Here is a 72089-nt window from a genome sequence, read left to right as displayed (position 1 = left end):
ATAGAGTAGGGTGGCCCGATACAGCAAATAAAATACATGCATTCATCGAGGGCCTCGGTGACGTTCGGTGCTGTGGTATGTATGCTCCATAACTTACTTTCTGTGTGATTTGGGGCAAGGTGTTAATCTCTCTGACCCTCACTTTCCTCACCTGTAAATGGAGATAAATAACATCTACTTTCAGTATTACTGGAGGTGTTAGTGAATTGCGTGTGAAGTGCCTGGCACACAGCAGGTGCTCTTCCCTCACTCAAATCACCATTCCTGTGGGTTAAGTATTGCTCCTCAGTCAAGTCTGTCCTCATGAAAGCATGGAGCAGACCAAGGCACCGAAGAGATGAAGTAGGAGGGCTGGAAGGGCCAGAGGATGTACCCTAGGCAGAAACAGGACTCAGAAGAAAGCTTCCCTTTCCTTGCACTTTGCCTTGGGTGGGAGGAGCTGGGTTTTAGTAGGAGGTCCTCACTGAGAAGTTCCCTCTATTTTCTCCCCACCATCCCCTCTTCTCTGATTTGCTGATGTCTGAATATTTTCCCCAGAGAACCCGACTTCTAAATCAATGCAATTCTTCAAATACTTATTGAGAACCTATCACATACATTCAGGTGGCAGGTGGTTGTGGGGAGGCATATATAGGATTTAAATGGGATCAAAGTCTTCGGCTAGAAGGAAAAGCTCTCATGGTAGATTTTAGGAACTGGAAGAGGCACTTCTGGGAGCAGGAGAAATTTTCCAGGGACTCTTGTAATTATACTATGGAGTTCTTTTATTCACCAGGCATCTTTTGAGCACCTGTTACGTCTTGTACTAGGGGCTGGAGAGGTAGAATGAAAAGACTCAGTTCCAGCCTTGCAGTTTTTCATAGTCCACTAAGCAAAGTGTTAAAAACAATACAATGTGGCAAGTGCTATGCTAAGTGTAAGAATAGGGTGCCATGGGAACACAGAAGGGTCAGCCGACTCCCCCTGAGGGCGTCAGGGAAGGCTTCCTGGAGGAGGTAACATTTGACTTGTGTCTGGAGGATGAGTGAGTGTTAACAAGGGGGAAGAGACAAAGGAGAAAGACACTGCGGGCACATGTAGCACATGCCCCAAAAGAGCAGCACATGCTCTATAAGACACACCCAATAATAATAAAACAACACCCCAAATAGTAGCAGCCAACATTTCCTGAATGCTTACTGTAAGGTAAAGCACTTTACATGTATTATCTCATTTAACCCTTCCAATAGTCCTTGGAGACAGGTGTTACTCACTTTCCCGTTCTCCAAATGAGGAAACTGAGTCAGAGAGGTTGGGTAACTTGTCCAACTGTACACAGCCTGTTAGTATCTGCGCTTAGAACTGAACTTGGCTTTTCCAATCCCCAAATCCCAAAGCAAAGCTCTTGAAGCCCCTTCCATACTTCCTCTGAATCTTAATTTGGAGTGATGAGGCCAAGAACTTCACTAAGCATTCCTTAGTCATCTTTCTATATACTTGCGGTCTTCTCTTTAATGTGGAAATCTGGCCCAGTCTGAGACCCGGCAGCTTGGGTGTGTATCAGGCGTCCCTGGACTTCCTTTCTGCCCTCTCACTGCCCAGTATTCCAGCCATCTATCTTCACAAAGCACTGAACAAGAGCAAAGTTCTGGGAAAAACAAAATCGATATCTGATGTCACCCCCGGGTCTTTAATGAAATTGCAGCCATGCTTGAATTGTCGTGCCGCGCCCCCTTCCCACCCCTGGCTCCCCAAGCACTTAGCCAGCCCTATCGATTGCCAGCCTGCTGGAGATGGGAGCCTATGAGAAGGAGTCGCCGGAGTCTGTTAATTTGCCTTCCACTGTGGGTTGATTTTTCACTTGTTGGCTTTCCTATCTCATTCCCCTAGTTACTCTATTTAGAAATAAATAATATTGTCAAGCTGAAAACGGAAAATAAAAGTGTGTTGCTTTTGTTGTTCTAGAATTCTCTCCCTTTCTTGGTCTGCTCCGTATCAGAGGCTGTGCTTCCCAGGCTCCAGTGCAGTTGATCCTGGCTGGGTTTGGTCAGTGGGAGGCACTGGTGGGAGCCCTGAGAGTGGAAAGAAGATAGAAGCCAGTTTATTTCTTACTCATCTCTGCCCCCAGTGCTCCCTGCAGTGGCTGCATCTTCTCCGTGACATCATCCTCCAGGATCCACCGTGGTCCTGTGGGGGGACATTGGCCCTGGGCTTCGGTAATACCACCTCCTCCCTTTATTTCTACAGTCTAGCAGTTGACTCACTGAAAGGATGACTGGACCCAGTTTCAACGTGTGTGTGTGAAGACTTCCCCATACCAACAAGCAATTCTCAGACACCAGCAGGGTGTCCAAGAATTGAACTCGATTCTGACACTTTACCCAGAGATGGAATCAGATTCCACAGGTACAGGGCTCAGGCCTACAAGACCACCCTCCACTTCAGACGCCAGTTGCAAGCCCAAGTTGTTACCTGTGCTTCTGAGTGACAGGCTGCAAACTGGAGGTTCTGGTGACTCCCACCTTGGTTTGGGTTAATTTACTGGAACGGCTCACTAAACTCAGGAAATCTGTTTACTCACTAGATTACCAATTTATTATAAAAGGACATTAAACGATATGAATCAACAGCCAGATGAAGGGACACAGGGTGAGGTCCTGAAAAAATGAGCTTCCGTCCTGGCAGAGCTTGGGACCCCACATGGCAGCGCATGGAAGCATTCTGGTTCTCCAAGTAAAAGCTCTCCAAAAAGGGCCAAAAAGCTGTCCTTTGGGGGTTTTATGGAGCCTTCATGACATAGTCATGATTGACGAGCTCATTGGTCAATGGCCACTGATTCAACTTCAAGCCCCTCTCCGCTCTCCAGAAATTAGGGGCTGAGGCTGAAAGTTCCAACCCTTGAATCACATGATTGGTTCTCCTGGCAACCAGCCCCTACCCTGCGGTGAGATCCAAAAGTCACCTTCCTTAACATAAACCCAATTGTGACAGCAGAAAATTCCAAGGGTTTTGGGAGCGAGGAACTGTGGATGAAGACCACATCTATCTAAGAAATATATTTTGGTCATCCAAATAACTGACCATAAATATATTTCTTATAAATTACAATATCTCACTCATCATCTCCTGTTTGGCTTCTCAGTTCTTCCATCAACTGGGCAAATAATCCCTTGTATTAAATTTCTTCTGTTTTAAATACTTAGATTGGTTTCTATTTACCTGGCTAAAGCCTGAATGATACAGAAAGGGAAGCCACTTGCTAAGAAAAGACATCTCAATCTATAACCTACTAGCAATCCAATCCAATATGATTTTGTTCAATTCAACCCAACTCAATTTAACTCAATTCAAATCAACAAATGTTTGTTGAGCACCTACTTTGAGAAAGGCATTGTACTTACTAGGTAATTGGGGTACAAAATAATGAAATAAAAAAAACCTGTCCTCAAGGAGTTGACTGTCTAGCAGCATAAGAGCTAAGGTATTCTGCACAGTGAATTGTAATAAAGGGTATTATTACATGAGGCCTGGGGAGGGGCACTTCATTAGATTGGGGGTTAAGAGAAGTTTCCCAGGGAAGCTGCACTCAAACAGGAAAATGTGGAATGAAGACTGCCAGCCCCATAATACAAGTCAGTAGATGGGTGACTATGAAGTTTGAGAAATCTAATTTCTAGAAAATATAACATGACCATAAAAATCCAGCCTCTGAAATCCATTCAGCAGAAGAGTTAGCCCAGAAATAGATTCTTCAATAAGATAATTTTTTGGATAAACATAACGAAAAAGGAAAGAAAACATGGCTAAATACATGATATTGGGACAACTTTTTAACTATTTGAGGGAAAATAGATTTTACCTTATATTTTTTACCAAATTTACTGACTGAAGAGTTAAGCTCTCCCCTCACCCTCAGGAAACCTTAAAATCTAGAAGACTCTTTAAGTTAAAGTTTATTGGATGTTGGGATGGAGATGGACTTTCTAAGGCATGGAATGTATGATGAAAAGAAAAAAGAAGTTTTGAATAAATTAAATCCCCATGCAATATCAAAATTAAGCTGAAAGAAACCAGGATTAAAAGTTTGCAAAAAGAAATATGACAAGACAGAGGATTTGTATTCTTAATACATAGAGAGATTTTACAAACAAATATGGAGAATATGAGCTAATGACATAAATGTGCAACTTATACAAAATACAGGTATATGGGAAATTTTTAAACTACTAGTAATTAAAGATAGTAAATTAAAATAATAAGATTTTTTTTCCACTAACCACATTGGCAAACTGTGTTTTATTTTCTAAATAAAACTCAATACCGTTGAGTGTGGTATAAATAGGGATCTCTCATCACTGCTGGTAGAAGTGTGAGTTATTACATTTCTGGGAAATAATTTTGTGACATGTATCCAGGGCCTTAAAAATGTTTATGACTTCTGTTCACATCCATAATATCACTTTTGGGAATCTATCCAAAGTAAATAAGCAGAGATACAACCATCTTAGTATTACATATAATGAAAAATTGAAAATAACCTGTCTTAGGCAGCTTTGTTGTGTAACAAACAATCATAGCATCGCATATCATGCAACAAATACGATACAAAGTGATAAATGCCCTTTATAACAAAGCTAAGTGTAAAGCAAAGCAAGACACCAGACAAGAAAGAGACCACTCTGCCTGGAGGGAAGTCCTAAAGAGAAGATGATATTTAAATTGGGTCCTAAAGGATGAGTAGGAGTTTACCAGGTAGAGCAGAGAGGCGTCCAGGCAGAAAGAAGATATGTAAATGTACTGAGGCCTAAGGGTACATTTAAGGAACAGTAAAGAGTTTGTTGGGGGAGAGAGGCAAGATGAAAGGGGAGAAGTCAGCTGGGGTCAGAAGGTTTTGGTACCATCCAGAGATTAGACCATGGACAGTGAGTTTGGGTTTGCAAGCAGAATTGCAGAAGGATTCGTTCTGTTTCAGGAAGTTCATGAATCATCGGGGAGGCAGAGGGACAGTTAGGAGGCTCTGGAGAGAGGCCAGCCAGGACTTGCCAAGGGTTGACCCAAGGTAAAGGTGGGGGAAGGATTAGAGAGGTTTGAAGGAGCAAGGCTGCCAAGATGAGGATAAACAAAGGTGCAATACCTGGATTTGTGCTATTTTGAGACAAATGGGAACAAATCATTAGAATACAGTTGATACCTGCACTCAAGAATTCGAGGGGGACCAAGGAGGAAAGCAGTAAAAATAGGAATTTGGGAAGTTATTTCCTCCAGAAGAATATCTTCACACCTGGTGTCAGACTTATCTGATGAAAATAAAACCTCTGGTCCCCCCACAGAAAGAGTCCAGGAAGCGGGGTCCACTCCCAAGACCCTGTTGTGGGCAGGCAGATGTCCATGTCAGTTTCTAGTATCTACCTCTTTCTAGCCTTTTCTCTCTCAGCTTCGCCCCATAGTGAAAGTGGGAGAAATGAAAGTTCATCAACTACTGCCTTAGAATTTGTTAAGAGAGCACACTTGGTGGCCAAACTCAAGATACGGGTTTTCTGGTAATATCAACAGAAGCCTCTCCCCTAAATGGATGAATAACCTGGGATGCTGGAAATTGTTTGTGCTCACACACCCTACCCTACCCACCCTGCATACACTTTTGCCTTCCTTTAATGGGTGACCATCAAAACAATTCCATATATTACTGTGACATTCTTTATATAATAAGAAAAGAGGAGAGGGCTGGGTGTTGGCTTGTAGGGCTGCAAGCTGTGTCTGGTAATAAGGCCCTTGGTTTATAAGGTTAATTCTTCCATCAGCTGAAGAGGCTGCCCTTTCAGGCATGTCAGGGAGAGGAGAATTTATTCCCCAGGCACTGCTGTCACGCAGGGAATGCAAGTGAATAACTGCATTGCCAAAGTGCTCTAAGGGGACACTCCTCCGGCCAGCAGAGGAGTGAAAAGGAGAGCCTAGGGACTCGGAGACAGGGCAAAGGAAGGACCACCCAGCTTATGTGTTTGGACATTTCCCGTTTGGGGGCACTGTCATGGTCCTCTGGGGAGGTCAGATATTCAGCACTTGTTAAACCTGGGAAAGTTTGGACATTTCCCATTTGGGGGCACTGTCACGGTCCTCTGGGGAGGTCAGATATTCAGCACTTGTTAAACCTGGGAAAGAGAGCTGATTGCACATTTTGGAGTCAATTTCCAAACAGCACTGTCATTCTTACTGAGGGCTTTAAACAAGCCATAGCCTGGTGACAAAGGGGTTTAAAATGCCAAGAGAGTGAGCGTTGAGTAAAAGTTGGCAATTAACTTCCATGACCCCTATCATCAACTGGTTTCTCAGAATTAGGTGCTAAGCCCAGATGAAGTTTTGACCTTACATTATAGGTTCATGGTCTGTGGTGACAATGAACATTCTGGGCCGAAGCCCTGAGGCTGCAAGGAGAGTGGGAAATGTAGTTTCTAGCTGGGTGGCCATGTGCCCGGCTAATATTTGGCGGGGCAGTTCTATCACTAAAAGGAAGAAGGGGAGAAGAGGTATTAGTAGGCAGCAATTTTTGCCATACCATGTAAGGTTTATTTAATTGTTCAACAGAGTCTTAGCTCTGATTCTGAAATCGCACTCTGGTCTAGGGTTGTCCTGAAAGTCAGTCTGTTGGGATGGGAGGGATGGGAGTTCCTAATTCAGACCTTGTCTTTCTCTCCTTGACACCACCCATCCCTCTGCCATTCTTCTGTCTCTCTCTATCCCCTGCACCAATGCTCCATCTGTGTTAGTTTCTTAGGCTCTTGTAGAAAATTACCACAAACTTGATGGTTTAAACAACAGAAATTTATTCTCTCACAGTTCCAGAGTCCTAGTGGAGCACAATTCCTTGCTTCTTCTCACGTCTAGCCCAGCTCTTGGCCTTCCTTGGCTTGCAGACTCATCACTCCAAACTGTGCTTGCATCTTCACGTCATCTCCTCTGGGTTTCTTTGTTTCTTCTTGTCTTACAAAGATGCCAGTCATTGGATTTAGGGCCCACCCCCAATCCAGGATGATTTCATCTCAAGATCCTTGACTAATTACACCTGCAGAGACCCTTTTTCCAAATAAGGTCACATTCTGAGGTTCCAGGTGGACATGAATTTGGGGGACACTATTCGATCCACTACAATGTCTTATTAGGACTCTGAATCATGGCCAGAAGCTTTCCAACCACCTTCTCCCCATGACCCTAAATTTCCTCTGCTCAAAGGCCCTTGCATGTAGGAAACCCAGCACCAGAGAAGAGCTCAGGGAGTTCCTTGAGGACCTCCCGTATGGCAGGAGGACTCAGAAAAGACAGGGGAATGCTGTGTAGAGAAGAAAGCCCCTCAGCACTGAAGGTGGCAGAAGGGGGTGGAGGACAGAGCGTGTAGAAGCAAAAATGATGCCTTGCACACCTCCACTAGGAATGAGTACACCCCAAAGAGAGTACATTATAAAACACTTTGCATCCTGCCATAAAATCACAACAAGAGAAAACGACAAAACAAAAGAACAAGATCACCCTGTCTAGTTCTAGTACCCCAAATAAATGAAGCCTTGAGTATTTCCTGACAGTCACTGATTACCTAGTAAAATGCCTCTATCCCTGGCTCGTGCGATGCTGATTTCTGCAGATGTGGAGATGATAATCATGTCTGAAAATGGCTTTTATTCCATCATGGAAAGTTGGTAACCTTGATAGTTTTGCAGGTTTTTTTTTTTTCTTTTAAATATCTGTTGTGTTTTTATTTTCTGGCTTCGTCGCAATTTTTTTGCAAATTGACGTCTTGCTTTTGTCTCTGAGTCTTCCTTTCGGGTGGGTTTTGTAGTTGTCAAGGGGGAAGAATGATGACACTGGGATGAGACTTTCCTTGCTGTCTCTCCAGGTCCTATTGATTTTGTCGCCTATCTCTTCATTCTGTCCCTCTCTCTTCACCACCCCTCCACCATCCTTTTCCAAATTTCACCTGGACTACTGCAACAATTCTAACTGGTCAGCCCAATTAGAATTTTTGCCTCTCTACAATCCATTTTCTACACAGAAACTAGAGTAATCTTTTTGAAATTCAGACCTGATGATGTCACTCTCTTGCCACTAAGCTGCCCTGTCTCCCTGTTGTTCTTGGAATGATGACAAATATGTGTGGAATCAAACGTGTGCCAAGCACTGTTCTCAAGTTTTACATACACCATATTAATTAATTTAATTCTTCCATTAATATTGTCATATTTCACATGAGAAAACAGAGAGATAAAGTAACACAGCTAATAAGTGATAGAATGGAGGGACTTCCCTGGTGGTCCAGTGAGTAATACTCCATGCACCCAATGCAGGAGGCCTGGGTTCGAGCCCTGGTTGGGGAACTAGATCCCACATGCATGCTGCAACTGAGTCCACATGCCACAACTAAGAAGTCCACATGCCACAACTAAAGATCCCTCATGCCACAACTGAGAGTGGGAGCAGCCAAGATAAATAAATAAATAGTAAAAAAAAAAAAAAAGTGATGGAATGGAGACTTGAACCCAAGAAAATAGGCTCCAGAATCTGGACTCTTACTAGGCCACTGTTCTGGACAATGGTCTAGTGAATTTTGAAACCCTCCATGATGCTCTTGCCATCTCACTAGCCTCGTCACTCCCTGCCCTTCAGTGACACTGGCCTGCTTCCACTCCCTTGTACCCCTCCTGCTCTCACTCACCTCAGGGCCTTTGCACACACATTGCTCTGCTGAGCATCCTCTTCTTTTCTCTCTTAGAGGAAGCAACTCTTCCCAGACCATGTGTCAGGAAGGCCATCCAAGATCTCCCCCAGTAGATCCAATCCCCCTAGATGGGTTTTCAGGGCATTGTGAACTTCTCTGCACAGCACATACCCGCTTCTACCTCTTGTTGGTTTGGGTGATTACTAGATAATGCCCCTGCCTCCCTTCTTCCCACCTCCTCCAACCCATGGATGAACTCCATGAGGACAGAATTCTGCTCTCTGCTGTCCCTTCAGGGACCCAGCATGGGGTCTGGCTCACAATATTTGCGGAAGAAGGAGATGGATGAGGAAGATGTTGATGAATCAGTGATACCTGATACCAGGTTGTACAAAAAGTCCTTATGATGCAGATTATAGAAAAGCTAACCAGAGACGGAGAGGACTAACCATGTGGTTTTGTTGAATAGTCATGGTACTAATTCTAGTTCTCAGTGTAAGCTGCAGTTGTTGGACTTGATACACAGCGCAGTGAGCTAATGGGCTGTCATGGTGAGAGCTTGGTCTTGGGACCAGAAAGACCTTGAAATGAAGCCCTTCCTCAGGGCTGATGTTCTGTATATATATATATTTCTGTACATTTCAGATGTCCTTTTTTCCTTTCAAATTTTAATGTTTTTGAAAGCACAATTGATCTTAAAACAGCGCTGTACATTCAACGAAGTGTGTTTTTTGTTGGTCCCTGTAAAGCAGTTATGAAATCAATGGTGAGTCCCATGTCAATGGCATTTTGGAATTGAGGTAATTCTATTTGTGGCCTTGGGTAAAGTCTTTGTTCTTCTGAGTCCTAAGATGCTTATCTGTAAGAGGGCGGGGCTGTAGTAAATATTGGAGGTGTATATCACGGCCTCAGCACCGTGGCTGGTAGCTTTAATTCATCAACAGGATGTCTATTAGGAGTTTCATAAAATATGTGTCAGGTTAGGGCTTTGCTAGAATAACCCATATCCTTGCATGATCAGTCATATATTTGGCTACTCAGAGACTTAAAAAGGAAACAAGAGAGAAGATTTTAGAAGCTCTTTCTTCTTTACACTTTAATTAACGCTGTACGAAAACTCTTTCTAGTATACTATTAGTATTCTACTTCTAGTAAGGCTTCACCGGCTCCAGCCGCGGAGAGAGAGGCGCTGTTTAACCAGTCACTAGGGTGTGCTCGTAAAGCTCAGTTTTTTCCTCTCCTCCACTTCCTAAAGATTCTACAAATATTCTCCAGAGGACCTTGTTTCTCCCTCACATTAAAAATTATCTGAAAGTTGACTCATCGATGAAGCACATTTTTTTTTTTTTGACTCAGAGCAATTACTTGTTCTATTTCTACAGCGAATGCTCTTCCTCGTTTATTGTTGGTGAGCATTAGTCAGTACAGCATATATTTTCTTAAAGGATTCTATTTGCTTCAAGCCAGTAACTGGAGTATAATCTCAGCAAGATCCTCTTAAATCTTCATTTACGTCACTGTTTGTCATTCACCAACTTGACCCAGGACACAATGATGTAAGTTAAGCCTTCAGATGATTCTGTGAAAAATTATGCCTTTAGGAGGGACCTCCCTTTACTCTTAAAAAGAGTCAGAGGACCAATAAATAGCTGTCTTGACCATATTTAACTTGGCAGATGAATATGTACTAAGAATAAACAGAAAACATATATTTGGATTAAAAACAGAAAAAAACAACTGCTGCGTGAGGGCAGAGAAGAGTGTGAAGTAGACTGAGCAGATTTTTCAAGTACAGAGGCCCAAATCCCTCTTCTGCTGATTGGAAGAGTCAGCCATTGTGAAAGACTGTTCAAAGCACAACTTTTCCATTGACCAACTTTTGTGGATGTTGGCAAATCACTTTTCCCCTCTATTTATGCTGCCGTGGAGCACATTGCTTATCTTTCAGAGTTGATTTAATTTTTGGCAACGGCAAAGAACACTGAGAGCTAAGTTGAGTGAAGGAGGTTGATGATCAAGCAGGGTAATGAATGTGTGTGTGTGTAAGAGATTTTCCTAATTGACTATAAAGCAATGAAACTAGTCGTGGTGGGTTAAATGGTGCCCCTCCCAGAAAAAGTATGTATTTGAGGGAAATACATAATTCCTCTGGTAATTTGAGGAAACTGTGAATGTGATCTTATTTAGAAAAAAAATCTTTGCAGAGGTAATTAAGGTTCTCAAGATGAGAGCATCCTTGAATATTTGGGTAGGCTTTGAATCCAATGATAAGTGTCTTATGAGGTAGAGGCAGAGGGAGATAGGAGACAGCAAAGAGGAGGAGACATTGTGAAAACAGGGGCAGAGATTGGAGTGATGCAGCCACGTGCCAGGGACTGTCTGGGGCCCATAGAAGCTGGAGCTAACAAAGAATTCTCTCTTAGTTCCTTCAGATGCAGCACGGCCCTGTTGCCACCTTGGTTTCAGATTTCTGGTCCACAGAACTAAGAAAATAAATTAATTTTCTTGTAAGCCACCATGTTTGTGGTTATTTGTTGCAGCAGCTCTAGAAAATTCATACTCTGGTTTTACTTTGGGGGCTTGAAGACTTGGTTTTAAGACAATCCCCAAAGAGAAAGGAATTTCCGAGCTAATTTGAGCAGTGACAGTATCGTTGAAATGTGTCTCTTTCCCCCCCATTGTCTACTTAAAATAATTCCTCCCCATCTCTATCAATCAGGGCCTAACTAGGGAAAGAGAAATCACTTTGGGTATTTATAGAGAGGGAATTGAATGCAGGAATTTGTTATACCACCGAGAGAGAAGCCAAAAGGAGACAGGGCGGTAACCCCGAGATCTGCAGCAGCAGCAGGGAGCTATGATCGCCTGTAGGGAGGGGGTCAGGATTACCTAGAAGAAGCTGGAACCGTGGTGGGGTTATGTGGGAGGAGCTTGGGCTGCAGGAGACACGATGTGAGGTGGAGAGGGAGGGAAGAAATACCCCCGCTTCTCCCTTCCTCCCCCTCCCATACCACTCAGCCCCTCTCATGGGCTGAGTTCAGTCAGCAGTTCACTGGCACAGAAGCCCAGAAACTGCCTTTAGGTGACAGAGCAGGGGAAGGCCAAGCCACAGACTGAAGACAAATCTGCTCAGAACCTAGAGCCTGTTATGAAGATACGCGTCAAGGAAAATGCTCTAGAGGATGGAATGGCATTCTACTTATTTCCTAGAAGATTTGGAGTCACTCCTCTCTCTTTTCTTTTTTTATTTTCCTCTCTGTGGCAGACAGGATAAGAGTCTCCCAAAGACGTGCACATCCTAATCCCTGGAACCTGTCAATATGTTACCTCTTTTGACAAATGATGTGATTAAGATGTGATCTAGGTGTGATTAAGCTGAGGATTTGGAGATGGGGAGATCATGCTGGATTACCTGGGCTGGCCCAATGTCATCACAAGGGACCTACATGAGGAAGAAAGGAGGGTCAGAGTCTAAAAAGGAGATGTGATGATGGAAGCAGAGGTTGGAGTGATGTGCTTTGAAGATGGAGGCAGAGGCCACCAGCTGCAGGATGCAGGCAGCCTCTAGAAGCTGGAGGAGGCAAGGGAAAGGATTCTCCTCGAGGTCCTCCAGAAAGGAATGGAGCCCTGCCAACACCTCATCTTAGCCCGTGAGACTGACTATAGGCTTCTGAACTCCAGAACTGTAAGATACTAAATTTATGCTCTCTTAAGCCACTGAGTTATGGTCATTTCTTACTGAAGCAAAGAAAAATTAAGCTTTTTAACCTTCTACTTCAAATAGCAAGATGAAAACATACAACGTTATTATCTCTCCAGCTGTCACACCTTACTTTTTCCACTCACTTCTCAATGTACCTCTTCACCAGGAAAGTTCAGTGTAAAGTCAAAAGGCCAAGAGAATAATTGCAGTGACTTCATGCAATCCAAAGGATTACAAACCATAGTTTTTCTAGAAAATGATGTTACAATTATTTTGTGTCAAAGTTGGATTTACATCTATAGGGTGGTATTTAATTCAATACCTGTACTCAACAGGTAATTACGTTGCATTCTGACAAATGCCCTTTTTCAACACTTGGGCATAACCCCTTTACTTTGGTTGTTGGTTAGCATTGCTTGGTGATATTTATTAAAGCTATAAAATGTCTTCTGCTATCACTTTAGTGTCTTCATTCAATTAAGCAGGCTTGATCCAGATAAATTAAGTGGGAAAGGATATTTTCTAAAATAATAGCTCATGCATTTCCAAGAGTTTTTACAACCTAGTTAATGGGAGAGCCCATGCCACCAACATTATTTCCTTTCTTCTTTCTCCATTCTAGGGGGAAACAGAGAAAGAAAAAGGGAATAATAAGGAGCAAGATTCTTTTCAGACCAAGTGACACACTAATAATGACGTAGCAATAGCAATAATAATTCAATTTAACTATATAGGATCTATGAAGGAGTGATTTTGCATACCCTTTATTTATTTATTTAATTTAGAGGTTCTTTTTTTAAAAAAATCAATTTATTTATTTATTTATCTTTGGCTGCGTTGGGTCTTCATTGCTGCCCACGGGCTTTCTCCAGTTGCGGCGAGCGGGGGCTACTCTTCGCTGCGGTGAGAGGTCCTCTTATTCGGGTGGCCTCTCTTGCTGTGGAGTACGGGCTCTAGGCACGTGGGCTTCAGCAGCTGTGGCTCGCAGGCTCTGGAGCACAAGCTCAGCAGTTGTGGCTCACCAGCCTAGCCGTTCCGTGGCATGTGGGATCCTCCCGGCCCAGGGATCGAACCCGTGTCCCCTGCATTGGCAGGTGGATTCCTAACGACTGCACCACCAGGGAAGCCCTGCATGCTCATTTAATTTAGCTCTCACGACCTAATAAAAGGAGTATGATTAACCACACTTCACAGCTGAAGCAGTTGAGTCTTGGTAGATCAAGTCATCCAGATAGTTCAGCATCCAAACTGGAACTCCTGAGTCAAACTTTTTAAGGGATATATTCAGGTTTTTAATTTTTTCCCCCACCTTAGCTTTCTGTTATTTGGAAAGGGGAGAATGCCTCAGCTCAACAGTAATTTATACATGGCATGCATTTGTTAAATATTTATCACATTCATATATGAATAAATGAATGAAAATTGTCCACCCAGACACTGCACACCTCCAGGCAAGCTATATGCTAATCTTATGCCTGAGCAATGTGTTAAAAAAGAGTCAAGGCTGCTTCTGGTTGAGAAAAGAGTGAATGGCTTGAGTTTGTTCATTCATTCATTCATTCATTCTTTGCCCCATTGAACAGACATCACTGAAGACTTACCCAAACCAAGTACTATGCTGGCTGGTGGGAGTTACGGGTGAAGAAGACAGTTTCTTCTCTTAGGGATGTTCCGTGGCCTCTTCTTAGCGCCAGGAACCTCTGCCCACTCTGATAACTTGGACACCACTGACTCACGAAGCCTAGACCCGAAAGGAAATGTGGAAGGCATCTTCATGTGAAAGAGGAATCAGCTGACCAGCTGGACTGTAGCTGAGGGTCAGAGAGGTCTGGGTTCATATCCTGGGTCAGTTACTTACCAGCTAGACCTCATTAGCTGCGCTTGCCCACGTGGGTATATTAGTACATCTGCCGGGGAGTTGGTTCCAGAACTTCCTGAGAATACCAAAATCCCAGGGTGCTCAAGTCTCTTATATAAAATGGCATAATATTTGCATATAACCTATGCACATCCTCCCATATACTTTGAATCACCTCTTGATTACTTATAATACCTAACACAATGTAAATGCTAGGTAAATCTTTGCCAGTGCATGGCAAATTCAAGTTTCACTTTTTGGAACTTTCTGGAATTAAAAAAAAAAATTTCTATCTGCAGTTGGTTGAAACTGTGGGTGCAGAACCCACAGATACAGAGGGCCAGCTGTACACACCCCAGAGGGTTGAGCTGAAGTTCATATGAGATGATATCCAGTGCTTAGCTCACGATTTCCCCATAGGAAGCGCTCAGTACGTGTTTATATGTCACTGTCTCTGCCATGCTTTGAGTCGGTATGCACTGCCTCCTCCATTATTGAATATTTAATGTCTGTGTGTCATATCTGCTTATCTATACGGCACATGCCTCCCAGATTGGTTAAACAACGTGTGAATATAAAGTGATGAGACTGAATATTTTGGTAACTATTTAAAATAGAGAGGAACTTATGTACAAAACAGAAATAGACCCACAGACATAGAAAACAAACTTATGGTTACCAAAGGAAAAAGAGGGGGAGGGATAAATTAGGAGTTTGGAGCGTATACACACTACTATATATACACACTACTATATATAAAATAGATAACCAGCAAGGACCTACTGTAGAGCACAGGGAAATCTACTCAATATTCTGTAATAACCTATAAGGGAAAAGAATCTGAAAAAGAATATATATACATATGTATAATGGCGTCACTTTTCTGTACAACTGAAACTAACATAATATTGTAAATCAACTATACTTCAACAAAAAAATAAATAAAATAAAAATTAAAAGTCTAAAGTTTCAAAAAAAATATAGAGATTCGAGACCTCAAACCTCCTGGTACCACGACTCGTCCAAGCCCCCGTCACATCTTGCAGGGACACTTCTACAGCCTGCTGCCTCTCTCATTTGCTATGTCCAGTCTCTTCTTTACATGCTAGATCTGGGCGCTCCCTGCCTTCCAGTGAGTGCCCATTGCACTTAAAATGAACCCAAGCTTCCTACCGTGGGCTGGAGGCCCCTACTGACTCCTCTGCCTTCAAGCCAGCCCGTTCCCGCTTTGATCCCTCTGTGCTGGTCACCCGACCTCCCTTCTGCTCCTGAACACATGAAGCCCTTCCCTGTTCCAAAGCTTTTGGCCTTCTGTCCCCACTACCCAGAATGACCTTCGCAACCGTCCCTCAGCTGACCCTGCCGTATTAAATGCCACCTCCTCAAAGGCAGCGCTCCCTCCCTAACTCTCCAGCCCTTGCCTGGCTGTATGTCCTTCCTGGCTCTCATCCCCGGGTTCTTTCTTGTTTATCGTCTGCCTTCTCCACAGGAAGGGAAGCTCCAAGAACACAGTCTGCCTCACTTACCGCTGCGTCCCCCCGGCCTAAGACACAGGCTGGCATGTAGCAAGTGTTCAATAAATATCTGTTGCATGAATGATTAAACCTCTCACGAGAGTGGCTTTTCCAATTTGGGAAAACACACTTTTTTTTTTTTTTTGCGGTACGCGGGCCTCTCACTGTTGTGGCCTCTCCCGTTGCGGAGCACAGGCTCCGGACGCGCAGGCCCAGCGGCCATGGCCCGTGGACCCAGCCGCTCCACGGCATGTGGGATCCTCCCGGACCGGGACACAAACCCGCGTCCCCTGCATTGGCAGGCGGACTCTCAACCACTGCGCCACCAGGGAAGCCCAAGGGAAAACACACTTTTGTAATTCAATAACAAATGATTACTATCTAATTTTTCTATTGTGCATGCTTGAGTCATGACCACTGAACAACAGCAAAAGTAATAGATACTTATAATTCTTCCCTCCCATTGCCCTTTGGGCCACACTGGACAGAGTAGCAGGAAGGTACATGTTTATGGACAACATTCCCAATACACCAATGAGGAGAGCGTGTCCTTAAGGCCCATGACTGCCTGTGAAAAGTCCAGGAGGTCAGAACAAACCAGGAAGAGTGCCAGCACCAAGGAAATAAAATTCCAAGCCAGAAAGGGCAGCTTCTATAACTTTTAAAAGACGTACAGGATGTGTCATATTCCACATACACAAGGACGTGGCTCAGCTGTCTTCAAATCTGCCCCCATGTTTCCTGGACCCTTGAAGAAGTGACTTGGGAGAAAAGTGGCTTGTTCAGTGGGTTCTTAGCACTGATGGTTTGCTTGCCTCTGAAACTTTGATTCAATGGATGATAGAGAAAGATGATATGAGATGGTGCAGATCATGCATTCTCAATGTGAACATCGGTTCTTGGATGATAAAAAAAATCGTAGCATTTTTATGTATAAAGCACGGATATAAATAGACATTTCACGGTGAGGGGTGATTAGGAAAAAAACTGTCTAAATGTTACATGTAATTCACCTAACAACCCCTGTGAGGTTAGGACTCTTTAGACCATTTAGAGATGAAGACACTGGTTCTCGGATAGAGTGAATGGTGAGCTCAGGTTCACCCTACTGTAAATGGGGAAGCAGAGACAGGAAGCTCCAAAGTGCGATGTTGTTCCAGAAAAAATATATTTCTCCTAAAAAGCCTAGAAGGTGCTTAGGTTCACTCAGTGCTACTGGAATACTCTATTAACAGAGCAGGAAGCAAACCTGGGAGCTGGGGGTCCTTCCCGCTTCCCATCAGGAAGCTCTCTGATGTCTCAAGGGCTCCGGAGCCTTTCATCAGGGACTAGTTTGTAAACACACCTGAGAATTAACACTTATGTCATCAGTGTTCACGGGTATTCCTATGAGAACACAAGATGGTGAGGCCTGGAGGAGTTAGACTGACAGAACAAAGCACTCAGGGAAGCTGGAAAGGAAAGCAAGAAAGAAATGCAAAAGGAAAAACCATTAGGCTTCACAGATTTCTGAGCCTATGAAGGGCAGTGAAACCCAGCTCTGTCCCCTGTGTGCTGTGTGAGCTGGGCAAGTTACTTAACCTCTCTGAGCCTCACTTTCCCCATCCAGGAGAAGAGTGTGAGGACTCGTGAGATCTTCTATGAGGACGGCCTCCCAGTCTCTGCTGCAGAAAGAGATATATCTCCATGCCCTGCCTGCCATCCTCCAGGACACATGGTTTCTTTCCCCAGGGTTCCTCCACTGCACTCTGAATCTTGGTATGTCCCAAATGATCCACTGGGTGGTGGACGAACCCCACTGAACCCCAGTGTATGTGTTTTTTTTTTTGCGGTACGCGGGCCTCTCACTGTTGTGGCCTCTCCCGTTGCGGAGCACAGGCCCCGGATGCGCAGGCTCAGCGGCCATGGCTCACGGGCCCAGCCGCTCCGCGGCATGTGGGATCCTCCCGGACCGGGGCACGAACCCGTGTCCCCTGCATCGGCAGGCGGACTCTTAACCACTGCGCCACCAGGGAAGCCCTGTTTTTTAGTTTTTAAAAATGTGGTTACTAGAGAGTTAAAAATTACATCAGTAATTTGCATAATCTATCTATTGGGCAGCTCTTCCTAGAAGAAAATTACAGGTGTAATTTCATATAAGACGGGGGTGGGGTGAGTCCTGACCTACCGAGGGAGTTCAGGAAAATCTTCCCTGAAGAAGCCATGTTTGGGCTACGAAATAGAGGATGATTAGGGCTTAATTAAGTGAGGGAGTGGGCGAGTGGGAGGTGGAAGGGCAGAGAGCTCCAGGCAGAGGGAATAGTTTTTGCAGACGTTCAGGCAGAAAAAAGCACAGCTCTTGCGTGAACCCTCCGCAGTCACAATATGCCAGAAGTTGTCCAAATGAAACACTCTTCTGGTGAAAGTCATTCAACTCCTATGGGGTAAATTACTCCCTGCAATCCCATCCTTGGGGGCTGATGGGCGATGTCGAACAAAATCATGGACATGGAATAGTAAAGAAGAATCAAAAAAAATGTCAGCAGTTTAGGGGGGAACACTGCCTACCAATGAAAGCATAGAATAAATAATTCGTCTAATAAACACGGACGTAAACAATTCAGGCACACTTGGAAGGTGAGATGAGCCTGTTACCAAATTTAATGATTTCAAGTTACTAAAACTTTCCCTAGTCACCACTCAAATGAAACAGCTCCACTGTACCCCTTGACACTCTTCACAGCAGGCAATGGGACCAGTTTTTAGGGGGTTATCAGAGATAACAATCACAACAACTCCACACGGATTTCTTTGAGTAGAAGCCAAGCAAGACCCACTAGGTTCTAATCTCTGTGCCCGGAAGTGGTGTCTGTCCTCCATCCAGTCAGATGAGGTGAACCCAACACCCTGAGCTGAGAACACGGATGAGGTGAGAACTTTACCCAAGAAGATGACAGAAAGAAAGGAAGGGGAGAGAGAAGCAGATTCACATATTGATTTCCAGGCCAAGCCCCGCTGCCTTTAAACATATCTATTTCTTAACTTGTGAAGAAATTTCCTTTACACTTTGAAAAATGGGAATGTAGATGGTGAGTACTCGAAGCACATCTTTGAGGCAATCTGATTTTGCACGCGATCTGATCCCCTTCCACCTCCATGCTCCACTGAAAGTTCCTACAGCATCATGTTACCATTCATTCATTCATTCATTCAAATAACCATTTATGGAGCCCAGAGGAGTTAGGCAATGAAAGTCACAGAGCCAGTCAGTGACAGAACCTGTCACTTTTGGCTGAAGTGTCACTCCTCTCACGAGCATAGAATTTGAGAAGCCAGCCTTCACACTATATGACAGGAACCTCCCCATCTTACACCAGACGTCCAAATGACTCCAGGGGTCTAGAGCACCTTTGGTGCCTGACTTCCCTTCGTACAGTGTTTCCTGTTCATTAGTTCCACTCCAGGTGTTCCAAATTCCAATGCCGTTCAAGACACTTCCTCAATTACCCTACGGGGATGCTGGGATGGACATTGGTCCTTCCTTCCTTCTTTCACTTACTCATCCAACAAATATTTGCAAGTCTGTGATGTGTCAGAGATTGCACTAGGCAATGCGATTAGAAAGGTAGACCAAACGAGATGCTCCCTGCCCTCGGGCTCCCCCAGAAACGTATCGCCTCAATGCCGTCCCCTCATCCACCCATTCTCCAGTATTTATCAAGAGACTATTCACTGCGGGGGGCTCTTCTAGGCCTTCCAGAGACAGCAGAGAACAGGCCAGGCAAGGCCTCTGCCTTCATGGAGGCCACATTCTAATGAGAAAAACAGTATTAAACAAATAAACCAGCCAGTGAATATACACTCTGTCAGGCAATGGGAACTGCTTACAAAGAAAAAGCTACATGAACTGACGGAGGGTGATGGAGGGTCCGTTTTCGGCGGGCTGGGGGCAGGGGTGGCCTTGCTGAAGACAAGACACCTGAGAAAAGATCCGAATGAAGTGAGGGGTGAGCCTCTGCCGAGTGGAGATGAGTGATGGGTTATTATTCTTCCCACGGCATAACCAACAATGAAGGGAGCCCATGTGGGCTCAGTCTCTGTGGCCTCTGAGCGGGGGAGGGGGTCTTCCCAGCGTCCCTTGGTCTGCCCCACCCACACCGGGCTCATGAATTTGTGTCTGAAGTTGCCCAATGACAGCGAAGCCAGGGGACTGTGGAGAGTCAGCTGGGATAGTCAAAGTCAGAGGGGCACAAAGGAGACACACCGCACGAAATCGCATGCCTCCTGCCTCCTGGGAATTTTTCATCCGCTCAGGAGAGGGGAAGGCATCAGTTCCCAGAACTGCTTGATCAGAACCTAATTATCCCTGGAGCCATGAGTTTGAGCAGTGGGGTTTTTGTCACCTGGCTTTGGGAAATGGGTCAGCAGCCAGGACAGACTGTGCCATCCTCACCAAGTGGGCAGCCTTGCCAACACGCACATCAGGACACAGCTTCGGTACAGGGACACTTTCCCAATGGAACACACTTATGCTCAGCTCCTTTTACAAAACGGAATTGTGGACACAATCTCCCAGACAGAAGGAGGGCACTTACCCTCCCCAGAGGCACTGCCCCTCACCGCACCCACAGCAACTCTAAGTCCACAACCTTCTCCGTCTCCACACCTGACGGCACAGGCAGTTGCCTCCCTGTAACTCCCCTCTTTGCACACAGGACATGCAGCTCTTTGTGGTGTTCCTACCTTCTGCCAACCTTCCTGAAAGCCCACAGGCATCATCAGTTGAAAAGCTCTGGGGTCCTGGGGTCTGGTGCTCGCATATGAGGACAGGAGACCCAGGGGTGCTCTGCTGATTTATCCAGCGCCCAACAGTTGCCTCAGGGCAGAGCCAGACCCCATGCCCTGTCCGCTCAATGTCACGCCAGCCTTTCTCTAGTCTGCCCTTTGACTTCCCCTTCACTGGATTTGATCTCCGCTGCAGCTTCTTCAATGGCTGAAGTTCCATCCTCAGCGTGTTTTCTCTTGGCCATGGCCCCCTTGCTCTGTGGAGAACTTGACAGATTTGACTTGAATCTCCAGCCTGTGAAAGGCCGGAGCCCCACCCATGGTTTCTACGAATTCCTGGGTTGTCAGGGTCCCTCCTCCTTGGGCCTCTGCTGCAGGCAGACAGACTCTGCTGGGCTCAGTGTGGGTCTGAGATGAAAGGCTCGTTTGCTGGCTTACACACACACACACACACACACACACACACGCACACACACAAAATCACTCATTGTGAGCATGTGCGCTTTCGGCAGTTTTCCCAAAGACTGGGCAGTGGTGAGGAAGGGCTCATAGCTAGCAGAGCCTTCCTCCTGTCTCTGTGTCTGTCCTTCCTGCTCTCTCCCTGTCTCTCTAGCCCACTCTCACCCCCAGCAAAACATACCCTGCTCCTCTTTCTCTGCAAACAAGGCACTTAGCCAACCTCAGACCCACTGCTTCCCTTGGTAAATAAACAGGTCTCCACCTCCTAACACAGCAATATCCTCTCCCCATGTCTCTCCCAGACCCTTTCCCAACGCCAGTCTCTTGTCTGCATTTCAGATGCAAATTTCCACCTGGCTCTTCGGCATGTCCATCTGGACGTTCCACAGACACCCCAGGGCTGGACCCACTATTCTTCCCTAGAATCCTCCCTCGTTCCCCTCCTCATCCGGCTATGTGCCCTCCCTGGTGGCCACTGGTGTCATGGGTCTCCAATTTACCCATGTTAGGGGACAGCGTAGGGCTGGGAATTGACTTGCAGGTCAGATGACCCGACTTAGACTCCTGAATCAGCTACTGCCTACGCAACCTTGGACAAATGACTTAACCTTCCTGAGACTCAGGCTCTTCTCCTGTATGTTGGGGATATAAGCACCCCCTTGGCAGAGATGTTTCAAGTCCTAAGTAAAATAAACGTATACAAAGTGCCTAACACAAATAGGCATTAGAAAAGTGTTAGCTACTATCCTTGCTGTCGTTATTAATCAGTGGCTTTGCTCCTTTTATTCCCTCCATGCAGAATGTCCCTCTCTGTATCTGTCTTCTCAGATCCTACCCATCCGTCAGGGCCCAATGAGAGCAGGCCTGGGAAGGCTTACAAATGAGAAGAAATCACTCCCTTTTCTGTACATTTATGGCACCCTGTGTTATTAACTCCTGTTAAGCAGTGAATTTAGAAGAAGAAATCACTGCTAATAGTCTCTTGGGTCCAGAAAGACCTGAAGATCTCCTGTAACAACTTTTATCGAGTTCCTCTCAGTTTTTGTCAACTGATCAAGCCCCAGAAGCTTTTCTTTTCAATAGAGATTGTATGATCTCTTGCATTTCTTTAGTTATTTATCTGCTGCTTAAGTGCCAGGTCTTTGAGCACAGGACTTAAGCCTCAGGAATCTTTGTAGCCTCAGTCCTTCACTCCAGTTGCCATATTCAAGGACCTCAATAGATAAATATTGAAAGTGCTCAATAGATGCTTATTGAATCAACCAGTGAAATATGAAAGGGCGGAATTCAATGAACAACAGTTATCAGCTCTTCTTAAGCAGTACATTTCTCAGAAGAAATCACTGCTAATTTTCTCTTGGGTTCAGAAAGGCCTAGAGATCTTCTGTAACAGCTTTTACCAAGTTCCTCTCAGTTCATGTCAACTGGCAAAGTCCAAATGTCTTTTTCACCATTTATAGCAGACCCAGAGAATCACAACTCAGATGTCTCGTTGTGAAAGGCCTGGCTCTCCAGCGGCCAGGAGTGGGCTTAGCTGACAGTCTCCAGCTGTCAGCTCCTTCTAGATCCTTCTCAGCTTGCAAGCCGAGCTCACTCTTCTCTCAGGGAAACTCTGCACTATGACTGAGCAGAGCGGTGGTACAAGGGCTGGTCATTTCTGCTGGAAGTTGGACCCCTTTACCAGGCAGCAAGGTCGGCTGAGCTTGGTGGGGTCTGCATTGCAGTCTGATGGCCGCCCCGCCCCGACCTGCTTCTCCCTGGTTTTTTTTATAGGCATTCCTCCCTAACAGAGCTTTTGCAATTTCAGCTTCAGCTTAGCCTCTGCTTCCTCCAGATCCCAAATAGCACACCACTGTAGACCAGTGTCCCCAAAGAGCCTAGAAAGAGCCGGAAGGAAGACTGACCTCATCTTCCAGGAGAGATGCACACTTACGGCAGGGGAGGAAATACAGAATATTGAGCTGATCTGACAGCACCCACTTTGGCCATGCTCTGACCATTGGAAGCCTTTTCCAGTGGCCTGCCCAGATACCACAAAGGACGCCAAGGGATCTTTGGTTTTTATGGGGAAATCCAACTATAAAATTACATTGTCCAAAATATTATAGTGAAATCGATCAGAAAGAATGCATCCTCATGGCACATTTTCTGATTTCCCAAACGAGTCTAAAAATAAGACATTATTGATGAATTCTATTATTCCTCTCAGAGGACAAAAGATAAAAATAAAGAGCACTGCCTGGACTGTACACTCCAGGGAACTGCCTCAGCTTGTACTGGGATGGAGAAGAGTGTGGAGGGTTGCTGGGGGTAGTTTTCTCAGCTGGCCCTTTTTTGGTCCGGAAGCTCCAGGATTATTCATGATCTACAAGGGTGACTATGCCTTTTTCTCTCTCTGCCCTTGTCACCCTTCAGCGACTCTCTCTTGGTTCCTGGGGATTTTTGCCTTAAGCCAGGCCTCATGTGCATCAAGGGGAAATTTGTAGAGGGCCTTCATTCTGCCTTCATTCTTGTAGGTCATGTATGCCTAAAAATCATCAAGACCCACCCTCTGAGGGCTTGAGGAACGGTAATATTTAACACTGCTTTTGGACAATAGTCCAACAGAGAGGTGTGCCTTCCTCATCGGATACTTAGATGGTTTGCGTATCTTGGCTATTATGAATAATGCTGCAGTGAACATGGGATTGCAGATATCCCTTCAAGATCCTGAGTTCATTTTCCTTTGGGTATATACCCAATAGAGGGACTGCTGGATCATATGGTAGCTCTATTTTAAGTTTTCAAGGAACCTCCACACCGTTTTCCATAATGACTGCACCAATTTATATTCCCATCAACAGTACATGGGGCGGCGGGGCGGGGTGGAGAAGATATGCTTTCAAATAACGTAACGGGGGGACAAGATGGAGAAAGGAATGCCAGGGTTACTGTTTTCTAGAATACCGTGAAAAGCATTGATTTTTTTTTTTTTTTTTTTTTTTTGCGGTGCACGGGCCTCTCAGTGTTGTGGCCTCTCCCGTTGCGGAGCACAGGCTCCGGACGCGCAGGCTCAGCGGCCATGGCTCACGGGCCTAGCCGCTCCGCGGCATGTGGGATCTTCCCGGACTGGGGCATGAACCTGTGTCCCCTGCATCGGCAGGCGGACTCTCAACCACTGCGCCACCAGGGAAGCCCGATATGTATTTTTTTCCCAAGCTGTCCCTAACACTCTCCCCAATACCCTCCAGCAGTATTGTGATGGGATAGGACAACTCTGTCCACTGCACTCTTTGACACCCTGACGTTGGCTGCCTGATCTTGGTCAGGACACTTAACCTGTCCACGCCTCAGTTTCTTCCTCTGAAAATGCCTTCTGTTCGTGAGGCTGCAATTGAGATCATGGAGTGTGAAAAGGCTTTGTAAGCTATGAAACTGCTGTGTGAATGTCAGATCCCATCACTGCACCCTCTTTTTCTTTAAAGTCTTTTATTGAATTTGTTACGATATTGCTATCGTTTTATGCTTTGGTGTTTTGGCGGGGAGGCCTGTGGGATCTTAGCTCCCCAATCAAGGATCCAACCTGCACCCCTTGCATTGGAAGGCGAAGTCTTAACCGCTGGACGGCCAGAGAAGTCCCCTATCACTGCACCCTTAAGAGATACTTTACTTCTCCTGCCTGGGAAGGTAAATATCCCTACACAGAGATGCTTGAGTTAGAAACACTTGCAGATCTTTTTTTCAACAGAGGGCAAGCCTTTGTCTGACATGAGCTAAGGTGGCCTGCTGAGGACAAACTTGGGATTTACTACCGCCCTCTTCCCGAAATGACTGCCCCTGCGGGTCAGCATTCGTGCCAGTGGATACACCCCCTTGCCCTCCTTAAATGATGGATCCCCTGCTCTCCCACCGAATTAGCAGTCTTCAGGAGCCACATAAATTCTAAGCTCCAATGTCATCCTAACGATCGAGAACAAGGAGTCATGAGGTTTGTTTAAAGGATGTGAATTTATTTCAGTGCAGTGGCAGGACTGGTCTTGCCCTGGTCTCGCCCTAGTGTAATGTGAGTGTGTGTGTTGGGGAGGGGAACAGCGTGCTGGAGTCACCGCCATCTTGCCCTTTGGCCAGGCTCCTGAGATTCTGCCCAGTTGCCTGGGGGCTGCTAACCCAGGCACGCAGGACATCCTCCCCGATTCACTGCATGTGCAGGGCTGGCCGAGGGCAGTGGGAATCCACAGCTGGACCACATCTGTCTTGTCCACCACTGTATTCCCAGAGTCTAGCACAGTTTCTTCTCAATAAATATTTATTGGCCAATTAAACTCATTTTTCCAGCTTTCAGATAAATGCACAGATTCTGTCTCTTGGGATGTGGAAAGAAAGTGGTGGGAAAGAACTAAGACCCTTCTGAGTACCAGCGGCTTTTTTGACATAGAAAAGTCTTATTTCCTTGGGTACTTTTTTTTTTTTTTTTGCAGTACGCGGGTCTCTCACTGTTGTGGCCTCTCCCGTTGCGGAGCACAGGCTCCGGACGCGCAGGCTCAGCGGCCATGGCTCATGGGCCCAGCCGCTCCGCGGCATGTGGGATCTTCCCGGACCGGGGCACGAACCTGTGTCCCCTGCATCGGCAGGCAGACTCTCAACCACTGCGCCACCAGGGAAACCCTCCTTGGGTATATTTTAAGCTCCCTGAGGGGAATCTATTTATATTTAAATCTATATCTATCCATATCTATATCAATTTTTATTCATATCTAAAGCTATATCTTTATCTATTGTGATTTGTGGCTCTCAATGAACAGGTAGAGACCAACTAGCTAACCACGTAATTAATCACGTAATGAACTAACTTCAAATATGAAGAATTTTCATATTCTTCAACTGATTTCATCCTTCAAGCAATGCAGGGTGATGTGCATCGTCCTCTCCCATTTGCTGAAGAGGAAATCAAGGCCCTTTGAAGATGAGACCTGCCCAGGTTGCAGTGGTGATAAATGGTGAAACTGGGATCCGTATCAGGACCCCTGACAACACATTCCATGATGCCTCCCACTCCACCCGTGGGTCCTAGTACTAGAGTCTGAAGAGCTCAGGCAGGAAGTGTCGAGGGAGGACTCTGAAGATAAGCTCTTCCTATAAGACATGGGTGGGTTGAAGAGGGGAGACTCATGGCCAGGTCTGCAGGTAGCAGTGGAAGCCTTAGTCCGATTTCTGATTTCAGGGAGTCTGTCTGAAATTCTTCTCTTGGTGTTGAGCTTACTCCTGAAAGCTATGTTCGAACACAAACATCCCTGGGAAGGGCAGTCCAGTGAATTAATAGCCATTGGGATTAAATGTGGATGCATTTCAGATGCTTCCCTCAGAATATATTTTGACGTGGGCTGGGGCGGTTTGAGCAGAGGGCATAAGATCACAGAATAACTCAGATGCTATTGAATGAAAGAAAAAATAAGCCCCAAATGTCTTTAATTTAGTCTTATTGAAAATTAAGTTGAGACCAGAGGCCACAGTCTTCAACAGCAAGAAACTTAAGAGGCTATATATCCTTAGAGAATGCAAAGCTTTGAATTAGCCATGGTTTATGGATTAGAGAAGAGCTTAGACGATATTTAAAGACCCATTATTATACATTGAAGTTAAATCTGTACTCATTTTGTAACTTGTTCCCCTAAAGTAGAATTTCTAAGTCTGTTTGCCAAGAAGAGTGAAGCGATTTCCCATAAAATTATTATACTGACTTGTAAATTGAGACTGTGAAAGTTGGTTATACAGAAAACCGTCCTTGTCTTAGGAGACTGACTTTACTCACAGACCCACTGTCTGGGACTCGCAGATGTACTTCTAATCAACTCAACCCAACTCGAAGATCGGGGACGTTCTCCTAGAACTAGGAACATTGTTAAAGGCCTTCTGATATAAATATAAATAAAGTGATGTATTCATCAAGGTTCTCCAGAAAAACAGAACCAATAAGATATAGATGAGGGGATTTATTATAGGAATTGGCTGGTTGCAGTTAGGGAGGCTGAGAAGTTCCATGATCTGCTGTCTGTAGACTGGAGACCCAGAAACACTGACAGTGTACTTTAGTTTAATCCAAAAGCCTGAGAACTGGGGAGGGGTGGACGGGTAGGGCGTGGACGTGATGCTGTAAGTCCTGGTTTGACTGTTCTAACCTGAGAAACAGGAGCACCAATGTCTGAGGGCAGGAGAAGACAGATGTCTTAGCTCAAGCAGCGATAGCAAATGCACCCTTGATCTGCCTTTTTGTCCTATTCAGGCCCTCAGTGGATTGGATGACGTCTGCTTGCACGGGTGAGGCTGGTGAGGGTGATCTTCTTTGCTCAGTCTACCAATTCAAAAGCTTACTTCTTCCTGAAATCCCCTCACAGACACACCCAGAAATCATGTTTTACCAGCTAGCTGGGCAACCCATGGTCCAGCCAAGTTGACACATAAAATTAGCCATCACAAGTGACTCTTGCAAAATAAGGTGACTTGTAAACTAACGTTACTCTGATTAACTTTTTTTAAAAAGGTGCGAAATTTCAGAATATAGTAGAAAACAGATGATAAAGATTAAAATATAGTAACGACATAGAGAACAAAGATCAAATAGAAAAAGATCAACAAAGACATAACTTCATTCCTTGAGAAAACTAATAAAATAGATGAAATTCTGGCAGTATTGACCAAGAGAAGAAGAAAAATGACAAAAACAGTATAGAATTTCAAAATTTCCCTGACAAAGGGGAGGGAAAGGACATCACAAAATTGGGGAAAGAGGAGAAAGAGCTTTGAGAGGCAAAGCTGGGGACACTTACTGAGTTTTACCTGCTTCTCAGTTTCATCTTGAAGGTGCTGTGTATTGTCTCTGATGTCTGCATGCACTAATGATGTCTGAATGAACTAGTGATGTCTGGATGGACGAGGCAGGATTCATCTTGTTGCAATAAACCAAAACCCATTCTCCGGCTAGTTAAACAAAAAAGGGAAGTTATTATCTCAGAAAACTGCAGAATTTAATGGGTGACTTGATCTGAGACCCAAATGATACCATCAGGATTCCTCTCCTGGGTGTGGGGAGGGACACCTTCTCAGGAACCTGTGTGGGTTTCCAGGCTCACACCACCACAACTCCTCGGCCAGTGGAAGAGTGAGACTGCTTTCCAATATGTCAAGCATAGGTCCTGTCAAGCAGTTTTGTTAGCCCTGATTGCTCCAGTTGGATGAGGTATTCACCACAGAACCAGTCACTGTGGCTGGGCGAGTGGAATGTTCCGGAATGCTCTAGTCTAGAGCCATGTGCCATGGGAAATGGAAGTATTCATCAAGTGCGCCACATGGATTGAATGTTGGGAAGGAATGATTCCCTCCAAAGCAAAATTGTGTCCTGTTGTCATGAGAAGGGGTGGCTCACGCTGGGCTATAAGTTTCCCACAGGTGTCCGTCCCACTGGTGGTATGGCCAGCATCTTGAGGGCCTTTCAGCTGATTCAGGAAACTGCATGAAATATCCACAGGCGGCTCTTCAAGAACATGACTGAATTCAAGAGGCCAACCTGGGGCACATTCAGAACGAATTCCAGACTTGTGACACCCACTGAGTTTATGAAGCAAGGAAATGATGGGAAGCCAGAAACGGCATCTACATTTGACCAGCAGCCAACCACAAGAGTGGCTTATTAGGGTGATGTGGTCAAAGAGGGATTGGCAAACTCTCTGATTAAAAAACAAGAGAGAGACAAGACTCTGTTTTGTGTTATTTGGGGTTTTTTCCCCAGAGAATCCAATTTGTAGCCATTCAAACCAAGTGCCTTTGAGGTTTGGATGAATAAGTTTTCTTCGGTTGTTACAGCAAGCATCAGAGCCAGTTAGATGTTAGTGAACGCTTTCCAAAGCTTAGAGCTCCGGTGAGAACACCAGCAAGGTGGGAGAGGGGGTTATTTGGAAAATGGGGGAGGGGGCTAAGAAGCATGATGAAGTCTCTGAGATTCTTACAAGATTTACAGTTTGGTTTAGAATTTGAAGATTATGCTTGGTTTAAAAATAGATCCCCAAACTGCAGTATTCTTAGATTTGCAGTTTTCTGCAAGATTTCTGTGATTCCTTGCTGATTGCACCTGAGAGATATTTTCTCTTGAATGTCTTTAATGTTCTTATGTACAAAATATCATTCATTCATCCCCTCATTCATTCATTCAATCAACCAACATTACATTGAGGGCTTACTGAGGGAGAATCAAGGTTTCATCTTGAAGATGTCCTACCCACCACCCCCCATCTCCTCCATACCATTTCCACTGGTCCTCTAGCTGCCAACTCAGCATCGGCATGTGGATGGCTCATGGGCATTTCGGAGTCAACACTTCCAATACCAAACCGTTGATACCTGTCTCCCAGCCAAACCTTCTCCTCTCCTAGGCTTTCTCATCTAAAGGGATGGTGTCTCCATCTACCCACTGGCTCCAGTCAAAACCTGGGAGGAGGCATTTTTGACTTTTCCTTCAACTTCATGCCTAAATCCAACCCAGCACCTAGTAGGCTCTGAATCAATACTGACTTAATGACAGGTGGTTGAATGAGAGGTGAATGAATGAACAACGCTTTGAGCTGCCTACACATGCTCCTCCAGCCTGTGCCATTTCATCTCCCATAGGGATGTGTGCTCCTGCCATGGAGATGCAGCTTGAGTAGCCGTACATATGAACAAGGATTTTTACATTTTGAAAAACTTGCTATTTCCTGGAAACAGATTGTGTCTCTCTGATTGTCTATTAAGTTGGTTTTTTTTTTAACCACTGAAGATCTTGGAATCAAACCAAAGTAATCTGCATTTCCATTTTTATATCTTAATTTATAAACTGCACCTTATAATTTACAAGCATTCACTTAGTGTCTCTAACAGAGACGAAACAAATACCAACCGTGCCAACTATACCACCCAAGTGTTCTCTCTGCACCCTTCCTATCAGGAACTTTCTAGTTTTTCAGGTTGGAGGGAATGGGTTGGAGCTAGACCTAGATTGGGGAGGGTAAGGATAGAAGTAATAATGATATGTCACATTTATTTAGGGAAGAAAGAGGAAGGTCTCATTACACCCATTTTATAGATGATAAAATATAGGCTGGAGATAGGAGTGACATGACCAAGAAGGTTTGCTTATGAGTGATGGAGCCAGGCCTAGAATCTGCACCTCTGGAATTCTTCATGCCAAGGGTCTTTCTAGGATACTAGATTAGGATCTCCCCACTTTGGCACTGGTGGTATTTTGGGCTGGATCATGCTTTGTTGTGCATTGCAGGATGTTCAACAGCATCTCTGGCCTCTACTTATTAGATGTCAGTATCACCCACCCCACTGTGACAACCAAAACTTTCCCCAGACATTGTCAAGTGTCACCCCTGCTTGAGAACCACTGTGCTAGACTGTGCCCTTGTCCTTGATTAAAATGGAGGCACAAAGGTTAGGAAAATTCATCCCCTTTCACTGCCTCTCACACCCCACACCCCACCCGTTCCCTCCAGTCCCAGGGTTTATCTGAGATTTGCCCTGCCCACAATATCACACAGATCTCTGAACAAATACCTAGTACCTCTTGTGTGGCATTGGATCCTTTATAGTCTTGATCACATTTAGCTCCCAAAGGTGCCTACAACTATCCCATTTTACAGGTGAGGAGACTGAGGCATTGAGAGGTCATAACTTGCCCACAATTATACAGTTAGTAAGTGGCAGTCTGGGCTGCAAACCCACAGCTGTCTAGCTCTGGGGACAGAGAGTTTACCTTACCCACCCTTTTCTCCTTGCTCCTCTTCAACACAGCTGAGAACCTTTGCCTGGGTCAGTAGGAAGGCACTGTGTTTGAGAATCCCCGCACCCTCCTCTCCATAAAGCAGTAGCCCGTCTCACTTACGGCAAACATCTTTCAGGATGTGCAGGACACACACCCATGATTGTGGTTCATGTGCCTATCACCCTCTCCAGACCGTGGTTTGCGTCCTCAGTGCCGGCACTGGGCCTTGCTGAGTAAGGCATGTGGGCAATGCATGTCCACACAGCAGTGAAGGCTATGCACAGCAGCCAGCTCTGGAGCAGGGTTCTCCTGGTTGTGTCCTGTGTGACCCTGGGCAAGAGAAAAAACATCTCTGAGCTGAGTTTTCCCATCTATAAGATGGCAAGACCCATTTCTCAGGGCAGATGTGAATTGTGGATGCTAGGTGCTGGCTAAATGGTGACCTGCAACGAATGTCAACTCCCTCCATGAAGTTACCTGCAACAAACTGACTTTCGATTCCTGAACCCCTTTTGGTCAATGTGTGACCCCCCATGTAGCCACGTGGGGTTACTTCTTCAGGGCTATCTGCCCAGCTAGACTTCAAGCTCCCTGAGGATAGGACCTGTCCCTTTGTTCCCCTGCCCCCTCCAACCAGTGGCCAGCCATACGTGCTCCAAATGACTGCTGAAGGAGTCTAGTATTGGTGATTCCTACAGTAATAATAACCTTTTGCATCGGTCACTGCCTTTTCGGGGTATAGCTTAACATATGAAATGGTTTTCCTTGGTTAGTAGCCTGATGATGGGCCCTCGATTCCCCACTCTGAGCAGCCCTGGTTTTTAGCAATTTTGATTCTGCTTTGGCCATTTTCTTTGATTTCTCCAGTTCACACTACCTTGTGGTAAGATTCAAGCTCCCTGCACCAAAGGTGCAGAGAGAAGAGGGGCCCAGTAGGGCCTGGTTACCCATCCCCAGCCCAGGCTCTCATCCCCATCTCTCCCCAGCCATTTCCTCCTTGATCACCGGCCAGTTACTGATGCTTTCGGTGCCTCAGTTTCCTAATTTGTAGATTAGGACCTGCCTCAGAGGGTTAGAAGATTAAATGTACAGACCCTAGAACGTATCACACCATTGATCTCTATTAACAATTGCCCCCTGTCCTTTAACTGGGCTGCGTGCGGAACCTAGTGAACCGCCGAGGGAGGGAGAACTGGTACGGGCGTTTGAGCTCTGCGGCAAGCAGGCGGCAGGCCCCAGAGCAGCCGGGCGCGCACTGCCGTAGCAGCTTTGCTTGCCTACATGCCTTCAGGAGGGAAAGGGGGCCGGCTTCAGTGAGCCCAGGGCGCTGTGGGCAGGGAGCCAGCCCCATCGCGCATCCCAAAAGACAAGCAAAGCCATGCCCGCTGAACTCAATGGCAGCATTCACGTCTTTTAAACATTAATAAAGGCTGCTCAAAATTCCGTACTCTTCAAAGACCCGGGACAAAGTCTCCCTTCCCAGTCATCAAGCCAGTTCCCCAGGCTCTACTCTTTCCGCCGCCAGCCTCTCACGTTTTGGCCCGGCTAAAAGGAGCCCAGTGTCTCCCCCAAATTATTTCGAGCCGGTGGAGGGACTGCGGGCTTCTGATCCCCAACCGCTCGGCCAGGTCCACAGAGGGTCTCCGTCCAGGCCGGCTCCTCCCCTAAGGTCACCCAACTTTCTCCTCTCTCCGCAGCTCCTGGGAAGGGGCCGGGAGGGGCCGGCGGGGCGCGGCGGGGGGCGGCGCGAGGCCCCCTCCCCCGCGGGCGGGCGCCCGCCCCGCATTATTCATTGGCCAGAGCTGGCTGCGGGCTCGGGTGCTGATGTCAGGCGGGCGCGGGCGAGGCCCGGGCGCTGGTGGGGGGGCGCCGAGTGGGGGTGACGGCCAGCATGCTGCTCGGCTGCGGCTCGGCCTCCCACACCCGCGGCGCCCTAGTCCTAGCCAGCGGCGGCGGCGGCGGCGGCGGCGGCGAAGCAGCGAGCGGCGCCCGCGTCTGCAGCGGCGCGGAGTCCGAGCGCGCGGCGCGGCAGCGGGGTTCGCGGCCGGGGCGGGGACCGGGGACGCGGCATGGCGCTGCGGCGGGGCGGCGGCGGGGCGCCGGGACGGCTGCTCTTGCTGCTGGGAGCCGCGTGCCTGATCCCGCCGAGCGCGCAGGTGAGGCGGCTGGCGCGCTGCCCCGCCACTTGCAGCTGTACCAAGGAGTCCATCATCTGCGTGGGCTCCTCCTGGGTGCCCAGGATCGTGCCGGGCGACATCAGCTCCCTGTGAGTGAGTGGGACCCCGGCAGCCCCTGCCCCGTCCTGCCCCACCCGGCGCCTGCCGTCGCCCGGGAGTTGCCTCTGGCGCCGGGACAGCGCGACCCTGACCCCACTTCCCGGCCCCTTCCTTTGCGTTTGGGTTGGGGCGCGCGGTGGGACGTGGGTTGGAGTCTCGGGCCCCGGGGAGTATGAGGGGAACCCGAGATCCAGAGTCTGGGAAGCCAGACAAGTCCCTGGGGCAGTGTTTCTCAAAGTCTGGCCCGCGGGCCACCTGCATCAGATCCACCTGGGGGGGCTTGTGCCAATGCAGATTCCGGGGCCCGCACCGAATGATGCAGGGTCCGAGAGCGGAGCCTTGGAGTCTGCGTTTGGCCTCCCCAGGTGATTCTGAGGTGCATTAAAGTTTGAGAGGATGTGTGTTGGGGGTGGGAAGGTTGTGTGGGGGGCTTGTGTATGCAGCCGAGCATGACTGGAGCGCTTGCAGAGGAATGAGGCCTCACCGTCCCTCCTGAGGTCTGGGGCTGTGGTTTACACGGTGCCCTCCTCTGGACCTGTCCACACTGCAGGTGGGGCAGTACCTGGGAGAAGGCATGTCACCTCTAGAAGTGGAGATGCCGCCGCATGTGGCCCGGAAGAGGGAAGCACAGAGGACCTGGCGGAGCATTGGGGAATGTGGGCATCCAGCCCAGAGGGCAAGTGCTGGGAGTCAGCCGGACTCCTTGCCCTGAGCTCATAAGGGCTTCTTGCCCCCCTCCTCACCGCGTGTTGTGCTGGCTGCTTATTCAGTGCTGGAGGAACGGACAGGAAAGGGCTTCCCATTATTGGTCCACCTGCTCAGGGGCTTTCAGCCTGGCCTCACACAGCCACTCAAACCACATGGCCAGCTCTCATAATGGCTGGGGAAGGGGCTACTGGGCAATATCTTCACTGCCGGGAAATGTTTCCTGCTGAAATGACTCCCACATCCAGGCCAAGGTGCTGGGTGATGCCCACTCCATCGTAGAGGCAGGGATTCCCATGGGGCAGCAGGGGGTTGCTCTCACTTGCTCTTGTGCTCCACTTCCACGTCTCCACCCCAGGCAAGGCGCTGGGGCCTGGACCCAGGAGTGAAGGGCTTCCTGTTTGCATTTATAGGCAGTCAGGACAGTCTGGCTGAGCAGAAACAGAGGGCCTGTTTGACGCCTAATATTGCTAAGTCGGGTGACATGGAGCATTCCAGAAATGAGAATTCCCCTGGTTAAATCCCTTAGACCAGCAGCTGCTTAACGGATCTGCATATTAACTGAAATAATTCTGAAATGATGTATTGAGGTCCTACTGCGGCCAGAAAGGATAGGGGCCCTGGTGGCTAAAATAGTCAGGTTCCTTGTTCTGATTGGCCGTTAACTCTGGCAGATGGCGTGGCCTCCCACCACACATTCAAGTTCAGGTGTCTCTGGGTTGTTTCCCAAGGCTCTCACGGTGCATTTAATCAGAAGTGCTCTGAGCGACTTTCAGAGATGTGCTCCCAAGGGGAACACTTAATCCTACCCTTGAGTTTCGTCGGCCAACACTAATGCTGTGTCTACACAAACAATCATGGGCAGAGGTGAAGGAATTATCCATCTTCAGCTAGGGCCTCCTGTAGTTAAGAAAAGGAAGTGAGGGGTTATTGATGTAAACCGGCTGAGATGATGTCTATGCAAGGAGCTAGACTGATTGTAACGGTTTCTGTTATTCAGTCCAGTTTTCCTATTGATCCAGTTCATTGGAAAATGGCTGGACTCATCTTGTTCTTACTCCTGAGAAGACCCTGGCCAACCATTTGAAGCCTCATTCCTGAGTGGAGGAGTTTAAAGCACAGGTAGAGGATAAGGCTTCTCGTCCATCTTGCCCGGCACTTCCTCAAAGCAACCTAGTCCTTGTTTTGTTCCTCTCTTGCCCGTAGGAGCCTGGTAAATGGAACGTTCTCGGAAATCAAGGACCGAATGTTTTCTCATCTGCCTTCCCTGCAGCTGCTGTGAGTATGGGAAGTCCTCTCTGGAAATGGCGGTCCTGGAGGTGCGGTCCTGGGAAGAGCCGTCTCTGTCTCTTGGGTATCAGTCCTTCCCAAGATACCCAAGCTCCACAAGTAAACTGTGGCTGGCTCTTAGTGTTTACTTGCCCTGTTGTGTCCCCACTGAGCTGAGTCCCCAGTGTGCAGTGTCCTTTCCTTCTTTCAGCACATGTTTTCCTCAAGGGCTTTATTTATTTATTTATTTTAACATCTTTATTGGCGTATAATTGCTTTACATTGTTGTGTTAGTTTCTGCTTTATAACAAAATGAATCAGCTCTATGTATACATATATCCCCATATCCCCTCCCTCTTGCGTCTCCCTCCTACCCTCCCTATCTCACCCCTCTAGGTGGACACAAAGCACCAAGCTGATCTCCCTGTGCTATTCGCTGTTTCCCACTAGCCATCTATTTTTCATTGGGTAGTGTATATATGTCAATGCCACTCTCTCACTTCTTCCCAGCTTACCCTTTCCCCTCCCCGTGTCCTCAAGTCCATTCTCTACATCTGCATCTTTATTCCTGTCAAGGACTTTACTGTAGATGCCATCGCCCATATCCAGCAACTGGGGACATGATTACATTGAATTATGACCTGAATTTCACCTAAACGTACCATTTCCCAAACACCTCACTTTAAAAGAGAACCTCCATTTTTAACCTCTAAATGTTATTATGGAAATAGGAGCTCTCAGGTCATATTTACTGAGACCCGTAGGGAAGAAAGGTGAAATAATGGGGGTGACCAGAAAATCTGGCCAAAGAGAATCCACTTGCCATTGTCCATCAGTGTCTGAGTCAGGTTGCACACCGAATGGGCCAGTTTTACACTGAGAAGAGCCCGTGTTTGCCCACGGATCAGAACATAACAAAAGAAACAGAAATGGCTTCACTCTGTGACTCAAATTTTACACTTCTGCATTGAAACCTAATGTCTCTTCTTTTCAGATTGCTGAATTCTAACTCATTCACAGTCATCCGGGATGATGCTTTTGCTGGACTGTTTCATCTTGAATACCTGTAAGTTTTGTGCTTTGTCTATTTGCTGAGCGTTTGGTATGTCAGTGAAATGGCTGTATTGCTTTCCAAGCTGGGACAGCATCTCTTAGAGAGCTTAAGGGTGGAGAAGATTCAGAAAACCCCATTCTGTTTTCAGCGCTGACCTTTTATAGTTTACTTGTGTATAAACATGCTGAGACAGGAGGAGGTTGGAGCCAAAGAGGGGGAAAGGAAACAAAGAAGGAAAGATATTCACTCATTCTCTGCTGACATTTAATTTGTCATGTCATAAGCACAATTGGAAATTATATTGGATATTTTTACCTCTCAAAGCTAGACATGGATTTGCTGATCAGCCAGAAATGAAGCTGAAGGATTCTGAGGGTTACATACTTTTAAGAAAGTCTCCCTGTTTGGGGATACAGCTTCACGTTTTTAGTTTACCTGTCCTATATCCCGTTTGCAGTGTCTCCTGTGAGCTGCAGCTGAGGGTCTAATTTTGTTTTTTCTCCTTTAAAATAAAGGTTATTTTTCCCTTTTCAGTTGTGCATTTTCCCCCCGCAGCAATGCCTGGCTCTGATTTCTGCCTCTTCACACTTTCAGGTCATCTCTTTTCCCCTTAAGTTCTTCCACCCTTGTCTTCTGTCACTTTGTAATAATATTAATCCTGCTATCAGATGGGATTTCCTTACCTAGCATTCAGGGGCATTTTTTAAATCCGTGTCTCTGCTTTCTTATCTGAGGTTAACAGGTAGATGTTGGAATTCTAAGTACATCCTGGGTCTAAGAAAGCTCTCTGCTGATTTCCTATCCTCAGGAAAGATGTCTCTGGAGAAAGTCTTTCTTCAGAGGATACATAATACGGGTACTCTCATAATACTTGATAGTCTATGTAACCTGGGAAGAGTGGTCAGGCTGAAGTGCTAGGCCAACTAGGTTCTATCAGAGCACATCAACAGCCGATGGAGGCGGTGAACAAAGAACTATCCATTCTCTCTTTCAAGCAGTACATCTTCCTGTCAAGGTTACTGTGAGGAGGAAGTTCGCTTCTCAGCTTATACTGAAGTCTATTACTGAATAGACCCCGATTTAAAAAAGAAAAAAAAAAAAACAGGCACCGGATCATTCTCAGTCTACGAATCAAGAACTGTTTCACTAACGAAAAACATCATGTTGCAAAGTCTCCCTTGGACCATCTCATCAGAGACTTTCTTACATTTGAAGAAATGTGATGCCGTAAACGAAAATTTAGTTCTCTGTGGCCCTAGGGAATAGTCCTAGTGCATTCACTTCATGTATTTCCCATTTTAAAGCGTGGCTGGAGTTATTACTGCAAGGTCCTGTGTGCAAGCCCTAAGACATCTTAGCACAGAGAAAGAAGTGTGGCCCATGCTCAACTTCCTTATACTTTCTATTTCCAAGTAGCCTAGAGATCTTGAGAATATCCTTGCCTTGTCACCCACTTGTTCAGAGATGACACTGTGTAGGACATGATGAACTCAAGCTTGCCGGAAGCCAAGCTTAATGGAATTCTCCCTGGGCAAAGACTTTAATATGAAGAGGCAAAACAATGGGCTCCCCTCAAGGGGCAATGATGTTAACAGAAGTATTATAGCCAGGCACTGTGAAATGTAAGAAGGTTGGAGGGGGGAAGATGTCTGGAAGTGTTCCAGTCTTGCGGAATTTGAGAATATCTTGCCTTTGTGTAGGGCTTTCTTCTCCTTTCCCGCCCAAGATGTTTTTACCCATGCTGCCAATCCTGACTTTGAAGACTTCCAGGCTGCTTCTGGAAGGAGTGCAAAGCACGCTTGTGTGGTGGCACTCTTGCACACACACCCAGCTCCCACTTGGAATCTGGTCTAGCTGACCGAGCCTTTGGAGATGAATTTCTGAAATTTATAAATGCTTTTAGATTTCATTCTGAAAGCATCCCAGTATCGTTTTTTCAAGATATTAAGCAGAGAAAATTCAGTTTAATTATATGGCTGTTCTCCTTAGGTTCATTGAAGGGAACAAAATAGAAACCATTTCAAGAAACGCCTTCCGTGGCCTTCGTGACCTGACTCACCTGTAAGTCCTGTGAAAAGTGTTGTAAGCCCTATTTAATGTGTGGAGTGAGGGTCACTTCCCAGTGCCTCTCTCTTTCTTGACTGTTTTCTACATATTGTGATAGCTTCTGAAGGAAACTCATTGCCAGATTGCCCGAGCAGTTTCTGTATTGTCGATCAGACACCAGCCCATTGTGATCACTCACACACTCGGCTTTCTTATCTTCTCCGTCCTTCCGAATTGCCGTTATGGTCCATATGACTGCATGTGACAGGAGCGCTCTGAGCTGGGAGTGAGGGACGAGGTGGGAAGGAATGGAACATGTATCATACACCTACTCTGTGCCAGGCCCTGGGCTGAGTGCTCACTAAGCCTTCTCTTCTTTATATTTCACCATAATCTGTGAGTCCCCATTGTACAGATTTGGGAACTGAGGCTTACCTGACTCATTGAAGAATGTTGAATGGAGGATCAACATTAGGGTGAAGTAGAATAGAGACGTTTTTGTGGTTCCTTTAATTTGGATGCAAATAGCTTTTCTTTTTTTTATGTTGGATTAATCTGTGGTTTAAGCTAAGCTCTCTGGGTTCTTTAATAGCTTTCTGGAGGAAAAAATTAAATTGATTTGAATTGGCATATCAAATAAAGCAAGCACACACACTTAGCAAATTTAGAAAACTGGAAGAATAGTGCCTGTGCTTATGAAAATGCGAACATCGTCATTGTCTTGGCAGGAGCAATTTATTAACCGTTTGCACGCTAGAAACTTTGTGTTGGAGTAGGATAACGTCGGATAACATATCCCGTCTCCATAGTCAGCTTATCTGTGGTAAAAAGACAATTGGGGAAGTTAGAGGGCTTTGAGTAGGGGTATTAGGCAGGGTGGCAATACCTCCAGGGTGTGTAACCGAAACCGATACAACATCTAAGGAGATAATCATTCCCATCAGACCCTGATAGAGGCAAAGGTGTCTGTCAGGAGGCTCAGTAAGCACTTGATTCTGGAATGCTACCGATCGGAAGTCCTGCCTAAGTTACAGCTTGTAGAGTAAGGAGATGAGGGAGTGGAAATGGGAGTCTCTAAACATCTGGAGCAGCACAGCCGATCCTGGACAACATCAGACTCTTATTGGCATCATTCCTCCATGTTTTCTTTCCTATAAAAGTCTTGATTGTTTTTTCAGATTCAACCTAGATGCCAAATCCCCACGTTCTTGTAGGGGCGAAGACAATGGGCTTTGAGTCACAATAGACTCGAGTGCAAATCTCAAGGCCACCATTTGTTAGTATTACTTAGCCTTTTCCGAGCCTCACTTTTCTCATCCTTAAAAATGGGGATGGTTATACAGACCTCATAAGATTGCCGCACGTAGTGGGTTAGTGCTTGCTTGCAAATCATCCGGCCCATTATCCACGGTAAATGTTCAAGGTCTGGTTGGCGTTGTTATCATCATCATCGTCATCGTTCACAACAATAGCATCATTCCCTCCCTCCGCTAATGAAGAAGCCTCGGTTTTTTCCAGGGGCTGCTGAGTAGCCTTGGCAGTTTGGGTGGCTAGACAGGGTCTGCTAGGAAGACAACTGTGGGGGTCTGGAGAAGAACAGCTGTGGCAAGACAAATCCAGTTCCCAGAAGTCAGGAATGAAGGGCTTTGTTTTTGAGCAAAGGCTCTGGGCAGATTATACGCCTAAAGTAAAGCCCGTGTGACTGGTTGAGTTCGCCCAGATGTCAACTTTCATCGGACCAGTTGGCTCTGGGGCCTTGGTCTGAAAACAGATGTAAATATGCAGGTATTGTGCATATGTATTTGCATATCTTTGTGCATGTGGGCCCTTGGGTACATGGACTTCTATTCACGTGTGCACATAACTGTGTGTATATGCTTGCACATTTGCACGTACAACCATATGCTGTGTATCACCCATATGTGTGCAAGAGGCACCTCCTTGTCTGTGTGACATGCAGGGGGCACACACAGAGGGAACAAAGGAGTCCTTTGTTTGGGTCCAGAGCGCATCTGATGCATTAGAGGAGATGTAAGCCCATCCAGTGTGTGTTCCCATCCCACAGTCAAGCCTATGGGGCCCGCCTCCCCCCAGCTCTCCAGCTCATTTCCCTGAATGTGCCCACAACACTGGGCTCTCAGGGCGCCCCTGTGCACACCCAATTCACCCCATTACTGGGCCTTTCCCTTACATCCTTTCCCTTGCCCAGGATACGGTTTCTCCTGCCCATGATCTCCTGGAATCCACCTTTTCCTTCACAGCCCAGATTAAGTTCTGTCTTTTCCTTGGATTCCTGATCTCCCCTCCACACCTCTTGCAGCCCTCCTAGCTGATTCCACACAACCGGCACTTTGCTGTAGACACTGGCCATATTGGTTGGTGCCGTTTCACGGATGTTAGTTTCATCTCCCCAGCTGTGTTGAAAGCTCCCTGAGGGCAGGGCCCCTGCTGATCTTCCATTAGCTCTGCTCTTCCCCCAGGGTCTCACACAGGGCTAAGCCAGCAGGACATTCTTTCTGATTCACTGACTGACCAATGAGTTACTAAGCTGGGTTTTCCATATGTGCTCTACTGCAGGGCAAGTCTTATGACTTTTAAAGTTGACTCCTCTGGGCTGGAGATGTAGGTAGTAATAAAAACATTTAATACACTGTTGAAAGAATGAACTGATCCTCCCAGCCCACCCCATCCCCTTCTTTTTGTAAACTTCTAAGCAAGGAGAACACATCAGCTCTCTAAAGTTCACTCCTGTGCTTAAGGAAGTAACTATCTGGAAGTTGCTTGTTTTAAGTATCTGCTTTTTTACCTTTATGAACTTTTCCAACACCTGCAGACTCACATCCATAGGTAAAGAAACGTAGATCAGGTTTCAGAGCATTGAAGGAGCAGTGCCAATCTGTAACTAAAATCTAGGACATTTGTTTTCCAGCGGTCCCACAAAGCCCAAGGGACCAGTTGCTGTTAAGTAGTTTTAGAAATGAAGTACCATGAACTTGTACACAAAATGAAGTGGAAAGTGAGATGTTATGCGCGGAGTCTGGGCGGGGTAGGGGCAGGCAGTCCATCTAAATCATTCAGCTTTCCGAAATCTAAATTGAACACTTGGAACAGTTACTAAACATTCAGCTTTTTTTCTTTTGGCCTTGACCATTCCGTATATGCTTAGCACTTCAATCCAATGCGTTTCAATTCACTAAAAATGTTTAGCTAAACTAGTAACCTTTAATTAGCTAAAAATATTGTACTTTACTTTCCAGAAAAAGTGACTAGCAGCCAGAAAAAAAAATCAAAACTGTCTCCTTTTTAAATTTCAAGAAACAACTTCTAGAGAACGTTCAGTCTGATTACAGTCTGTAGTCTATAATCTACAGTCTGTAGTTACGATTTCAATCTGTTCGGCCTGTTTTCCAACATGTTTAAAATTGTACCAATAAATCATTTAGGAAAGGAAGGTAAAATAATACATGAAATTGTATGTTAATCCATTCGTGGTTAACTGGATGGGAAAAGACATAATTTAGAAACTATAGGTCTCCCTGTATTCCGTTGCTCTCACTCAGCAAGAATGTTTGGATTTAAAATGGGCACAAACTTTCTACCCTAGTTGATTCTGAGGAGGAGCACCCTTTCGTTCCTACTTCTGGGATGGGTCATTATGATGCTACAAAAGATTAATTTCATATATATTTTTAAAGCGGTTGGTGCTGAATTACCTACATGGGGATCATCATTTATATGTTTTGCTGTTTGTATACTCAAATGTATAAAAGAAAACAAAAGTCAGCATCAGTTGTTTGGCTGACTCACATTAGGGCATGACGCCTGGGAGAAATCAGACTTGATGTACGTCATTTCAACACCTCTCATCTTTCTACGTTAGCAGCCCAGCACCATGTACATTCGTCTTCAGCAGGATGATGACAGGGCACTGCATAATCCTGAATCATCAGGGAAAGCATTGATGATGTTTGTTCAAGTCTGCTTCCTGGAGATGGGGGGTAGATTAGGACATGTTAGAAAGATCTCCAACACTAAGAGCAAAAATACAAAATATGGTTTCTGGTCAACCTTAATTAATGAGAAAATGAAATTGATCACAATCAGTCATTCCCTAAACATTGTGGTTCACTGAGATTTTCTATTATCATTAGTGTTAGAGCTGAGATTCTTTATGTAAAAGAGTATTTACATAAAGTAGATACTATTTTTTAATAGTCACAAGTAATAAAATTCACTTAGATGCCCCATGAGGGAACTTCTTAGGATAAGACTGTACATCTATCTTTTTATCATTCTCATTTTAGTGCTTAAGTCATCCATTCAGAAAGACTTTACTGAGTACCCACTATGTGCCAGGCACTGTTCTAGATGAAAGGGATACAGATATGGACAGACAAAAATCTCTGTCCTCGTGTTGCTTATGTATAGGGAGAATGCAGAGTCAGTAAACAAATAGATGGATAATTAATATATATTGTATGCTAAGTGACAGTAGTGCAGTGGAGATCAACAGGGCATGGAAGGGAGTTGTGTAGAGATCAGGGAAGGTGGTGAAAGTGGAGGACAGACCTAAAGGAGGCGATGGATGAACCACACCTAGGGCGAGAGCGTCAGGCAGATGAACACCGAGTTCAGAGAACTTGAGCTGGGAGTGTGACTAGCCTGTGTGAGCAATAGCAAAGGAGCCGGTGTGGGTGATCTGAATCCTCAGAGACTCAGTCCCACAGGTAAGTGGGAACGGAGGTAACTAGACAATGGAGGGCCTTGGGTGCCATCAAAGGGACTTTGACTTTTATTCTGCGAAACGTGAGATGCCATCTGAGGATGATTAACGTGTATCAAGAGCTTAATCAGTGCTTGTTTTAAAAACAAAACAAACAACGGACGTTGTATGCTCCAGCATCTATAATGTTATCTTTGTATAACTAAACTCATTTCTTTATCTCAGTATCAATGACCAAAGCCAGAAATTGAACTACCTTTTGCTAAAGAGGTTTAGAACTCTGTTTTAAGTCACTTGCTTTATTTAAGGGACTTCAGAGGGATAGGACATGAAGATAATAACCACATTAAAATGTGACTTTTTTTTTCTAGTTCTTTGGCCAATAATCACATAAAAGCACTCCCGAGGGATGTCTTCAGTGATTTAGACTCTCTGATTGAACTGTAAGTAATGAAAATTAAGTTGATGTTGCTTGTCTTGAAATCCCCTCTCCCCCTATACTGCATTTTTTTAATGTTGTACCTAAAAATCTATGACAAAGTAGCAAATACTGGGAAACGGCATATAGTTTGTATTGTGTTAGCTTTGCCGTATACTTAGTAGCATTAGGCCAATGGTAATTTGGCGTGCTGGGTCCGGGGGCTTCCTTTCTCCCAGAGAGCAGTAGCGTATCCATCTGCGTTGTCTCCTAGTGCTTGTCACTCCTTGCTGGGCAAAGTTTAACAAGATCTTAAAGTTTCAATTGTGTTTGTCAAAACTATCTTCCTGTAATGTCCTGTTTTTGCTTGTGAGAACCTGTGCTGGGTGGTGTTCTTCTGTCACCTCTCCCCCATTTCCACCATGGCGTGGTGACAGTTTCAAGAGGATCTGGAAAAATGGTGCTGTGTCAACTCTGAGCACTCGCTGCGTGCTATACGGTTAAAATCATGGGCACTGAAGAGTGTTAAATAAAGTCAGTGGTACGTAAAAGACATCGGATGTATTAAATACAAAATTTTTTAAAAATTCCATTTGGGGGAGTTATTAAATATGTCAGGATATCAGGATTTCTGGAGTTTCATGTTAGGGCCAAAATATTTCCGACATGTCTGTTTCTCTGTGTCTGTGTTTGTTTTGTTTTTTAGAGATTTAAGGGGCAATAAGTTTGAATGTGACTGCAAAGCCAAGTGGTTGTATCTGTGGTTGAAGATGACAAATTCCACTGTTTCTGATGTCCTGTGTATCGGTCCACCAGAATATCAGGAAAAGAAGCTGAATGACGTGACCAGCTTTGACTACGAATGCACAACTACAGGTATTCAGAACCTCTATCATCCAAGTCTGATATTTAGAATAACCCTTTGTTTTTCTTTTAGACTGTCAACAGGGAGTGGGGAAACATGGGGGTAAAAGTTTTCTATCAAAATTATTTTAGGGGAAATTTAAGCATTCTCAAAGAAATGATTTGATGTGGCAAGGAAAATATCTCAACAGTTTGGAAGGATTTTTGTTAACTGCACTGGCTTTACTTTTGATTCTTTTTGATTCTTTACAAAATTCAAATTTGTCTAAAGTTTTTTTTTTTTTTTAAGCTCAAAGGTGAATTTGGCATGAGAACATTTTCAAAGCAGTCTAGGTTTCATATAAAGACAGTACAGAGACCTAAGTCACTGTTCTCTTGATTGAATACTATGAAATTTATAGGACATTTAACTAATAAATACCAGACTTTAAAATTGCTTTTGTAGTTCCATGTAAAATGAGATAGCTAGGCATCTAATCAATGGCAAAGTAGGAATATAAGTTAACAAGTAGTTATCAAAAGGAAAAATTCACATTGAGGAAAAAAATGTCAAGAAAGTTTGATTTTGTTTTCCTGAGTCTGCCTCAGGGTTTCAGTTTATATGTTTTCAGGTTATAAGATAAAACTAAAATACTAACTGCCTCAACTGTCATATCTTGTAGAGAGCCCAAGAATATCTCCATATGAAAGGCTTAGATGGAGTTTCTATAGCTTCTAAAAGCCAGATTTTAAAGGAGAGTGGATCAGTCCACAGTCTGAAACCTGCTTACCGGACTTATAAAAATAAACACTTAGGCTGAAAGTTGGTATCTACAAAGCCTCAAGTCATGTCAGTAGGAGCAGCAGAAAAGAGAACTCAGAGAATAGTTATGGAAACTCAAAAGACAAAAAAACTCTAAGAACAAAATATCACATTTAGGCTAGTCCTACTGCTATCCCCCGATCTAATAAACAAACTCAAAAGTAAAAATTACTTCTAGATATCTTTGTAAATAAGGGACCTGACAAGTTCTGTTCTTTGCTGAGAGGAAACCTGAAGTCTTATGGAAATGCCCTTGTCTTTCATCACTGAACAGGGACTTATTCAGCTGTGTAATTGGCAGGTGCCCTTTAGCCAGCTGAGGCCACTGGGGGGTTATTTATTGTATTGTAGAGCAGTGCAGTCTATCAGAGGTCACGGTCAGTGACGTTTGCACCAAAAGGTGGCATTCAAGGCCATGCCGTATGAAATGTGAAACCCCAGCTCGCTGGGGTGCCTCTCTGCCTCTTCTCATTTTTCTGGAGAGTTCTCTAAACCCCATGCTGAAGAGAGCAGCTTTTCCATTGTTCTCTTCACTCCCGGCCCTAGTGTGTGACAACGTTGCCAATCTCAGAGAGAAATGGCTTGGACTATAGAGGGCCTTGGAAACTAGGAATCTGTCCTAAACCCAGAATCTATGGGGCAGCATGAGCCCCTTAACACATTTGGGGGCATTCTCTTAGACATATTTATCTTTGCTAACAAGCTTTTTGCTAAAATTTAGGAAGTCCGCCCCCCCACCCCCGCCTGGAAACAGGGAGAAGATGATTCTGTCTTTGCTCCTGTTTTATCCCTTTAAGGCTCATGAACAGATGAGCTCTCACCCACGGTGTCTTCCATCACGAAAAAATCGTGCCACCAAGTTGTGACCCCCTCCCCCCAAATATAGTCCCTGCCTTGTAAGAACTAGGTCGATAAAGTATGAGTTTTGGGGGTTCCTATCTTCTGGCTCAGATCAAGCCTCACACGCTGGTGCTCTATTTAAGGCCAGGGAGGAGATAGGTGAGGATGGATGGAAGTTGGAAAGTCAAGTCTAAGACTCATGGTACCATGACTACATCCTCACTCGAGTTTGGGGAAGAAGCACATTTTCTGAGTGCACTGTTTTCCTCTTAGCTCGGGGTTTTAGCAAAGGAGTAAATTCTTCCGGCAGATGTCTCACCTTGTTCTTCCCAGGGAGAGGAGGGTACATTACCATCCTGTTCCTCAGCACAGGGGTGTAATTAACACCACAAAGCCACCCCTGGCCGGTTTCAGCTCTGCAGCGTCATCAGTCCCTCCATAAGCCTCTGCTTCAAGTCTATTTTTAACCACCTCAAAAATCCCTGTTACCTACTCATAATTCCCCATGTTAGGTGGATAATTCACTAAATTCCTCAGAGGGTGTGAATTTTGCATCCTAATTGTCCCGTTAGTTTCCCTATTTCAGGGCTGATGAAAATGCAGAGAGAAATAATGCATTAATGTGCAGTTTCTCTCCCAATAGGATCAGCATCATGTATAATTTATTTTCTGCAAGTGCTATAAATAGGTATGTAAAAATCTGTTGATTCCAGTGGGAGCAAGGCCTAAATTGTAAGAGTCCCACTGACATCATGAACTTAATCCAATGTGAATGGAAGTGGAAGTGCTTTTTGCAGAGAAGGCCATTAATACTTTAACACCAGTAAATTGATGTCATATCAGCATGTGGATTGTTTGAGATCTTTCCACAATGAATGTGCTTTTGCCGTTTGTGAGAAATAACTTACGATGGTGATGGGGAAGATGTTTAAATTCCCCGAGTCCTCTCCTCCATTCACACAAACACACATTCATCAATCATATTGTTTCACCGGTTTTTTCCCTTCTTCCTTCTTTCTCTTCTCCTCCTTTTTTTTGGACAGGAGCGGCGAAGGGGGAGAAGGAGTGTCCTATTAAGAATTAGCTTTATAGCTCGAATGATTTAACAGTCTGTGCTGTGCCAGATAGCCAGTCTATAGAAAATATTATGAAACCAATGTTTGGGGGAAATCAATGAAAATAGAACCATGAAAGGCTAGATTTGTAAAATGCTCTCTATATTTTTTTAAAAATAAAATTAAAATTCTGGAATTTTTTTAAAATAAAAAACTGAAACTTTTGGGTCTGCACTTTAAACGGCCTGCATTTTTAAGCTCACAAGTGCTCGTGTTTCTGAGAATTCAGAGTGTAGTCAGGAAGCTCTGAACGCAAGCAGAGGGGGTTATAAAGCATCAGGAGTGTTGGGAACCTTGGGCAGACTGGGATGAGGCAAGGCAACCGGAGATGCTGGAGGAGGTTATAGACGTCTTGGTGGTAATTAGAAGAACGCAGCTGTATTCTCTGAGTCCTCTTCTACCTCCAGGAAAGAAAGCAGACCGTGACTGCTTCCATTTCCCTTTTCCCATTTACCAGCCTGTGAACACGGAAGCCTTTTGCAGCGTTTTCCGACTTCTACACTGGGGCCACCAGGGCCCACAGGAATGAACCAGGGGTTTTTCAGGTTTTAGTCTTTGACCAAGCAACGCTGGTGTTTTGGGGGACTTGGTAGAGGAGGGGGAACTAGGATCCGTGGTGACTCTTCCCTAAGTCTTCACGCAGGCAGCTTCACACTGTCACTGTTACGCACGTAGAACTCCTGAGGGATCACCGCAGCTCAGGCTGGGCGCTAACACTTAATCCTCACTCTCCTATTCGGCCTCTACAGCAACCTTGTGAAATAGCCGTTGCCCTCATTTTACTCCTGGGGAACCTGAGGCTCTTGCCCGAGCTCCTGGAGCTGCAAGTGCAGGCGGGGTAGAAACCAGTCTATCTCACCTGCCCCAGCTCTTCCAAAATGTTCCAGAACGGGGGGTACCTCCTCCACTCTTGCCGACTGTCCCCACTGTCCCTCGGCCACCTCTTGCTGTCGGGTGCAGAGGCAGCCTCCTCTTTGCTTCTCCCTCTTCTCCCTGTACCTGCAAGCATCCTTCATTCAGCCCCGTCCTCTCCCACCACAGTCAGGGGCGAGGCCGGCCCTCCCACACTCGCCAAGCCAGCAAGCATTTACTCAGCAGCTCCTGTCCACTGAGAACGAGAGGGGCCCCTCCAAAAGGTAGCATGTATCGAGCACGCACCTTGTGCAAAGCACTGTTCTACGTGAGTATGGATTCAACAGATGATGAAGAAACTGAGGCAGAGAGAGGTTGGGTAACTTCCCTAAGGTCACTCAGCAAAAAGGCAGAGTCAGTGCTCCGGCATTTTATCTTAGATGCCGTTAAAATGAACACTGTCCCCAAGAGATGGCCCAGTGGTGACCAGGACAGTGGAGGGGGACTGTCCTTGCTTGGATCTCAATTCCATATTTATCAGTCGCCTACCGTGTGCTGAGCCTGAGGTTGGCATGTCCATCACATTACCCAGTCTGTTCCTGCCATCGAGCCTGGATCATTGCCCGCATACTGCAGATGAGTAAACCGAGGCATTGTAAGGGGAGGTGCGCACGCAGCCCAGGGATTCAAACACAGGGAGTGGTTTCAGGTGGTCTGACTCCAGGCACAGCGCTCTTTCCAGTGCCTCACGCCGCCCTTACTCCTCAGCTTTACCTTCTGCCCGCTGACGGGCACCTGCTCTTCTGGCCCCGGCTCCACGCTTCCCACCTAACACTCGCTCAGCTGCTCTGCCCCCTTACTTGCCTCTAGTCCTTTTGCACGGGCCTTCCGTACTCACTACCTGGTACCTGCCCTTTTAATGCCTTTCTCAGTTGACTTTTTTCTCTTTTTTTTTTTTGCGGTACATGGGCCTCTCGCTGTTGTGGCCTCTCCCGTTGCGGAGCACAGGCTCCGGACGCGCAGGCTCAGCAGCCATGGCTCACGGGCCCAGCCACTCCGCGGCATGTGGGATCTTCCTGGACCGGGGCACGAACCCGTGTCCCCTGCATCGGCAGGCGGACTCTCAACCACTGCGCCACCAGGGAAGCCCTCAGTTGACATCTTTCATGAGGCTTCTGAGTCAATTATTTCTTGAGTGGCTGCTGTGGGCTTGTGTCATTGGAGCTCTGAGAAGTGTAGGACCTTCCTTCGGAAGCCCTTGGTTCAGGAGACACACCACGCTGGCTGTGTGTCCATGGCCGGGCATACACCCTCTCTGAGCTTCAGCTTCTGGCTCTAAGATCTCTCCCATTTCTTCAAATCTGACCCTGATGTCTCTATGTTGGAGACTAAATCCTAGTAAATAATAATATGTAAACAACATTGCCTGATTATGAGTCCAGCAAGTTAGGAAGGGTCCCTGATTGGACTGGTCAGGGCAGCTTTGCAAGAGGAGATGGGACTTCAGTGGGCATGGATAAGGACTGGGTGGGGGAAGAGGTGGGCAAAGCCAGGATTTTCTCATAGGAACTACTTTCCTAAGCCAGACGTCCACCCTCAATTTACCCTGGGTACTTTTAGCCTGCTAAGAAGCAGTGCACCCTGAAAGATCTCTGGCCAAAGAAATAACTTAAACTTTATTAGTATTTTGTTTTTTTAAAAAAACTTCTTTCTCCATTGTTTCTCTAGCTACTGCACACACTAACCATTCTTGCATCCGAGGGCATGCTAACCCTGTTTCTTGGTAAGACTGTACATTCCGTACCAAGATTTCACAGAGTGAGTCATCGTAGCCCAGGGAGCGACACAGATGATGGGTATCGACTTGCCACTAAGTGTAAGAGCAGAATGCGTGCTTAAATAGGATGGCGTCTATATTGCTGGAAAATCTAATAGATCTCCTGTAACTGCTCCCTGAGCTGCAGAGCAGTACCCAGATCCCAGGCACAGCCGTACTTAGCACTGCTACCAATCCAGTAAACACACCTAGGTTAACTTCCCCGCACAGTGGGCTTTATCAACCTCCAAGACCTCGTCAAAGAGTTTGGTTTGGTTTCCAAAACTGCGGTGTGCCCTTTGGGGAATTTACTTTTAGTTGTCTTTACTACCTGGACTATTCTGAGAGAGCTAAAAAGAACAGCATTCCCCAAAGGAATTTGACCACAGCAGCCCTTCTTCATAGAGTAAATTTCACCATAGTTTCAGGAATGTTGCCCTGCAGTATCCTTTCTGTCCTGTCTTTCTGAAAGCCAGGTCTCACCAAATTTGTTTAAAACTTTGAGATCCTCTAGCCAGACTCGTGAGCTATTTATCTCAAGGAAGCTGTATTAGAAGCTGTGCGTTCAGTCTGCTATTTCTGCACAAGCCAGAACTCTCTGGACTCATCCAGAGTGAAACATGCCATGATGTGTGTTGCTTCTCTCCCGCCCTCCCCCCTCCCCAGTCCTCTTTGGAACTGATGAGAGAAAGGATAGAAGGGGAATGGCGGTCCATAATGCCCACAGGAGAGCTCACGGAGACTTTTTTTTAAACACCCCTTCCCAGATTTTGTTGTTCATCAGACTCTGCCCTACCAGTCGGTTTCAGTGGATACGTTCAACTCCAAGAATGATGTGTACGTGGCCATCGCTCAGCCCAGCATGGAGAACTGCATGGTGCTGGAGTGGGACCACATCGAAATGAATTTCCGGAGCTATGACAATATTACAGGTGTGTTATGGCTTTGACTGGATGTACTGCCCTCACTTCAGCGTGGCCTAAAGCCCGGGAGAGGAGAAATGTTCTCTGTTATCCCGAGAGGGAGCTTGGCTCTCGGGCTTGGTTTGCTTTGGGAACACATTCCAGCCCACCCTCTTCCCTCCACCTTTTTCTGGACGTGGTCAGTTATTGGTGAGAGCAGAAACCTTAGGTGGTGATTCTGTTTATTGTTGGTGATCCTTTTGTAAAGGGAGAGGGTGATGGGGGCCTGTGGTGGGAAGCATTTTCCTGAAATGGTGAGAAGTCACTCCCAGAATCCCTTGATTTTGAGCAGTTATGACAGCCTCAGCCTGCAGGAGCGTTTTAGCAGCTAAATGAATTTTTTGATTTTTGTAAGCTCTTAACGAATATGCTAATGCACACGCACACACACACGTGCTCACGTACACATATGCACACACTCACGAACACACACACACTGTAGCTGTTTCTATTGCCCCCTTGTGAATTTTTTGATTTTTGTAAGCTCTTAACGAATATGCTAATGCACACGCACACACACACGTGCTCACGTACACATATGCACACACTCACGAACACACACACACTGTAGCTGTTTCTATTGCCCCCTTGTGAAGTTCTGGTGATCACTACTTCCTTTTAATAAGTACATACAAAATAAGCATAAGTGGCTTCCTAATTCAAGCCTTTGGGATAAGACTTAGAGCTTCATTTGGGGCCATGATTGAATCCCAGTGTCTTAGCGCTACTAGAAATGGACTGTCTACTTGCTTTTTAAATCAGTGGATAAAGTCAAAATAATCTTTCAAAGACTTCTCATTTATCAAAGTGCAATCTGATACTAATACTGACTTTACAGACAGCACCACGTGGCCTAACTCTTGCCCCATGTGAGGGTTTCCTTCAGTGATTCCTTCTCTGGTTCGAGCAGCGTCTTGCTGGGGTGGAGAGAAGCGTATCCAGGTAGCATTTCCAGATACGGAGGTTCTGGCCTTGCAGCAGGTGCGGGGATGCAGGGAGAGCATCGTTCACCCTCAGGGAGCAGAGCTGCTAATGAGGCTGATCTGGCAGCCCGGAGAGGTCTATGAGACGTAGATCCTGACGCTCCGACATGCCATCTGGCCTCCCAGTGCTGAGCCCACATTCCTGGGAGCAGCCCCGCTCGCTCCGAGCGCAGACTCAGCACAGAGCAGTGCAGGTGAACCTATGGAGGGGAGCCCAGGCCTCAGGACCCTAAAGCCGGTCCATGTTAGAGGAAACGAGGTGAGAGAGGAACTCACCACGGCATGGTTTTTTGCTTCCATCTTTTCTCTGACCTGGAAAGTCGGTGAGGGCTGAATGAGCAGGCCCCTCTGCCTTCTCTCCTCCCTCTCACACGAGGAGGTGGGAGCAGAGTGAAGCTGTGCTCTCGTGCAGGGAGTTCTGAGGCCAGTGCTTGTTGCCGGTGCTGGTTGTGGGCTTGCAGAGAGCCAGGTTCGGGTTAGTCTCGTTGGGGCTCATAACAGCTGTTTGAGGTGTTATTGCAGGTTCCCTGCCCGCAGGTAGAGGACAAGTGACCTCTCTTCAAGAGAGAGGAGGCATATGAACTATAAAGAGCTCAGGTTTTGAAAACCTACGAACATGGATTCTACTCCTGACTCTGCCATGTGCTAGGAAGTAGCTGTGGCCTTTGAGCCTCTGTTTTCTCATCGGTGAAATGGGCAGGAGATGTACCTCCCATGGATGTTGTGAGAATTGGGTGAGTGCCAGGCACAGAGAAGGCAGTTCTTTCTTTTTTTTTAAGTGTTTCCTCTTTCTCTCTCTTTTTTTTTTTAATTTATTTATTTTAGGCTGCGTTCAGCCTTCATTGCTGCGCGTGGGCTTTCTCTAGTTGCGGAGAGCTGGGGCTACTCTTCGTTGCTGTGCATGGGCTTCTCATTGCGGTGGCTTCTCTTGTTGTGGAGCATGGGCTCTAGAGAACAGGCTCAGTAGTTTTGGCACGTGGGTTTAATTGCTCTGCGGCATGTGGGATCTTCCCAGACCAGGGCTCGAACCCATGTCTCCTGCATTGGCAAGCAGATTCTTAACCACTGCACCACCAGGGAAGTCCCAAGCAGGCAGTTCTTAATGCTGGCTTCCTCCTTACCTTTCCAAAAGAAGAGATGTAGGCTCAGGCATGTTGAATCACTCCACTGTTACTTCCAAGGCAGAGCCCGGGACCTGTCACTGCTGCATCCCACCCTTTCCTTCTCCCAGGTTGACCTTGGTAGGAGGGGACAGCATTGCCCTCCACCTGCCCTTCCTACATACAGCAGCTGGTCACACCCCTAGGTTCATCAAGTCATTCATTCATTTTTTTTACTGGTTCCCAAAGATTTCTTGAGTGCTTACTCTGAGCCAGGCCCAGTCTAGGTGCTGGGGCCGTAGCAGTGAACAAGTCACAAGAAAACCTCCACCCTCAAGGAGGCTGTGTTATAATGGGAGAGAGAGAGACAATCAAATAAGACAAATAATTGTAATACGTACAACACATTAGATGGCAGCATGCTAAGAAGGGAAAAGGTGGCAGGGAGGAAAGATTTGAAGTGTTGGCATGAGAGGACTGAAATTTTAGATAGAGTGTCTGGGAGAGGCCTCATTAAGAAGGTGTTTGAATAAAACTTGCGGGACATGAGGACTTGATGCACATGGAGGGTGGGAACAGCGGGGAGAACGTTCCAGACAGGGAAGAGTGAGTGCAGCAGTCCAGAGGCAGGAGGGTATTTTTCCTGTTGGATGAACAGGCAGGTGGCTGGTTTGGCTTGGACAGAATGATCCAGGGGCAGTTGTAGGAGATGAAGTCAGAGAGGTAAGAGGGCTGATCGTGGGGGCCTTGCAGGTCCTATGAAGGACTTGGACTTTTGCCTTTGTGCAGAGGTCAGCCAGGCTGCATAGAAGATGCAGGTGCCTGCTACAGAATGCTGGGTTGTGTCCAGCTGCTGGGCTGAGAGTAGTCCGTGTGTGGGGAGGGGACCAAAGTGGGATCAGAGCAAGTAGTTGAGAGGCTATTGCAAGGATTCAGGCAAGTGTTAATGGCCTGGACCCAGCGGAGGCCACAGAGCTGCAGGTAGGAAGTGGTCAGTGAGAGCAGAGTGGGTGTGGCCAGAGCCAGGGCTGGAGCTTACTGGTTTCCAGGGATCCCTTGGCCTCTGAATGTTGAAGTCTGAATCTTCTGAGAGGTGGGCAGCTGGACATGCAGCCCACTGGGATCCTCTTCACAGCCAAGCCCAAGAAGTGAGCTACAAAATTGTGTTCGTTAAGTTTATGGACTCCAACGTCACACTGGTTTTTCATAAATCTGTCTCTAGATCTTTCTAGCTGGTGACCTTGGCCAAGTTTTAATTTCCATGAGCCCCTTTCATCTGCAAAGTGGGAATTCCATCTGTAAAATGGTATCATCATAGTATTGGGCCCGTGGGAATTTAACTGGGTAGCTTATATAACACTCAGCATGGGGCCTGGCGTATAGTAAGTTCTCAACAAGTGTTGGGATATCAGTTGCGGATAAAAAATAGATATTTGATTATTATTCCTTGCTACCACCGCTAGGCAAATCCACCAGGTTTGGATATTTTACTCTTCTTAATTCATGAAAGCACACAGATTTCGTACATCAGGGTCCCAACACACATTTCCGAATACATATTGCCAAATTCCTGTCACATTGATTTCTGATCACATCTTACAATTCAACCACCTCTCTTTTGTTTCTCCCTTCACCTGGGTTTCCAGGCTCAAATGCAGCCTCCTACAGGAAGCATTTCTTGATGACCGGATTGGAATGAAGTCTGCCTTCTCTGCTCCCTTATTGCATGAATTTCCATTAAACACAAATCTCATCACATAATTTTTCACTTAGAGGAAGGCAACTCACATTTACATACTCAGTGATTTATAAGCTGTTTCTTTCATCAGCTACACAACCTCATAATGTGTACTTATTGTCTCTATTTTATAGTGAAAAAAAAAAATAGGAGCAGCCCTCCTTCTCCCATAGACCCTAATTCTTTGACTTCAATAAAATTGTCTCCACAACTTTCAAAAGCATAGGAGTGCCAGGGCCAGCAGAGCATGGCCTGAGGGAGGCTGGGAAAGAGGGTGGTTACAGAAGTAGGGGCCTTGCTCGCTCTGTGGAGGAAAGAGTGTGGCTTGCTGGAATTCAGCCTGGTGTGAAGGAAGGCCCTGCAGCTCACACGGGCTGGGCAGATGACAAATGGATGAGCAAGGGCACAGCCCCAGAACCACTTGCCTCGAACAAGACCAAGGTAAACGTGGACCGTTCTCTCCTCGTGGGGCTGTGCATGCCTCATTTATCATCTCGTTTGATCCCAGGGTGATCCCAGAGTCAGCAAGAGCTGGGCAGGATTTTCTCCATCCATGGCCGGCAAGTCTGGGGCTCCGAGGAATGAGAGGGACACATGCTTCCCGCTCTGTGGCCCTGCTGGGCATTGTGCAAAAGGGACATCCATCCTCTAGTGAGAGAGCGAGACCCAGGGTCATGAGCCGCCCCCCCGCCACCGCCAGGTTTTGCTCCTTTTTCTCTCTACATCTCTTCTCAGCTCTCCTGCTTTTGGTTCATTTTGTTTGCCTTTTGATTTCTGCCCACTAAGTATGTTGCAGCATCTCTCTTCCTAGATTAAAACACATATTCACACACACACACACACACACCCACACACACACACACACACACGAGGATTTCTGCTGCTGCTGACAACTCCATAAGCTACAACTCCACAGGCTACACCTGGAAAGAGGATGCTTTAGGGAGCATCTCCAAGAAAGGAATTCTTTCTCACACGGCCCCTCGGCTGAGACCAGGATAGCTGCAGGATGCTTCTGGGTAGAAGGGACCTCCGTAGCCAGGGACTCAGGAGGACCATGCACCTCAGTTAGTGCTGTCAGGGGGGAATCAGTGCAGTTTCTGAGGAGCAGTTTGGTAGTTGAAACCCAGAAGCCTTAACAATGTGCACAGTGTCTACCCCGCAATCTCTCCATTGAAGAGCACTGCCAGGTGGTTTTCAAACACAGATTTCTCTACAGGGAAGCCTATTACTTACAATAATGAAAAACTGGAAATAAGTGCAATGTCCAGCAGTAGGGGATTAAATAAAATATGGTGCCTCCATGCAATGGAATACCAGGTAGTGTTAAAAAATCCAGTTGTAGAAGACGCAATAACATGGGAAAATGTTCACAACATAGTGGTCAAGGGAAAAAAGCAGATTATAAAAAATCCATGTACACTAAAAGCCCAGATCTATTTTTAAAAGGCACATTTGGATATGTGCAGAGATTGGCAATTAAAGAAATATATCAAGATATTAAGTGTTATTTCAGCATTTGCAGTTCAAGTGATTTTGATTTTCTTCTTTGTACTTTTTGCTACATTGGTGGTAGAGTGTAGACTGGAGCCAGACTACCTGGATTTGGATCCCAGGCTCCATCACATTGCAGCTGTGTGAGCTTGTATAAGTTACTTAGCTTCTCTGTGCCTTTATAAAACGGGGTACAAAATTAAGTGTATGCTAAGTATATAATAAGCATGTAAAGTGCTTAGTATAGTGCCTTTATGTGTTACCTATTATTATTTTCAGAATTTGCTCTGATGAACATTAAAAACCTTTATACTCAGAAAAAATGCAATAATTAGTTTTAAACAAAGGAAAGGGACCAGATTCTTGCAGGAAAGCCAAAGCAGTGGAAGAGAAAAGTAAATACCACCTGAAAATCCACCAACCGTCTGCCCCCAATGTTAATACTGAGGACAGAAATTGGGTAATTATCCTTGTAATTTACAGACCAAATTCACTTTGGTCCAAACTGCCTAGAAAATTAGGGGAAAGAAATAACTTTTAATTGAATGACCTCGATGGTGAGCCAATAATACTCTTTGAGATGTGGGTGGTCTTATTGCTGTCTGGCTGGAACGGTGTGGGCAGGGGGTCTGGGTGCAGATAGGGAGAAGGTGATGGGAGGTGACCCAGACAGGGCAGTCACGACTGAAAATGTTCCCCTTTTCCTGCAAAGTTCTGGTTTGGTGCCGCCTGAGCTAGATCATTCAGATCATGGCTCGTGATCTCAATTGCCTCAATGATCCAATAATGAGAGCGACTAGTTATTGATCGCTTCCTGTGTGTGCAAGCTCTGTACTAAAAACCCTGACCGTGAAATTTCTCAGGTAGTCTTTACAGCGGCTGTGTAAGGTCAGGGCTGGCAGCATCCTTAGTCTCATCTGGTAGGGGAGGAGCCTGAGCACAGGGAGTTGAGGGAACTGCCACAGGGTCAGAAAGCTTATGAGGTGCTGGGCCGCGTGGTCTAGAGTCACAAGGTTTAACACTGGTCTGTTCTGCCTCCACTCAGCTTCAGAAATCAGAAAAGGTCAAACGTCCTCAAGAGCTCTCATTACATTTTTTTTTTTCCTGCCTCTAAGTCCTGACTCCTAGCTTTTTACCCCCCAAGAGAAGAAACCCGTTTAAATGCCTCATTCTCCCCTGTGGAGTCGGGAATAGCATGCAGACAATTCGTCTTAGTGAATTTCCTGAATTATACACCTGCCTCCAAAGATGCCAGAGGCCTAGGTTACCAACACTTACCTATTTCGATGGAGGTACTTTTAAAACTATTTGTTTTAATTGTGGGGAAATATACATAACATAACATTGACCGTCTTAACTGTGTTTGTGGGTGGTTCAATAAATGCATCAATCCCCAGAGCTCTCTCATCTTGAAAAACTGAAACTCGGTACCCATTAAACTGTAATTCCCCATTCTCCCCTCCTCTCAGACCCTGGCAACCACCCTTCTGCTTTCTATCTCTATGAATCTGACACCTCTAGGTACCTCATATGAGTGGAATCATATGCTATGTGTCTTTTTGTGACTGTTTATATCACTTAACATAATGTCTTCAACATTCATCCATGACACAGCATGTGTCGGAATTTCCTTCCTTTTTAAGGTGTAACAATAATCCATTGTGTGTATAAACCACATTTTGTTTATCCATTCATCCATCAGTGGACACTTGGGTTGTTTCCACCTTTTGGCTATTGTGAATAATGCTGCTATGAACACGGCGTACGCATATCTCTTCAAAACCCTGCTTTCAGTTCTTTGGGTACAGACCCAGAAGTGGAATTGCTGGATCATATGGGAATTCTTTGTTAAATTTTCTGATGAATCGCCATACTGTTTCCCACAGTGGCTGAACATGTTATATTTCTCACCAGCAGTTCATAAGGGTTCCAGTTTCACTGTGGATGGGCATTTTTTTTTTTATTTACCTAAAGATTTTATTATTGTTTTGTACCAATTAGATTTACATAAAGATTTATCCTTTTCATTCTCTTGATTAAACGCAAAAATATTCTGATTGTTTAATATATTATTATTCAATACAGTTAATTTACCTAAAGAAATTTTTGTTATATATAGTTTAGATTTACATAAATAAATATTTACTCTGTTCGTTGTTCTTTGTTATTTCTTTTTTTTTGTTGTTATTTCTTTTTAAAAAAAAAAAGAACTATAGTTGATTTACAATATTGTGTTAGTTTCAGGTGTACAGCAAAGTGATTCCGTTTTATATATATATGTGTGTGTGTGTGTATATATATATTTCAGATTATTTTCCATTATAGATTATTACAAGGTATTGGATATAGTTCCCTGTGCCATGCACTACGTCCTTGTTGTTTATCTGTTTTATATGTAGTAGTGTGTATCTGTTAACCCCATACTCCTGATTTATCCACCCCCTTTCCCCTTTGGTAACCATAAGTTTACTTTCTATGTCTGTGAGTCTGTTTCTGTTTTATAAATAAGTTCACTTGTTTTATTTTTAGATTCCACATATAAGTGGGATCATATAATATTTGTCTTTCTCTGACTCTGGACGAGTGTTTCTCACGGTGGCTGCCCTAACCCCATCTCCCCGCTTCTGGAGCGCAGGTCAGTCCATCGTGGGCTGTAAGGCCATCCTCATCGACGACCAGGTCTTTGTGGTGGTGGCCCAGCTCTTCGGCGGCTCCCACATTTACAGATACGACGAGAGCTGGACCAAGTTTGTCAAATTCCAGGACATAGAAGTCTCTCGCATTTCCAAGCCCAACGACATCGAGCTGTTTCAGATCGAGGACGAGACGTTCTTTGTCATCGCAGACAGCTCCAAAGCCGGTCTGTCGACCGTGTATAAATGGAACAGCAAAGGATTCTACTCGTACCAGTCTCTGCACGAGTGGTTCAGGGACACGGACGCCGAGTTTGTTGAAATAGACGGCAAATCACACCTGATCCTCTCCAGCCGCTCCCAGGTCCCCATCATCCTCCAGTGGAATAAAAGCTCTAAGAAGTTTGTCCCCCACAGCGACATCCCCAACATGGAGGATGTGCTGGCCGTGAAGAGCTTCCGGATGCAGAACGCCCTCTACCTTTCCCTCACCCGCTTCATCGGGGACTCGAGGGTCATGAGGTGGAATAGTAAGCAGTTTGTGGAGGTCCAGGCTCTCCCATCCCGGGGGGCCATGACCCTGCAGCCCTTTTCTTTTAAAGAGAATCACTACCTGGCCCTGGGGAGTGACTATACGTTCTCCCAGATATACCAGTGGGATAAAGAGAAGCAGCTCTTCAAAAAATTTAAAGAGATCTATGTGCAGGCGCCTCGTTCCTTCACAGCCGTCTCCACTGACAGGAGAGATTTCTTTTTTGCATCCAGTTTCAAAGGGAAGACAAAGATTTTTGAACACATAGTTGTTGACTTAAGTTTGTGAAGCTGTGATTGGTGAATTTAAAAGACGTGTAGCTTCAGCTGTCACGGGAGAGGACCGAGGGGAAAAAAGAATCCAGGTTCACAGGTCTGAAATTACAAATGCACTGGGGAAGTAGTTAGAAGTTTTCAAACTTTTAGAACTCATATTTCAATCAGGGATTGCATTTATTGGCTAACTGCATGACATGTCCATTCTCCCACTTAAAAACACATCTGAAAGCCTGTAATTACTGAGAAAACGGTACAACGTTAAGTCTTACCATCTAAGGAAACAATGCGCCTTTTTTTTCTTTTTAATGAGGAAGGAGAAAATCGGATAAGATGGGACAGCTCTTACAATGAAATAAAAACAAAAAAAGACCAAACACACTATGGGCCCTTCTCATTCCATTTTAGCAATCTAGTGGGTAAGAACGCTTAAAGCCAAAGTCAGCTGAAAAGATTTGCTGATGATTAGTTTAAAAATCTGATAACACTCAGCAATGCTATTTTGAGCCTTCCCTGTTTCCTGAATCCCCCCTAATAGCAGAGCCTTGACTGTTTCATTGGCTCATATAGATGGATGTTCATCACGGGTGTGTTAACAAAATAACGTTTAGCATTGCTTCCTCTGCTACAGAAAAAATATTCTGCTGACACGTGTATTGGTCCATCACAGGCTGTGGACCCAGGAGTGAGACAAAGAAGTTTCCCCCTCTTCTTGGGGTTCAGAGATGACCCGCATGGTGGCCAGAGCAATTGTGCTTGTTTGATGCTCTCCATGACTCATCTGCTTCTCTGGACCCATCCTTCGAGTTTGTGGGTAACCAGCAGACAGGCCAAAGACTGAATGGTGCTTTTTATTCTGTCCTTTAGAGCAATAGAACAGGTATTTTCATCTGTTGAGCATTTGGTAGAATTTTTGAAGTAAGGCATTGTGGAGTCAGAGAGGGCTTTTTTATACAAGTCTTGATGTTCTTTGAAACCTAGAGATGATTCTGTGATGGATGGAATGTCCTATAAATATCAATTAAGTTCATCTTGTTTAATGTATCATTTAAAGCTTATGTCTCCTTATTGATTTTCATTTTGGATGATCTGTCCGTTGGTGAAAGTGGGGTGTGAAAGTCCCCTACTATGATTGTGTTGCTGTCGATTTCCCCTTTTATGGCTGTTAGCATTTGCCTTATGTATTGAGGTGCTCCTATGTTGGGTGCATAAGTATTTACAATTGTTATATCTTCTTCTTGGATCGATCCCTTGATCATTATGTAGTGTCCTTCTTTGTCTCTTCTAATAGTCTTTATTTTAAAGTCTATTTTGTCTGATATGAGAATTGCTACTCCAGCTTTCTTTTGGTTTCCATTTGCATGGAATATATTTTACCATCCCCTCACTTTCAGTCTGTATGTGTCTCTAGGTCTGAAGTGGGCCTCTTGTAGACAGCAAGTATATGGGTCTTGTTTTTGTATCTATTCAGCCAGTCTGTGTCTTTCGGTGGGAGCATTTAGTCCGTTTACATTTAAGGTAATTATCGATATGTATGTTCCTATTCCCGTTTTCTTAATTGTTTTGGGTTTGTTATTGTAGGTCTTTTCCTTCTCTTGTGTTTCTTGCCTAGAGGATGATTCTGTGATGGATGCATGTCTTTGTCCTCTGGGCAACTTAATATTTCAAGTAACTGAATACCAGCCTACCTACCTGCCCATCTGCCTGCCCGCCTACTCAAGTCACAGTCCTGCTTTGTCGACTTGCTTATATTGCTGCTGCCACTCCAGTCCTTCTGAAGGTGCTGTGGCCCAAATTGCAGAACCCCGGGTATTCGTGATGGCGATGCCCCTTCCTCTCCCAGCACGTTTGCAGAGGAAACCCATGCCCTTACACAGGGTGACGTGCTGGCAGGGGCTTATCCGGTACAGGCTGGGGCTGGGGGTGGGAAGGGTCTCAGGTTGATCCTGAGGGACCAGATTTGGAGCCAGACATACTGAACCCCGGTCCACACGCAGGGGACAAGATGGCCTCTCTGGTGTGGCCCATTTAGGAAGCTCATGGGGTCTGGTTTTGTGGAAGCTTCCAGGTAGATAGTCTGCCTGGTTAGCTGGTTCTCTCCAGAGAATATGAAATGAGTGCTTTCAAGAGTGGCTCTCAAAGAGAAACCCAACAAGTTCTCTTGTGGCTGTGAAAGTAGCACAGTCACCTTGTATTGTGTTGCTCTTTTTGTTTGTTTGTTTGTTTTGTTTTGTTTATTTATCTTTGGCTGTGTTGGGTCTTCGTTGCTGCGCACAGGCTTTCTCTAGTTGCGGCGAGCGGGGGCTACTCTTCGTTGTGGTGCACGGGCTTCTCACTGCGGTGGCTTCTCTTGTTGTGGAGCACGGGCTCTAGGTGCACGGGCTGCAGTAGTTGTAGCTCGTGGACTCTAGAGCGCAGGCTCAGTAGTTGTGGCGCACGGGCTTAGTTGCTCCATGGCATGTGGGATCTTCCCGGACCAGGGCTTGAACCCGTGTCCCCTGCACTGGCAGGCAGATTCTTATCCACTGCGCCACGAGGGAAGCCCTGTATTGCTGTTTTTTAATGATTGTTTGCCGAGTCATGAGTAGGTAGATGTTTTGTCACAAATATGGATGTGTTTGCTGTTTCCAGACTTTGAGCAGTGCAGATGGAGGCAATAAACAGCACTTAGAGAACGATGTGGCCATGTCACAGCAGCGCTCTTGGGAACACTGTGGGACTGCAGGCTCAGGGCTTCCAGCCGAACTAATTCACCCACACGTAGTAGCGCTGCTGCTTGAAACTTTCCTACTCACCATGGAGCAAACAAGAAAAAAGTGGTTTGTTTTCATTTTTAAGCACAAATCACTCTTTCTTCCATGTTCTTTTGCCTTCCTGGTTTATTTGCATTGACTAGAAATACCCAGATCCTCACATCGGAGGCTGATCTGCCTTTCCTCTGACTGTCAAGACGGGCAAGCTATGCTTTCTGGCGCACGGAGCCCCTCAGGCAACAAGCCTGGGTGGAAAAATGCGCACTTGGCAAGGAGTGTAAGAGACATTTAGATTGTCCTAGCACTCGTGCCGGGTTGAAACGTAGAGGAGACAGCAGGAGCGTCTTTTCTCAGTGCTGCCTCCATGCAGCAGTGACCGCCTTCCCAGCCTTTACCTCTGAGGGCGGAGTTAGGGGCCGCCCTCTGCACTCACCATGCTGGGAACCGTGGCCTGGAATCTGGAAAACCAGGGAGCAAAGGGGGCGGGACTGGGAGTGGGGGGACTTGCTAAGTCCAGATGAGATACTGGAGAGTGAAAGGAAGAGCTAAAGCAACGGAGGATGGGGAGGGGTGTGGGGATGAGAGGGTGGGAAACCCACTCGGCTACGATCAGTTTTTCTTTTTTAAAAATTGCAGACAACATCGGAGGCTGCAATGTACAGTCCCTGTGCTAAGGGAGGAGGTATTTGTTCTGGCCAACGTACCGAAACAGCATAGATGTTCTTGACGGGAGGTTGTGGAAGCTTTGCTTCGTTAATTTTACTGCTCCGTCCCAAGAACCCCAAGAAAGAATTTCTGCAAGAAGCTTTCTTCCAGTAATAATGGAAGACAAACAAACAAAAAAACCCCAAAGAGCAGCAACAGAAACCCAAAGCAGAGAGACGCGTGGGCCCATCCCCTGTGGAGCTGGCCTTAGGAGAGTCTGCCTTTGCGTCTCCATTCCTCCCCATTACCCACATCTTCTCAGTTTGCTTCTTCTTTATAATCTCAGCGTCTAGGCTCCCAGATCGAGTCCCTCCACATGGCCATGTGGCCAAGCCACACAGCCTTAAATTGAGGACTTGTCCCCAAACTCCACGGGGTCAGGAATACATCTCTCACGAACACTCTAAAAACAAGCCTTAGGTGTGAGTATCACTGTGTTCTCAGGCAATGGATAATAAGACCACCCTGCATTTTGGCAAAACTTTATATTTTTCAATGTACATTTGTGTTCATCTCCGTTGTTCATAAATAGTTCTTCAGTTTTTGAAGGCGTATTGGAGGGCAGACGTTATTCTAATTTCAGAGAGAAGGAAATAGACACAGAAAACCTTAAGTCAATCGCTCAAGGTTATCCAGTTGTGAGTGGCAGAGCTAGAGCTTTCCCTCTGAACAGCAGGCTTTGTATTTTCTTTCCGTGACACTGCCACGCCCTCCCAGTAAAGACTTTTTATCCCAATTTTGAATATAGCAGCACTTTGAGATAAAATTAAAAATGCAACAAAATGTGCATAGACAGAGGGAAAATCGTGCTGAACAGACACCATTCCATCAACCGGTCCATTTAACAATTAAACAGTACAGAACTGCTCTTACAAGCAAGACCCTCTTAAAAGTCTGCCAGAAGTTATAGATAATTTTCTGTTCTAAGGAGGGTTTTTAGCTAGCATGATCGTTTCTCCCCGACCCCTTCCCCAGATAGCTATGGGAGGGATGTTAAAGTTGAGACACATCTGGTTCTTGTCACAATGTCCACAAGATAAACAAGAAGAGTTCCATGAGGGAAAAACTAAAACCTCCAATGCACGAGTGATGATGAATTGCTCCCGGGCCGTAATCAGCCTTTGGGGAGCGTGCTGGAAATGGCAGTGTTGCATTTTTCTTCCCCATGGAGTGAGAGGCTGTGTATTTTTAGGCAAGAAATCAGCGTGGGATGCTGGAGGTTTGGCTGCCAGGAACACTCACGATGGAAATTTCTCCGACCTGGGTATAATGAAAGAGAGATGAAGGTCTGCAGGAGGGGAGTCTATTTGCATGCCATCTAAAGAAAATGTCCTTAGGCAGCTTCCTGATTCTTCTGCAGAGGTATCAGGCCTTCGCTCGTGGTTTTGGAAGAGAATTTTTTAATTAGGTCGTAGTCAAAGAATCTGTTAAACAGCATTCTGGAGTGGAATGCTATAATCTAGAAGTTGATGCAGTGAGCAAGGGGGCCCAGACTTGGGGGATAATGGAATGGGCAGAAAAGCAGGGCAGATGGCTGTGGAGGAAACTCTCTTGGGAAAGTAGAAATAAAGTGGAAGTAAAGAAAAAGTAATACTGGTTTCGTTTGCCTCAGCTGAGCTAGTAGAGTGTGGAAAGACCAGGCAAATTTAACAGCATCCCAATCGTTAATGAAGAGAACCAAGCGTAATGCAATTTAAAATAAGAATTATATTGTAAAGCTACTGAGATCTACACGGAGGCACTCCTATCCTGACATCATTCCATTGCTTGTATCAGAATCTGCCTTTTTTCTAGTAGGAAACTATGCATTCCCTATCAATCTCTTTGACTATCAGGAATGTATAAGACCTGGGACAAACTGGCCAATATGCCATTTGGTACCATTTCTATGTATTTTAAATGCATAACTTAGGCCAAATAAGAATAGTTGATATGTGTATGAAAGCAGATTTTGCAATCTACAATACAATGCAAGCTACCATGGATGAATTTTAAGGCTGAATATATATTTAGCTCTTGTTGGTAAATAGACTTAACGAATGACTTGCCTCTTAATTCAATATATTCTGTAAGCCTGTGAATAAAAAGTAACCTGTGCCTAATATGGCTTTGATTTCTGGTCTGCTTGAATCTGGATAGAGCCCCTTGAGTCGTGGAGTTGAAGGGCTGCCCACAATGGGCTACTGGGGAAGGGCAGTGCGTGCCCATTTCTCGTGGTGGCTTCCTCCCCGTTTACGTGGAAGATGGGCATGGCAGGTACCTCTTGCTTCTACTTGCAAACTAAAAAGTCACTGAAGAACTTTTACGGTTATACCTTGGCCGGATCAGCAGAATCGTAATCTTGACAGATTGACAAAGAACTCTAGGGATCTTTGGGTATTTTCTGATTCTGCTGGTGAGAAGGAGATGAGATTATAAGATCCCATTGGCTGTGTTGAGCCATGATCAACTTCAGGTCAGGACTTCTGATTTGTTCTCTGCATGTCTGAGGTCTAACCGGGTACCCAGTAGTCATGCAGTCAAAGTCGGCCACCTGCCTTTAATCTAAGACCCATTTGGTTTAGTTGAACAAATGAAGGGTCAAAACCTCAAATCACGTATGACTGTGTCCCTACTGTGTGTCAGGTACTTTGATACGCTGTGGGGCTTTTTAAAAAATACAAGACCAGAGTTCTTGCCCTCATTGGATTTACAATCTAGTGAAGAGGAAAAGTCATAATTGCATGAAGCTATAGTTACAATATGAGGTTTAAGGAATATTCTGCAAAACAGTGTGTGACTAACTGTGCAATGAATGGGACAAGTGAGGGTGACAACCAAATATTTAACTATTGGTATGGCATGTGCCCTGAATTAGTTTAATAAATGACCACACATGTAGTGGCTAAAACAGAAGCACAGTCATCAGCTTCCAGTTCCCGTGGGTCAGGAGTCCTGGCCTGTCTCACCAGGTCCTCTGCTCAGGGCATCACGAGGCTACAATCAGGTGTCAGCCAGACCACATTCTCATTTGGAGGCTCAGCTAGGAAAAGATCTGATTTCAAGCTCATTCTGATGGTTGGTAGAATTCATTTCCTTGTGATTATGGGACTGAGGGCCCATTTCTTGCTGGCTGTGGTTGGGGGGACACTTCCAGCTCCTCGAGGCCCCTCATGGCTCCATGCCACTGACCTTCACCATAGCTGTCTTCACAACATGAACTGTTGGTTTCTTCATGGTCATCAGGAGTCTTGGGCGTGACATTCCATCACCTTTGCCCTGTTATTGATTTGAAACAGGTCCCACCCTCACTCATAGGGAGGGAATTATAAAGAGCATGACTCCTGGAGACAGATCACCTTAGACTGTGTCCAAAACAGGCACCAGCCAAATAGAATGGATGCCCTGCTGATCAGAGTAGATACTAGTCATGAACAACCTTGACCAGTGCATTCCAGTGGAACATGAGCTATAAATACAGATAATAAATTTGTAGGAGAAAAGGTCACTTCATGCCAGGGCAAGAACTCTTGACCAGGATAGAGGGGAGAAGGGCCTCGTTCCTTTTCATGATTGTTTTGTGTTAGTGGAGACGTGGAGGAAAGGACTGAATTTTTCCACACCTGCAAGTCAGAAGCTCATTCATCCCAGTCTCTCAGCGCATTTCATCTTGGAACTAAAATGCTCTGTGCAAGTTGCCCGGTCCTGACCATGTGCCCATTAGCAAGGCAAGCGTGCTTATTTTCTGACCATGTGCCCATTAGCAAGGCAAGCACGCTTATTTTCTCTGTTTCTCAGAGAGCTGATTGAGGGGGACTAATTCTCTAAAAAGAACTGGAGGCATAAGTAATGTGTTACTTGCATTGATCACCTATTCTTGCAATTGGCTTCTCTACCTATCTCCCAGACACTACAGCCCTTTACTAACCGTGTCTAATTGGCACAAATGACTTCTTCCAACAAATTGGTAGCAGAGCTGAGACTGAAGGCCTTTGGCGAACCCCACCTCTTGGTCTATGCTCCAGGCAGCCTGTTGGTAAACCTGAGATTCTCCTTCACCCAGACAACAAACCAAAGCAACACAGGCAGAGAGGTCCACAGTAATGGAGGAACCACGCCAGAATCCCCAGGCCTTTCTGAAATTATATGTGAGCCCTGGAGAACATTCTCCTACATACATCTCCAGGTTCTGCTCCAGAAAGTCTACTAGAAACCGGCCACACCCTCCAGACCCCACCTCCCCACATCCAGCATCCCCAGAAATGACCCAGAGCCCCAGTCAGCATCTCCAGCAGTAGGGCTGGGAGATTCCAGGTTGTGTCGGCAGCCCAGTTAGCTCTGTCATCTTCCTATTTGCTCTCAAGGGCAGTAGGCCTGAAGAGCATCTGAAAGTAAGGTGGTGGCCTCGGGAAAAAATAGCAGTCTTGACATTTTGCCTGGCCCCAAGCGCAACTCTGCTCACCCCTGGGGTGATTCGCTCCTGATCTCCTGCCTTTGTTTTTGCTGACCCACCTAAGAATTCTGGACACGTTGCAACTCCAAAATATTTTCATTTCAAGTTTACCTTGTTCCTCTGTTCCTTTGGATTGTAGCATCTTGGTTCATAAATTATGTGAAAATCCAAATGAACTTTTTCACTTGATTCTTTTCCGATAATATTGAGTACCCAATATGTGAACAGTGCTGTGCTAGATACCAAGAATACAAAAGTCTTTAGTAAGAGGCAGAAGCATTTAAGAAGCTTTAAAAATAGTATTTCCTTGCCATTTCACGTTCATGGTGAAAATTCTCAGGAAGTGTGAACGTAACCCGAGTACATAATGAGGCCCATGTGATCCAGTCTCACCACAGTGTAGCACTTAATGAAACAGCCCCAAACCAAAGCATTAACACGAGTGATTCTGATCTCTACTTGTGTCCCTGAAAGGAGTGGAAAGCCTGTTCATAACCTTCTACACACTGCTTCCTAAATCCAGTCTCCCTCAAGCCCTTCACTCTCCAACAGCTTACCCCCAGGCAGCAGCCCCAGTCCTGAGTCTCCACTGTTCCAAAAACCTCCCCTCCATCACCTTGTCATCCGCTGCCTGGTCCTCTCTCCCATTTCTTCACCTCAGTTCTTCTGGGACAACAGTAGAGGGAAAGAATCACTAACGCTCAAACATTAATATATTTTATTGCTGCTGTAGTAAATTCAGAAAATTTTAAGATTCTTCTCACTTTGCTTCTCTCTTTCTGCACCATGTTACTCAGGGTGGTTTTAAAATATGTGTACAAATTCTTAGATTTCCCTCCCCCCTCCCAGGAGCTGGAGCCTGATTTCACTCTCTGAGTGCAAGTTGTAGTGACTCGCTTCTAAGGAACAGAATGTAGTGGAAGTGTCAGTGTGTAACTTCTGAGAATAGGTCTTAAAAGGCACTGTGGCTTCCTTCTTGTTCTCTCTTGGACTGCTCACTCTGGGAAGCCAGCTGCCATGTTGTGAGGACACTTAAGGAGCCTGTTGAGAGGCCCATGGGGGAGGAACTGCGGCTTCCTGCCAACACCAGCACCATGTGAGTGAACCACCTTGGAGGTGGATCTGTCGACCTCAGTCAAGACTTCAGATGACTGCAGACCTGGCCAACATCTTGACTCCAGCCTCATGAGAGGCCCTGTGCCACTGAGCCACTCCTGCATTTCTGACTCACAGAAACTGAGATAATAAGTGTTATTATTTTAAGCTGCTGAGTTTGAGAGTAATTTGTTGTGCAGTAATGAATAACTATATAATGTTTTTATTGGCTTATAGGAATGAGATTGTTGCCAAGTGAGTCCATTAATTTGAGGAAGTTTAATAGCCAACATATACACATGCCACACAGCCCCACACATACATACCACATCACACACACACTACATGCACACACACCACACTATACCACACTCCACCACACACCATGCCACATCAGACACACAAACACACACACACACACACACACACATTGTTTAAGGGACAGGTGCCATTTCCACAAATAGTTCATTCTTAGGTTGGTATATGCCTCCTGAGTAAACAGCTTTATTAAAATTAAAAGGAGAAAATATTCAGTTTACCTAAAAAAATCAGGAGAGGTTGCCTAAAGACATATGATCAGAATCTTGCCTGTGAATTGAGTGTGGAAGAGGAATGCAATTGCCTTAACTTCCTTAACCACTCCCGAGAAGAATTCTTAGTGACAGTGAGGCTTGTGGGTTGTGGTTGACCCAGAGAAAGATAGCGATGCTCTGAAGACCATCCAGGATACCTCAGAGACATCTTTGTCAACTCTTGGGCTTTGAGGTAAGCCTGTCACTAGCTGCTATGGACTGAATGTTTCCCCCTAAAATTCATATGTTGAAGCCTAATCCCCAATGGGATGATATTTGGAGGTGGGGCTTTTGGGGGGTGATTAGCTCATAAGGGCGGAGCCCTTAAGAATGGCATTAGTGGGCTTCCCTGGTGGCGCAGTGGCTGAGAGTCCGCCTGCCGATGCAGGGGACACGGGTTCGTGCCCCGGTCCAGGAAGATCCCACGTGCCGTGGAGCAGCTGGGCCCGTGAGCCATGGCCTCTGGGCCTGCGCGTCCGGAGCCTGTGCTCCACAACGGGATAGGCCACAATAGTGAGAGGCCCGCGTACCGCAAAAAAAAACCCAACAAAACAACAACAACAACAAAAATGGCATTAGTGCCCTTATAAAAGAGGAGGAGACACGGGATCTCTCCCTCTGCCACATGAGGATATAACAAGAAGACAGCCGTCTGCAAGCCAGGAAGCGGGTCCTCACCAGACACAAATCTGTCAGCACCTTGATCATAGACTTCCCACCTCCAGAACTGCAAGAAATAAAAGTGGCTTAAGCCACCCGGTCTATGGTATTCTGTCCTAGCAGCCTGAACAGACTAAGACACAAGCCCCTGTTCTCTGTCTGAAAGCTGTTCCCATTGAGAAATAGGAAAATGCCAGAATAGCACCTCTATAACTGATAAGGGCCACTTCAGAGACTGTGACTTATCTGCGGGCAAGTGGGCTTCTTAACACTGAACCCCAAAACAGACTGCCATACCTGGTCACAGACTTACAGTTTGGAGGAGCAAGGGACACGCTTGCTCTCTGCAGGCAGACCAGGAGGGAGAGGGTGTGACTGGGTTTAGCACGTCCAATTTCTCATCCTAAGTCACCAATTGCATTCAGACATCTCACCCCCCTTTCCAGGGTGGAGAGAGAAAGCCAACACGCTGGTACCAGGAATACATGCTCCTGGGCTTCCTCCACGTGGAGGGCAACCTCAGGAGAAGGAAAGCAGCCTTTTCTCTGCCACCATCAACTGCTCAGGATAAGGCAATGTTTCTTGATCCTTGAGTGGATCTGGGGAGCTCAGCTCCCTGTTCCTTAACGCTGTTTGCAAGTCGTCCACAGAGACCAGGGGAACATATTCTTAACCATTTGGAAAAGATCTTTTGGTATAAGATAGACCAGAAGAAAAGGGAAATTTGCCAGCACTGAGGGAGGATCCTCCCTGCAGGTGATGGGAGTAGATATGACTCAGTAAAGCTCTGTTCTCCCCATAATCCCTTTCTCATTTTTATTTGCTATTTTATCAGCTTTTCGCATTGCATAGCACCAAATATAGTGAAATATAATGTCATTCCAGGGTCCTGAAAGAAGAAGCAGGTCAACTTTAATTGTCTTTCAGTAACACAGAAATTCAGAAGAATTTTCTGGCATTCCATATTTTCAGCAAAGTGGAGTATCTGCTCTACTTACTAAAAATGACAATCTCTCCCCACCGTTTCCATCTGCATTTACGTTCTGTGCGTACTGCTGAGGTAGCTTTTTGCCCTGATGTTTACTGCCAATGCATTTGCATTTTCTGTCACAATAAATAACCCAGTAAAACCCTCCAATGAGTAGGTTCTAGCCCTGGCTCTTTCTAAGCATGGAATCACAGACAATGATTTATAGTCGTGATGGCCCAGAGGAAGGGATAAGTGGACATTTGTAAAGGAAAAATAAGTGAATTCAAACAAAAGCTCAATGGCTGTTAGGAAATGAAAGGCGTGGAACTTCTATAACCATTAAAACCGTGAGTGGAGAAGGAGGTCATGGCAGGAGGAAGCTCTCATTCCACGGGCTGTGTCTGTGGGTCACCACTGTTTCCCCAGCACCCAGTAAGTCACGAGCCTGTGAAGCAGACACTCTCGTATCCCCACTTCACAGACAAGAGAATGGAGTCACAAAGAGTTTGAGGGCTTCTCTGGGTCACACTGTTAGAGAGTGGCAAAGTCAGGTGACTTGTTCACATTTGTTCAGCGATTAAGACCTGGGTTGAGAACACAATTACATAGTTCACCTCCAGACTAGGGTTAAAAATTCAGGATGCCCAGTTAGATTTGACTTTCAGAGAGCAACAGTGTTTTTAAGCATAAGGATATCCCAAATATTGCATGGGGTATACTTATGCTAAAAAATTATTCTTTGTTTTTCTGAAATTCAAATTTCACAGGTACAGTGTCCTGTACTGTTTTTTTTTTTTTTTTTTTTTGCGCTATGCGGGCCTCTCACTGTTGTGGCCTCTCCCGTTGCGGAGCACAGGCTCCGGACGCGCAGGCTCAGCAGACATGGCTCACGGGCCCAGCCGCTCCGCGGCATGTGGGATCTTCCTGGACCGGGGCACGAACCCGTGTCCCCTGCATCGGCAGGCGGACTCTCAACCACTGCGCCACCAGGGAAGCCCTGTCCTGTACTTTTATTTGCTAAATCTGGCAACCCTAATCCAGAACCCACACTTTTAACCACTGCACTGCACTGCCTTCAAGATGCTCAGCTTCACTGCAGCTGGGGAGAAGGATCCCCCCGTCATTTTAGTTTGTATGTCTGGATAGTTTACGTCATATGTAAATTTTTGCATCTCATCTTCATAACCAATGTGCAGGGCCAATACTAAGAGGAATCTGAGGCCCAAAGAGCTCATGTCTTTTGCCTTAAAATCACACAGAAAATGCTAATTACATCTGTCCCTTACATGGCACTTGCCCAGTGCTGGTGCTCTTTTAAGAGTTGTATACCTATTTTCTCACTTAGTCCTCACAAGTCCTGCAAGACAGTTCCAATCATTATACCCTTTTCATAGATGGAGCAATAGCATCACAGAGAGGTTAAGGAACTTGTCTGGAGTCACACAGCCAGCAGGTGGAAGAGCCTGGCTTTGAACCCAGGAAAATCTGGCATCAAAGAGCATACTCTCATCCACTGTGCTACATTCACGCTGTAATTCACAAATACAAAAAAAGGGCTGTAGCTTTGTAAGTGCCGACTGCTGGTCCACATGTGTTTGACTCCATTCTAAGGAAAGCCTGTGTGTGTAGTATTGGATCGAGGAACACAA

General features: G+C 45.8%; 1 protein-coding gene across 2 annotated transcripts; it reads left to right on the top strand.

The window, feature by feature from the left end:
- Window positions 1–32810: 32810 nt before the first annotated feature.
- LGI2 (leucine rich repeat LGI family member 2) lies at window positions 32811–59715 on the top strand (the record flags this gene model as incomplete). 2 transcript variants are annotated; one of them, XM_079920483.1, is made up of 8 exons in its annotated part: window positions 32811–33022; window positions 34944–35015; window positions 36001–36072; window positions 38050–38121; window positions 43201–43272; window positions 43954–44123; window positions 50304–50468; window positions 58449–59715. In XM_079920483.1, 8 exons carry the CDS (start codon window positions 32826–32828, stop codon window positions 59264–59266), a joined length of 1638 nt encoding a protein of 545 aa, XP_079776609.1. In that variant the 3' UTR covers window positions 59267–59715. The 2 variants fall into 2 exon arrangements, with proteins under 2 accessions (XP_079776609.1, XP_079776608.1); XM_079920482.1 differs by lacking the exon at window positions 50304–50468 and having other exon boundaries at window positions 32826–33022.
- Window positions 59716–72089: the final 12374 nt, after the last annotated feature.

This window comes from Stenella coeruleoalba, assembly GCF_951394435.1.
Source record: "Stenella coeruleoalba genome assembly, chromosome: 4".
NCBI classification, from domain to species: Eukaryota; Metazoa; Chordata; class Mammalia; order Artiodactyla; family Delphinidae; genus Stenella; species Stenella coeruleoalba.
Note: the sequence above shows the minus strand (reverse complement) of the source record. Positions and strands in the feature narration are given on the sequence as shown.